At 39.1% G+C, this 72,089-nt stretch overlaps 1 protein-coding gene across 4 annotated transcripts; it reads right to left on the reverse strand.

Annotated features, from left to right (window-relative positions):
- Positions 1 to 5,748: 5,748 nt before the first annotated feature.
- LOC141331479 (transducin-like enhancer protein 3-B) lies at positions 5,749 to 40,652 on the reverse strand. Of its 4 annotated transcripts, none has more exons than XM_073836545.1 (21): positions 40,323 to 40,652; positions 39,649 to 39,851; positions 38,843 to 38,943; positions 38,539 to 38,602; positions 35,271 to 35,315; positions 29,118 to 29,180; positions 28,959 to 29,033; positions 23,161 to 23,365; positions 22,990 to 23,006; positions 15,700 to 15,819; positions 15,002 to 15,052; positions 14,762 to 14,914; positions 14,218 to 14,350; positions 13,916 to 14,094; positions 13,364 to 13,440; positions 12,821 to 13,070; positions 11,787 to 12,034; positions 11,524 to 11,671; positions 10,162 to 10,312; positions 9,746 to 9,822; positions 5,749 to 6,726 (listed from the first exon to the last, which is right to left on the reverse strand). In XM_073836545.1, exons 2-21 carry the CDS (start codon positions 39,670 to 39,672, stop codon positions 6,619 to 6,621), a joined length of 2,289 nt encoding a protein of 762 aa, XP_073692646.1. In that variant the 5' UTR covers positions 39,673 to 39,851; positions 40,323 to 40,652; the 3' UTR covers positions 5,749 to 6,618. The 4 variants fall into 4 exon arrangements, with proteins under 4 accessions (XP_073692646.1, XP_073692645.1, XP_073692643.1 ...); XM_073836544.1 differs by having other exon boundaries at positions 23,161 to 23,362; positions 28,929 to 29,033; XM_073836542.1 differs by having other exon boundaries at positions 28,929 to 29,033.
- Positions 40,653 to 72,089: the final 31,437 nt, after the last annotated feature.

Genomic DNA, 72,089 nt, shown 5'->3' on the forward strand with positions numbered 1-72,089 from the left:
TTAATTGTGACTTTTTATCTGACAATTTTAGCTTTTTTTCTCGGAATTGCGAGTTTACATCTTGAAATTCTGACTTTTTTCTCACAGTTGTGAGTTTACCTCTATCAATTCTGAATTTTATTCTTAGAATTGCATGATACAAACTCACAATTGATATTTTTTTCTCAAAATTGCGTGATACAATCCTGCAATTGGCTTTTTATTTTTACCTTTGAATTGCGTGATACAAACTCGCAATTCTTTTTTTTTTTTGCAAATGTTAGTTTGTATCTCACAATTCTGACTTTTTTCTTACAATCGCGAATTTGTATCTCGCAATTCTGACTTCGAATTGTGTGATATAAACTCGCAATTCAAAAAGTCACAATTGATGTAAATAAAGTCGTAAATAAAGTTACCATTTTTTTTAGTGCCAGAAATGGGCTTCCATACATTAGATTTTCAAAAAACGTAAATAAAAATTTTACTGACCCCAGAATTGTACTACAAGTGGTTTATGTTTTACATTTAACAAACTTAACACTGAACACAAAAGCAATGTGGTGAGACTGTCATGTTTGAAGCTTAGCAACACAACTTCACCTCAACTTCCACCTGCAAATGCTGCAAGAAACTCATGAACACCACATACACACACCCAACTGCCCACTCGGTGTCTAATCAGACGGATGAAACTAATCTTCTCACACCGACTTCTCCTCCAGTTCAGTAGGAGTCTCCTCAAGAGCCACAGGAAAGATTCCTGAGCACGCTCATCACGCAGGAGGAGAGAGACGGCAGCGGAGGATGAGTGAGGTTACTGTTTCATCTGGCTCAGTAAGCCTAGACTAATTTGAGGCCTGAGTGGAGAGGGCACTTGTGTGCAGGCCTGATGAAAGCTCTTCAGAGGAGAGAAAAGAGTGGAGGATTGTATCAAATCGCTGGTCGCTCTCATAGAGAAGCCCTTCTCTATCTCCCTCTCTCGATAGGGCCTCTTCGCTCTCTCTCTCTTCAGCGGTGCCACTCAGCAGGATAGCCCTTTAATCTCCACCTATTCAGCTGCTCCCTTATTAAGAGTGAAACTAGGAAGAAACAAAAAGAAAAGGACAAAATAAAAACACACCTTGTCTATGTACAGCTTTTTCACAGAGCAACAGAAATGAAAGAGATGAGAGCGAGCGAGAGCAGAACGAGAGCCTGCAGGAAAATCAGTATGTTGGGATTTGGAGTGTATCTCTCTCTCTCTCCTTCATCCTCTCAGCACTCTTTCTGAGGAGAACATCAAACTCAAGGCTGCCAGCTAAGAAAGGTAAGCTTCAGAGAGACCGAAGGAGAAAACAGAAAGCAACCAAAGGAGAGAGAGAAAAAAAGAACTGGCTTCACAAATGCTAAAAGGCACTCCGTCAGTGTTTAAACAGCATTCGCGGGAAATGAATTAGCTCTGGGTTTGAGATTCTAAAAGGGCTTTTGGACAGGGAGGATAATGCAGATGCCTGACTTGCCAAACAAGGAAAAAGAGTGGGTCAGTTCGTCATCATCTGCCGGAGACAAATGAAATCTGCAGAGATTAGTGAAAATCAATAACGCTCATTTGATCTATCTACTTCCTTAATGTACAAAGCCAGCCACTCATTTAACAGGCTGGTACATCAGTCCAGAGCTGAATCATGAGATCTACTGCTGACACTCCTTTGCCAACAGCATGAAGTTCATCATCCAGGTGTATTTAGACAGGAGTGCCCACATTAGCAGTACAGACTGGACTCATGCTAATGTGAAATAGTTCAAAGCTGTCTGTGAGAGACCAATAGGTGTAAGGATAGGTGACCTTAGAATGCACTACACATTTTCACAGATTTAAAGCAAACTTTAAAGGATTAGTTCACTACCGGAACAAATATTTCCTGATAATTTACTCACCCCCATGTCGTCCAAGATTTTTCTTTCTTCAGTTGTAAAGAAATCAATGTTTTGGAGAAAAACATTCCAGGATGTTTCTCCATATAGTGGACTTCAATGGGGATCAATGGGTTGAAGGTGCAAATTGCCATTTCAATGCCGCTTCAAAGGGCTCCACATGATCCCAGTTGAGAAATACAGGTCTTATCTGGTGAAATAATAAGTCATTTACTACAAAATAAATTCTATACTTTTTAACCACAAATGCTCATATTGCATTAGATCGATTACGTAAATAGTGAAGTCATGGACATGCATCACAGAGCTAATTCAAGACAAGCATTTGTGGTTAAAAAGTATAAAATTTTGGGGGGGTTCAAGTACATAGCACTGAAACCGCATTGTAATTGTTAGAATGGTCACGGATCAGCAATCTCCACACAAAACTGATTGTGCAAACCAAACCGTAAGTCGTAGAGACTTAAAACTTGGAGGGATGGTAGTACTCACACCGCCGATAACGTTGCCAAGGCTCACCGCAGTCGGCCTGACGGAGGCGCAACTGCAATCAAAAGTATGAGATTGGTCATAACTCCTAAACTGTCAGTTGCAGGCCCAAGTGTCACAGATTCACAGATTCAATCATGAGCAAAACTTTCAGGTATTTTGGATTTCTTGGTAAACCTACTTTGCGAACTAGTCCTAGATTTTTTTTTTTCACCCAATTGGAACCAAATCAGTGCAGAAAGATTCTCTGGAGAGCGAATATCAATAATCATCAATAAAAAGTCTAACTTCTGACGTTCTATCATACGATAGAATTCCTCATTCCGGACAACTTTGCCTCTAGAACCACTGCTGTCAATAAAATCGTTTGTTAAATGATTGAGAAAATGTAAAAAAAACTACTTTTGCGAACTAGTCCTAGGTCTTTCGCTCAATCCGGAAAAAACACTGCAGTACAATTCTCTGGACTCCACTTGATGGTGCTATAAGAGGGAAGCAAAATAAATATGGCTATACCAATGAAACAATTTGACCCATCAACGAAAATCGCTGAGCGTGGTCTTGGTCCAAAGTGCCACAAGTGTCTATAACAGGAGTGCCCAACCCTCTTCCCGGAAAACTACCTACCTGCAGATATTAGTTCCAGCCCTGCTCCAACTTAACTGTCTGTACTTATCAAGTGCTACCTAAGAGATTAGCTGGTTCAGGTGTGTTTGATTAGGGTTGGAGCTGAACTTTGTATAATATAACTTTGTAGGATAGTAGATGTCCAGGAACAGGGTTGGGCACCCCTGGTCTATAAGCACATTTGCATATCTCAAAAAATATTGGCCGCTATTGGCCGACGAAGTTTGAGCACCTATTAAACATGGTTAATGGAGGCCGATTGGAATGAAACTTGGTGGGAATATTTGACTCACAGCCTCAAAGGTCTGTGAGAAATTTGGAAGAAATCAGCAAAGCAATATCACGTTTTTCAAGGGCATAAACACACATACACACAATATTCATATCATACGATAGAACTCCTCATTCCGGACAACTTTGCCTCTATAACCACTGCTGTCAGTCAAATTATTTGTTAAATGATTGAGAAGATGTGAAAAACCTACTTTTGTGAACTAGTCCTAGGTTTTTTGCTTAACCTGGAAAAAACACTGCAGTACAATTCTCTGGACTCTCTAGGTCAATAATTATAAAAAGAAATGTTGAAATTTACCCTTTGGGAAGCTCTAACGGGGTCATTTAGAAAAGGGGCCCAAAATTTACCCAAAATCCTATAAAGCCTAAAGGAAAACTCAAAACGTCACGAAACCTGCTGAGCATGTGCGACAGGTGATTCGAAACAAGCATGCAAAGTTTTAAGGAGATCGGACCACAGCTGCCACTATAACAGTCATAAACAAAACATAATATTTCTATGGTAAATTACCTGTATTCGCAAAAAAAAAAAAGACTTGCTACATAATGTCTATGTGCTTAAATGCCTTAAAACACTTGAACCCTGGTAATCACTGGTGTGTATATATATATATATATATATATATTTTTTTTTTTTTTTTTTTTCCCCCTCGCTAGATAGGACCCTTATATTCCACGGCTGGGATCCCGTAGACCTTTTGATGCTGCAATTTGGACCTTCAACTGCTTGATCCCCATAGAAGTCCACTACATGGAAAAAAATCCTACAATGTTTTCTTTAAAAACCTTCATTTCTTTTTGACTGAAGAGAGAAAGAAATGAACATCTTGGATGAAATGGGGGTGAGCAAATGATCAGGAAATGGATCTGGAAGTGAACTAATCCTTTGATACTTCCAAGTTAATGTAATATATATTCTGCCTAATGTTTTCCAGCTGGCAATAGGCATGCACACAGTTTGACACATTTTTAAACCACCTTTAAATGTCACCTAAAATCAGTCTAGACAATGCATTAAAAAGTCCACAGATTTTATCTGGGCTTCTCAGTCTCCAATACCAGTCCTTTTCTCAAAATCAAAATAAGCATCAAGTTAAACATGTTTTCCTCATTCCTTTGACAGTACAAAGTAGGTTCAAGGCCAAAAGCAAAAGCATCAGTTCACTCTTTAAAGGTCTCACTTTAAAAAAAAATATAAAAAAAATAAAAAAAGCACCCATCAGCGCCAAGTAGAATCTCTTTTAAAAAAAATGTTTAAATAACACATTTACTGAAGTGCTATTGTGGGCAGACATTACTAGCAAAGTTCATGGGCAGAGGAAGTGTGAGAAAGTTTAATTTCTCCAAGTTACAGTCATTTTAGAAAATTCTAGAGAAGCAGAATGCAGGAGAAGGTGAAAGACAGACATTTCCTGAAATCACTCCAGAACCACCAGAATAAATCAATTGACACAAACACTTCCTGGCCGATAATCCACCTGAGGTGAGCAAATCAAAAGGGCGTGTTGTGTGTGTCACCAGCTGTGGTTGGGGGACCGCAGGGCATATTTGAGTCAGCTGGGTCTGTGGTTACAACAGATAGCTGAGGCAGCAGAAACTATGTCTCTTTTACACACACACACACACACAACTTCATGTCTCAAGTCTTCAGTCAGCCTTTCAGCAGCTTGACACCACGTTGGAACATCCAGATAACATACCCAGCATTCCTGGCCTCTGTCATTAGTCTCCATACTTAAGACATATGGGGTGAACATGACAACAAGCTTGTGACTCAAATCCCACAACGATGCTCTCAATTAAACCAACATCATGACACACTTTACAAAAAAAAAGTTTATTGAATTATTAACAACTGTACATGATCAGTGCTGACACAGTTTGCTACATACTTTGGTGTGAAGTTGAGAGGTTGTGAAAGGCAGGCGGGTCAGGTTCTGTATTGTACTAAAGACGGAGTTTGCCGTGACCGGTTCTGCTGTGGCCCCATGAAGCAGACGCCAGTTCCCACAGTTAAAACAGTCCACATTTACACAAAAAGGGTTAGCCAGGATCAGGTTTTAAAAGAGCCATTCTCTCTTCTCTCTCTCTTTCTCATGCGCGCACACTTTCACACAGAGCTTCCACCAAAGTCAGTGCAGGCAATGAATATATTCATTAGAAAACTGGCTCAACTTGTACAGAAGCGAATCCCCAATTGACTCCAATCACTCACATAGAAAGTGGTTTACATCAATCTGTGAGTGAAAACAGGGCTGCAGGCTCATTAAGGTGGGGCTCTACAGCAGAAGTAAGCTGTCAATCACTTGGGGTGAGTCACATCCCGTTTCAACAACAGCGAACTACAGTGGGGCTGCTTATGGGATCAGTTGGCAAGTTACTCATTGCAATGTGTGATCCACGCAGAGTCAGCATGTTACAATCACACTTCGCTATCCGAGTTCCTCTTTCCAACAAGACGCCACACAATGCAAAGGGCACAGAAAAGTAGTACAGTTAGTCATTCTCCAAGTTTAATATCGCTGTCAATTTACAAACATCTCCTCTGGGCTGTTTCCGTCGCATTCCGACTTCCGCAGGATTCCAGTCTGATCCCATTTTCCACGAACAGCACGTAGGCTCAAAAAGCGAAAAAGAATTACTAAGATTATTCTGGAACAGGAAGGGGTTTTCCACGTGAGCCTTTTAGCAAATGGCTAGCCCAGAGAGTGTGCTTACAAAATCGAAATTAAAAAGTGTGTCCTAATCTACATTCATCAAGCATTAAGGACATGAGGACAAAGAAACCCATCACAAGTATATCAGGACATGGAAATATATAATTATATATATTTATAAAACGTCTTTATTACTCCATATATACACTTTTTAACAAATTGTCCAGGGAGCAGGAGGCTAAAATTGAAGCACTGCTTCATATAACATCACAGATCGTTCACTTTTCGTCAAAAGGAAGGAAAGAAGGCGGGGGGGGGGAAATACTATGGAAGGAATAGGCACACACAATCCCATGAGCAGACCGAAAGCAAAGGCAAGACAATATTTACTACATTAGTGCCGTCAGGAAGTCCTTGGGACAGTTTAACACGTTTCCGTTCGGATCCGAAGAGGACCGCTCCACTGCTGTAAGAATCCAGGTGGGTTAAAAATAAAAACATCTGGGAACCCATCCCAACGGACCAACCAGTTCCTAACCTGGGTTCCTACTATTAAAGGAGGAAAAGGTGGCGGAGTGATCCCTTGAATCCATTAAATATCAGGCCCAAAGAGAAGCTGCAAACATAGGTCTTTAGATCTCACGAAGCAGTGGATTTAGTAGATCACTTCATACACAGTGGCCTTCTTGTCTCCGGATCCCGTCACAATGTACTTATCATCAGCCGAGATGTCACAGCTCAGGACGGAGGACGACTCCTTTGACTGTGGAGGGAGGAAAGCAGGAAAACGATTAGCTGACATAATCAAACAGAGACTCGGTGACATCATAAACCACAGAGCAGCATGTCAACATCACTCCCTTCTAAATATTAACCGAAGCATTAAAGCCACTCTGAGAAGCAAATAGGTGTGTAGACAACTGGCAACGTATGTGTGTGATTTTTGCCAGAGGCAGGAAGTCTTAAGTCGCTCAATTTAACGGCCATCATCTAATTAAATGCTCCCAAGAATTCCTCTTGTGTTAATAGATTATCATAACAGATTATCATGACAGCAGTCAGACTGAAAGAAAGAGGAAATGTGTGGAACTTCAGGAGGACGATCAAAATCACTATTTTTTTGTGAAAAGTGACAGATGGTGAATGCAAGAGTGTGAAGGGGATTACAAAGACATTTTAAATTATTTAATTCAGGGAATATTGCCTGGATGTCGCAATAGTAGGATTGAGAATCATTTTAAATACACTGCCGTTCAAAAGCTTGGGATTTTTAATGTTTTTTTTAAAGAAGTTTATTATGCTCATCAAGGCTGTGTTTATTTGAACAAAATTATATTTTAATACATTAAAATATAATTTATTCCTGTGATCAAAGCTGAATTTTCAGTACAATTACATTGTATTCAGTGTCACATGATCCTTAATAATTCTAATATGCTGATTTATTATCAGTGCTGGAAACCGTTGCGCTGCTTATTTTTTTTTAGGATTATTTGATTAAAAAAATAAATAAATAAATAATAATAATAATAATAATAATAATAATAAATTAAAAATAATAGCATTTATTAAAAATAGAAATCTTTTGTAATGTATACCACCATTCAAAAGTTTGGTTTCTGTACATTTTTGTTTTGAAAGAAATTAATACTTTTATACAGCAAGCAGCACAACTGTTGCCAACATTGATAATTCTAATAATAAATCAGCATATCAGAATGACTTCAAAAGGATTGACACTTAAGACAAATTTTGCATCACAGGAATAAATTGTATGTGACCCTGGACCACAAGAACAGTCTTAAGTAGCGCGGTATATTTGTACCAATAGCCAAAAATACATTATATGGGTCAAATTTTTATGCCAAAAATCATTAGGATATTAAGTAAAGATCATGTATGTTCCATGAATATATTTGGTAAATTTCCTAGCGTAAATATACCAAAACTTAATTTTTGATTAGTAATATGCATTGCTAAGAGCTTGATTTGGACAACTTAAAAGGGGCTTCTCTCATCATTTTGATTTTTTTGCACCCTCAGATTCCAGATTTTCAAACAGTTTTATCCCGGCAAAATACTGTCCTATCCTAACAAACCATATATCAATGTCTTATTTAATCACCTTTTAGATTCATCTCAATTAAAAAAAATACCATTATGACTAGTTTAGTGGTCCAGGATCACTTATTACTAGGGCCGGGACTTTAACGCGTTAATTTAGATTAATTAATTACACAAAAATAACGCGTTAAAATTTAACGCATTTTAATCGCACTAAGTTTTGCACCGCGGAACGTTTCTCACTGGATGAGATTAGGCGGACCGATTATACTGGAGCACAAACTAGCGTTCAGACAAGCCAAAGACGTCCGTCCTAAATAGTATTGTATGTCCCAAATCGTAGTATGTTTAAAAAGTATTCCAAAGATTCCTGGATGGTCTACTACTTAACGATCAATGCACACTTATAACTGCTAATATTGCCCGCAACACACTGCGCCGTGAACGAGGATTCGATTAGAACTACAAACACGCATAAAAAGTGTTAAAAAAACTACAAACATGGAGGATATACGCGACCAACGGACAGGTAGAGAAAGGGGTTTGAGTGATAAATAATCAGTGTGTAACCTGATAAAAACTATTTTTTTTAAATGTTATCCGCATTATATTCCATGTGCAGCAACTTTTATAATGATAGGTTTGGTCATTAACGTTTAAATGCATAATTAAGCAAACACAAGAGCAGAGTTCTCTACATTTAATGGCAATATTGTACTGGTCTGGTGGACTTGGTTGAACAAAAATAAGCAATATTTTGTTGCTTAAGCTTATGTATTCAGTCATTATTCAATGGTATACTAAAAATCCATGTAAAATTCTTAATTCTCAGGTCAAATATTTACATGCGATTAAAATGCGATTAATTTCGATTAATTAATTACAAAGCCTCTAATTAATTAGATTAAAATTTTTAATCGAGTCCCGGCCCTACTTATTACACAATATCACTTTTTTCCCTGTATTTTTGATCAAATAAATACAGCCTTGATGAGCATAAGAGACTTAAAAAAAATAATAATAAAAATAACATTACAAGTCTTATTGATTACAAACCTTTGAACAGTTGTGTACAGTTGAAATAATGTTCCAGTAAAGCTTTTATTTAACTTTTCTCAAAAAAAAAAAACAAGCACAAATATTGCGGAGCAAACTCTCAATAGTAAACACAGCAAGAAATATGACAAACCCAGAGTAGAGTAGCGGTCAACAGAGTACAATTTTTTCTTTACATTTTTTCTTTAGGTTTTTGGTAATTTCATTACATATATTTATTTTAAACATTTTATTATATATTTGCATATTTTTTTAAACAATTTTTAATAGTTTAAAATTTTGGTTTAATAAAGAAATAAAAAAAAAGTTTGAAATCTGTAGCTGTTCCACTGACACTACTGATTGTCTGTATTTTATGATGTAAATTATTTTGACAAGGCCATTCAGAATGGCTCAAAAATGGCAGCCTTGTTTCCTCAAACTTGCTAGACCATTAAACTCGCAAAATGTTTGTCAACAAAGATGCCATTTTAAGCATTGTAATGGACAATTTTTTGTACAGCAAAAATAAAAGCTATCCCCTAAAGGCCCCATTTACAACAAGGATAAAGGTCCCAAAGAAAGCCTGAAGTGAGAGAATCTATGAATCTTACAATACAAATCACAAAAACTGTATTACAAACTGTAGCAAGGGGGAGGGAATGAGGTATTGATTGACATACCTGGAAAATGCTGGCACCATAGGGAGTCCTCCAGGCATTCAAGAGATTGTCCTTCCCAGTGCTCACAAACCATTTACCTTTAGGAAATGGAACAAACACACATGCACTAATGGGTACAGAGTCAAGGTTGATCTAAATGACTTGATTCACTACAGCTCGACTTATTTGGAAGTAGAGTGGGCCATTAAGAGAAAAAGAGAGAGAGCGAGCGCACTGGAGGTGGTACAAAGTGCAACCTTGCCCCGCTAAAATGGAAAAACACCACTGAATACAAAAGTAAGGCTGAAGAACTCTGTGCAATTGTTTTCCCATGTCATGTCTCAGACATATTTTACAGCAAGTCTATTTTTTTTAAAATTCCATTTATTCTCAGGTGCAAGATGTGCTACATATAAGGTGAAATAACAGTGTCTTACCACAGTAGGCAAATTTGAGGGAGAGGACACAGCTCTCATGCAGGTGCAGCTGGTACTTGTCAGGCTTGGTGTGATGAAGCACCTCCACGTTACTGCTTTCCATACCCACAGCAAGCCACTCGCCCGTCGGACAGTAGCCCAAAGAGAAGATCTGTATCAGAGCACAAAACACAAAGCCCATCACACACTGATCTAAAAGCATATAGACTATTTATGGATAAACAATGGTTTGGATATTTAATGTGTGACCCTGAACCACTAAACCAGTCATAAGTAACACAGGAATATTTGTAGCAATAGCTAAAAATACATATTATGGGTCAAAAATTTTCTTTAATGCCAAAAATCATTAGGATATTAAAGGTTGTATCAGCGATTTCTAGCCTGAAACATAAAGCGTCAAATTCAGCTGACCTTTCATCACGATCCGCTCGCTGCTTGCCCCATAAATTGTCTGTGAAAAAAAACGTGTCTCTCTGGTCAGCCTAGGGTCCGAGATATGCCAAAAAAAACAATCGGCACTACCAACCTTTCCACACATAAACAGTGTTCCAACCAATCAGCGTCAGGGGTTTGGTGTTGTGGACTTTCGCTCCGCCTCCCTCACATCCCAGCACCAGTAGGAAAGTCCACAACACCACACCCCTGACGCTGATTGGTTGGAACACTGTTTATGTGTGGAAAGGTTGGTAGTGCCGATTGTTTTTTTGGCATATCTCGGACCCTAGGCTGACCAGAGAGACGTGTTTTTTTCAGACAATTTATGGGGCAGGCAGCGAGCGGATCGTGAAGAAAGGTCAGCTGAAATTGACACTATGTTTTAGGCTAGAAATCGCTGATACAACCTTTAAGTAAATATCATGTTCCATAAAGATACTTTGTAAATTTCCTACCGTAAATATATCAAAACTTAATTTTTGATTAGTAATATGCATTGCTAAAAACTTCATTTGGACAACTTTAAAGGTGATTTACTCAATATTTTAAATTTGTTGCACCAAATTGTTTAAATGTTGTGGTACAATGCATTGCATACACATAGATATACACAAATACACTAGTGTTCAATTTTGAATTTTTTAATTCTCAAAATTAACACTTATTCGGAAAGGTTTAGCATATCTACATTATTATGTGAGAACCAAATCAGCATATTAGAATAATTGTTGAAGGATCATGTGACACTGAAGACTTGAGTAATGGCTACTTAAAACTCACCTGTCACCACAGGAATAAATTACATTTTAAAATAAATTCAATATATTTTTGATAAATGCTGCCTTGGTGAGCGTAGTAGATTTCTTTTAAAACTATTACCATTCAAAGGTTTAGGGTTGGTAAGATTTTGTGTGTATTGTTTACCTGTGAAGTAAAGTCATGTTGCTGAAGCTGCCGTCCCTCTCTCAGGTCCCAGGACCGTACTGTGTTGTCCAGTCCACCTGTCCAGAGTTTGGTGCCATCATGGGAAATATCTATACAACTTGCACCATCTGTGTGGCCCTGGAACTGCCTATATACATGGACAAGAAAAATACACATTATCATTTAATGCAATAGAACAGTGTATACATCTCCATCCACAAAGAGACCTTATTTCATGCAGCATTCCCTGGCACGCTTCCTACCTGACAAGGGTTTGGTTATGAAGATCCCAGACAGCAATGTTTCCATCACTGCAGCAGGAGAAGCAGACCTTGGCGTCAGGGCTGATCGCCAGCGCATAGCAGGCCGGAGCAGAAGAGGTGAGCTCGGCTTTGATACGGGGAGTCTGAGAGGCCAAATCCCATATGGTCAGAGTGCTGGCTTCCCCTCCAACGATCAAAGTACGGCCATCCGGAAGCAGCTTACAGGAACGGATATAGTTATCCCTGTTCTGAAGAGAGAGAGAGAGAGAGAGAAGCGGGGAACACATGTTGAGAGATGGACATTTTTTAAATTCTGCATTAAAAGAGGATTTTGAAAGAGGAAAAGGAAAGAAAAAAAAAAAAAAAAAAAAGTGTACAAAACAATTTTTTGTATTTTATAAGAATATGTACAAATATCCCTCTCTAGCCCTTAATAATCAGGCTGAAGAGGTGAACCAATCAAAATGGCAGGGCTGAAAAGCAGCCATTCAGCTCCCTGTTATTTGCTCTGGCTCTCTAAATCCTGTCTAACCTGTGTTTATGAAGGTTAATCGAGGAGGAGAGGCGGCCGATAAGAGGGCACAGAATGGTAAGTGGGTAGGGAAAAGCTTTTAAGGGTTTTTAGTTGCAGCACCAGGATGAAGCACATTTTCAAATTAGCAGGAGAATTCTAGATCTGTTCCTGAGGGAGATCAATAAGTCCAGGCTTTCAGACAAATTAAATCACTTTATAATGGCCGAACAGCTCATCAAATACACCGCTTTCTGCACTATGGAGCAGGCACAGGTACATGCACACACACAAAAAAAGCAAGTTACACAGATTGAGGGGGATAATGGAGATCCATCCTGGTATTTTCCCCTGGAATAACTACACATAGCCCAAAGATGGGTTCTTTATTTAGCAAGGGGATTAAAGGGAGGATAAAGATTAAAAATAGAAATGTTTAAAAAATGGTTTAAAAAGAGTGGATGGTATTTCATAAAAGGTAATTCTGGTAATTTGTGTGGATTGATTAGACATAAATTTTTACCAGACAGTCGAGTTGCGAGACGGGGCTCTTGCTGCCGGGCTGACTGATGTCCCAGATCTTCACGCAGCCTTTGCCGCCGGTATAGACGTGCCGCGTGGGGTTGCTGATGGTTACGGCACACACCACCTCACCATGGCTGAGTGTGTTTATCTGACGGGCGTGACGGGGAATGCCTGGACCAATCAGAGCATCTGGAGGAAAAGGTACTGGTTGCATCTGTCCATCCGCACTGACGTGAAAGGAGTAGGCCCTGTTTATCAGAACATAAATGAATGAGATAAGAGTAAGAATGATCAATAACCATAACAAATAATCCTTAATAATCCTCAAGAAACATTGCCTATTATCAATGTCACAGTGTTTTTTTTATGTGATTATTTAACCAATAGAAAGTTCAAAAGAACAGCATTTAGTTTAAATCTTTTCCAACACTATAATGTCACTTTGATCAATTTAATGCAACCTTGTTGAATTAAATTATGAATTTAAAAATAAACTCTAACAGTAATGTGTTATACATAGTTCAGGTTCAATAACACTTACGGTTTTCCTCCAGGTATGGAGGTCAGACTTGCTGGCAGACCGGGGGCACGCATGTGGGGATGAGGATCAAAGCCCGCCTGCAACACATACATTTTAGCATGAAAGAGTAAAATGTGAAAAATACATATGTTGCAACACAAACAGACACTGACTTGATATTCAGATTTTTTCCCTTATATCAGCTCTATTTCATATTTTAATATATTGTTAATATTCTAGTTAAGCTTTTGTTCACGCTTTATCTCTCCCCTCAAGGCTTTATTACAGACCCCCCAGACAACTGTGTTACTTCCCATGCCATCAGCACAAACACAGAGATGCAGAACAATCGCAGTACAAATGCAAAAGGTAATATTTAACCGGAAAGCTATCCTAACAGCGTATGCATGCTAAGTTTGCCTCCAAGTTATGTAAAAGAGCTGCTGAAGGCCATTCCATATTAACGGAACAGGAGGTGTGTGAGACGGAGTAAGAAAACTGGAATAGGACAACAAGCTTCTGCAAATCTTTAAGAATGTACATGTAATTAAAGAAAAAGACAATAAGTCTAACCATAGGCGAGCGTCCATAGGCGGCAGCGGCTGCGGCACTCATCTGAGGGGAGATGTGTAGGCCAGGGTAAACACCTGGACTGGTCAAGGAGCCATTCATCTCTGGGTGGTGACCCATCATGGCGAACGGAGCCCCATATGGCGCCGCAATCGACAATGGTGTGCGTAGGGCAGGTGCCGCTGAGAATTAGGAAGAGAAGAAAAGCCAAAGTTCATAAACGCATACTCACACTTGCAGGTTTGGCTGTGAATGTGAATGCTTGATGAATGGACAGCTATGTAACATGCATATTTGCTACTTACTCAGTGCTTCCATGCCAGGTGGTTTTCCGGGTATGGGCCTGAGCCCAGGGGTGTTGCTGGTACCTGGGGTGGGAGCGTCGTTGCGTGGGGTGGGGGTGTTGGACTTTAAACCTGGGGTGGAGGACTTGTCGTTCTGCAAGATGAAGGAACAGAGATGGAATTAACAGAGCTAAAGCTACATACCACAAATGCTCAAATCCAGAGAGCTCTCTCGCACTAATCCAGTCAAACACTGACAGCTCATTATAGCTGAGGAGGATAAAGCTGAACTTCAGACCGAACCTTTCTGAGACCTCATCCTCTCGCTCATCTTTAATCACTCTCTCTTCTCTCCTCTTCCCCTCTGAGGCTAGCTAAGCGCATTGAGATATTAGCCAAGGCTAGCGGCTAAGCCGCTGTTTGTCTGACAGTAGCTGATGTATTCATGTTACGCTTCAAACTGACATTTACACTGCAGCTATAAAGCTGCAGAGAGGAAAAGGGTTTTGCAAATGTGCAGAGACTTGACACCATAAATGCCCATCCTCTATTCCCTAATGCTTACATGTGGGTGGTCCTTCACTTTAGAAGAAGGGGTGCTCCCAGAGGAGGCCACAGAAGCCGGGCTGTTGGGGGCATCTTTCTTCAGTGCTCTGGCCTTATCAAGTCCATTCTCTGGAGGAGAGTGAGACGGGCTGACCCTTGGAGTGGCTGGATCCTACAGCAGGAAAGAGAAATGTCAGTCACATACAAAAGAGTAGTAGTTTTCCAAGCAAAAACGGAAAACAGATATACTAGTTTTTACCTCGTTGGACACATCCACGACCAGATCGTCACTTTTGTCGCCATCACTGTCCTGTAGTGTATAAACAACAGTTATAAAATTGTGTGATCCAAGAAAATAATGAATTTCTAAAAATAACATGGACATGAGAAATACCATTTGGCTAAAACACAGCTGGCTGTGAAAGTTGGCAGTATGAGCACAATCATAAATTTATAGCATGGCATAGACAGCTTAATATACAATTCCATTCAAAAGTTTGGGGTCAGTAAGAGTTTGTGTTTTACAGTAAAAAAACAGCAAAAACACTAATATTGTAACAATATCAATCTCACAATAATGTTGTGATATAAAGTCCACGTTACAATATTTATTGCGATATTTAAAAAAAAAAAAAAAAAAAGAATTGTGAAAAAATTTAAATTTTGTAAGAGTTCCAACCCATGTTCTTAAATAAGAAAACTTAAGTCAGAAAAAAGTGAATTGACTTCTACCTGAACTTTAAAGGAAACTCAACCCTTTTATTTGTTGTATATTGTCTCATTCAAACATTCACACTGGTGTTTTAGGAAGCAATACAGTAGGGAAATCACAATACACAATCCCTAATTTCAACACTTGAAAGAAATATTTTGAATTTGGACTGCTAGCTGTCAGCAATTAATACTGCACTTTGACAAAATGAATGCCCATTTAAAAAAAAATATACAGAATCTTACATATCGGCTCATGTTGTCCTTCTCCTCCACTCTGCGTTTCTTTGGGTCCAGACTGTATTCAGATGAGCCTCTGTGTTTCTCACTGGCCCTCAGGCTGTCTGATGGTGATACTGAATTATTCTGTTTAGAATGAAAAAAAAAAAGTTGATCAGCACAAATCACAAATAAAACTCATCACACTTAATGTTCCCTTGAAATAATGCTGCATTTATAGAACATGTACATTTTGCACTCTGTGTCTAATCAATAATTCAGTACAATGTAACAGACACTTTAGGTTGAGCTCATTAGCTGCAGACAGTCAGCTATGCTCAGGATGGCCAGGGCTTTCAGCAGCACAAATACAAATATCAGAGGCGACACAGGGCCACCGGCGGCTTTGAGCGAGCCATGTGTGTAAATTCCTCGCTCGTACAAGGTAAACACAGAGAAGCGAGGGGGTTAAGCCCCAGGCCCTGTTAGATCACCCGTACTCCCTGGCATGGAGAAAAGGAGAGAGCGTGGGGCCTGCCAAGCAAGCAAGCCCAGGCCCCATGAAGCAAAGCAGGCGGGACAGCTGAGCAAACTATCCCTGAAGAGTGAGGCCTCTAAACCAGCCTGACCACAACACACTTCAAACATTCTGGGCTAACCTTGCAGCCCTGGGCAACCTGCACCAAGCATTACGCCGCCAATGCACCAAACTGGACAGCAGGGTCAAGCGAAAACCGATCCCTGCGGCATGGAGAGGGGGAAAGAGAGAACACCACAGTGAAACGCAAACACCAGACCAGAATAAACGGCCCCTCGCCCGAGAGTTAACCAGCCAGACGACAGCTTGTTTTCCTACCCTCCTGCACATGCCTGCCCCAACTAAAACATAGCAAACAGCCACCCTTTCACCACAACTAGTGAGCCTTAAAAGCGAGTCTATGTAGGCCACTTTTACTCCCCGGCTTTCTGCCAAGACAACTTGCTGCATTTACTGTAGAGCTACATGATTAATCGGAATAAAAGTGAAATCGCAATACGGCTTAGGGCGATTATGAAATTGCACATGCTGTGATTGAATTAAAAATAAATATGCGCAATGTGTTTCGAAGTGTAGATTCCTGTGTACAAGCAAGCAGCAGCCTTTCAAAGTGGCATGTTCATAGTAAATGGTGAACTTCACAAACTCTGCATGAGCTTTGAGTTTGGATCACTTATATTGTGTATTTGAAAACACAACACACACCAATCATTAGGGCACTATAATTTCAGCAATGTGGAAAATGCAGACGGAATCGTGGAATTCAGTCATAAAAACGGAATTGACTGTATAGCGCGGAATTTGCCAAATTTGGGGAAAAAAAAAAAAAAATCAAAACTGGGTCAGTACACTTAAATCAAAAGGCGATATGTAATAGCGTCTGTGAATATTAACCTGCAAAAAGACTATTTAAATATGAATCCTGCATGTTTTGTGTTTCTGTATGAATAAATGGCACAGATGCAGTTGTTTACTACACGCATACTGAAGCACCCGTAACGCTTGCAGTGTTTTCATCCTCTGCTTACTCAATATATCAGTACAAGAACATATAAACAATCTCTAGAACTGCTCTGAGTCAGTTCATGAGCATTTTAGCATTTCTTTTTAGAAAAACTATCATCGCATCATATATAAACAGAGGTCCTTCACAGCAACCTGTCTAAATTAAAGTTCAGAAAAAATTACATTCAAATGGAATTCAGAAAATTAATAAAAAAAAAAACAGTATTATTTGGTAAAAATGCATTTCATAGCTCCTTTAATATGTAATTTGAACTTTTAATAAATTGCTGTTAATTTGTGTAAGTTTCATGACTTCATTAATTAGAAATGCTTTCTGATTAATATATATTTTTTAATTTAACCATTAAATAAAAAAAAAACATATGTGTGTGTGTATATATATATATATATATATATATATATATATATGTATGTGTGTGTGTGTGTGTGTGTGTGTGTGTGTGTGTGTGTGTGTGTGTGTGTGTATATATATACACATATATACACACACACACACACACACATATATATATACACATATACATATATATATATATATATATACTGAATTTGGGAAAAAATAAAAGTCATTTCATAGGGCCCTAAATCATCTTCCTTACAATTATAATGAAAAGGATTTATGAATCAGCTGTTGTCAAAAAAAAAAAAAGATTTAAGGGTTCCTTACATTTTTTTTGGTCAATATTTGAAACAATTGAAAACAGCAATAAATATTAGTATTTCCTTTTTTTTTTTCAGTTGTTCTGTAAAATAAAATAACTGTTATTAATTTACAGTCAATTACAACAACAATAATTTAAGATTGCAAATGGCAATAATAAAATTGACAAACTGTGAAGCCCTCCAAAAAAGCACAACAAACCTGAAGCTTCTTTTTAAATAATAATAAATAATACATTTTTTTTTTCTCCAAATCCTATGTCCTTACTCTTCTGTATTTGGTGGTTTAAAAAAAATGAGAAGGAATATTTCAACTAAACTTAAACTGCATGTAGGTACCATAGGAGAAAGTCAGAACAGAAAAGACAGGAAAGGAGAAAGGAAGAGCAGCTGGAGCCACATAGCCCAGAATGCACTGAGAGTGGCAGCGGCTGAGTGGCGCTCCCTCTGTGAGCACGGCTGGGCAGACGGGCACCATCTCTGGGCCAGAGAGTGTGGCACTGCCAGTGCATGATCTCAGTGCCAAGCCCACACTCTCGGTCTGACTGACAAACCTCTATTCATGCAGAGAGAGAAGGGGAGACAGATGAAAAGGAGGATGTGGCCGGGCCAAAGGAAGTGATCTCCAGGCAGAAGGAACTCCATGCTCTCCTGGAGGCAGCACAAAGGAATCCCGGCAGCTTAAACCCCACTCACAAACACTCTACAACAATCTCAGTGTTGCTTTTGTCAGCACTAAGCAGCCCATTTCTCTCCCCACCCCCTTCTTCTGCTAATCCAAAAGTAATAAACAGACCTAGACTGCTCTCTCAGCCTGACAGGGGAGCGTGTATGTGTGCGTCTCAGCTGCGGGTTTAATAGGCTGACCTTTTAAGACAGGCTTAACGTGACTCAATATGCAAAGTCAGAGCGCTGCTATCAGATGACCCGTGACAACAGGAAGTCCTGGCGGGCAGAGAGCAGGATGGCCGCTGCAGCACTAAGCGCTAATCAGCAGCAGAGTCTGATTTCTGCAGGCATGACTGCACCCATTCACACTGCTGCCCATTCAACACACACATACACAAAACTCCTAGGGCTGCAACTAATGATTATTTTAATAATCGATTAATCTGTCGATTATTTTTTCGATTAATCGATGAATCTTTATTCAAAAACAGAACTAAAATCTTTAGAAAGTGCACAAACATGTTGCTCCTTGAGCTGTTATAATAATAATAATAATAATAAAATAAAATAAAAATGGACTAACACAAAAAACATACACATGTATGCTTTAGGGTAGAGCAGGGCACAAACTAACGGGGTTAATTGTAACACACGTGGTTTAAATATTTCCACACATGCTAGCATAACCAAATTTACTGTATTTACTAGTTGCCATAGCAACACTATGCAGAGAAAAAAAGAGCGCCAAAATTCAAAAGCCTTTTAAAGATATCGCTGAATATTTATTTTACCATAGTAAAAGTACATTTCTGGCTGAAGTAAACTTTTCATTTCAGTTTTTGGTATTCATTTAAAATTAGACAAATCTGCTATTATTTTAATCTCCAATTTGTTATTTATCAGTTTAGATAGTTTATTAATGCTTCGCAAACCAGCAGAAAACCTGTATTATATTCCAGTGGCGCAGATGGGAAACGTTGTAACACTGTGTGACAATATGCCCCGCTGTTATTAAACTATGCTATTCTATGACATTAGCGATGCAATTTACACCATTTACTTCTAAGGATTTTGATAAGAAACCACAAAAAAAGGTGAATAAAGGCTGACAATCAATGTTTAATGTTCAGAAGTTATTATTTCAAGAAATGTAAAGCATTTTGGCTGGTTTATGTGTGTGGTGTTCTATGAGAGCTGTGTGTGGAGGGAGGGGAGTGTTCTTCTAAATGTCTAAATGTGTTTTATCTATTAGTCCACATTGTTTTGAACTACTGTACAGCTGTGTGTTGCGATCAAGGCCGTTCCAAGCATTATTGCGCTGTGTTCATTGTCAAACTCCAAAATTAGATTTATTAAAAAAAAAAAAAAAAACGTCATTACTTTATTTGAAAAAGTTAACACGTGTTTTATTGACAAAATATTTTAGTTTGCTGTTTTTTTTTCTCATTCGATTTGATAACATTTTAAGCTGTCATATGGTCGTGTTACAACGTGGCCCTCACGTTACCTACGGGGCATGTTGTCTTGTTTCACTTCCTTTCTTTTGAGGTAAATAACGAAAAACGTATACACTATAAATATGAAGAGCAGCAATATATTTGTACTAGACAAGTGTGAAAATAATGTGGATAAAAACTGTGCCAAATATATAGACTTTTTTTAATAAACTAAATAAATTATAAAAATACTATCAGTCAAGACAGCGGCTTGCTGTGGTGTACATGATGCATTTCCCATCAAGAAGCCTCTCAAATTAAATTCCTCAGTGCGCATTAAAAAAAGTCATGTGAACATTCGTTTCTTATTTATTTGGTTCCTATTTTTTTACAATTAAACTTTGTGGAAGTTATTTAACAGTTATTTATTTTTGTTAAGAAATTAATCATTCTATGTTTAATATAGACTAAGTGAGCTTGTCCTACTGTTTTGTTGTTGTCCATTCAATCAATTGACACCGAATTGACGCTAATTCGAAAGTAAAAGTAAAATGCTTACGGACATTTACAAGCTTTTAAAAGCGAAGAAAAGTGTGGAAACGAGAGAAAACTATCCCTCAACCTTTTCCCTCGGTGATACCGGTACTGCCCGTGTTGTCATACGTCATTTAACCGGTGGGGAAATTTCCTCAGTCGCATCCCTACTGCTCGCCATTTTTGGATGGAAACACTGCTTATGAGGCGCCGAAATCTGCTAGCATCAGTTATATATATTTATATATTTATATATATAATAATAATAATAATAATAATAATCAAATGTCTCTGCGGCGCGCATCACAACGAATCGATTATGAAATTCGTTGCCAACTCTTTTAGTAATCGATTTTTATCGATTTAATCGATTCGTTGTTGCAGCCCTAAAAACTCCATTGCCAAGTCAAACCTTTCTGCATATCCAGTTTAAGAGGCGAAATGGGGCAATCCAGCATTTGGGAGATAGGGAGACTGTAAGTGGTTCTATGAAAACCGCAAATAAACACGACAAGAGATATGCACAGAGGGACAGAACGAGAGCTGTAGAGACAAAGAGACAAATGAACGAGTGAAAGAGCAGTTAACAAAACTGATTAAACGAGGCACAAGGAGAAACAAAAGGAGTAGGCAATGAGATATGCTTCAATGAGTCAGGTTTATCTGAGCCAGGAGGCACAGACATGAGGAGTGGGTGAGGACAAATCCTTTAAGACAGAGAGAGAGTCAAAGTCTTTTTTAATTGTGATGAAATTATAGCGCCGCTAATCCCTGGCCTGCGCTTTTGCGCATTTTTTACCTGGATTAAAAGTTGGATTATACAGCAGGCTCCTTTGTCTTTTTTATTATATTTTTTTTTAAAGGCTTAGTGTGGCCTAATGCTGCCTGCTCTGCTCTCCTCATGCTGTTAACGTGCCGCTGACTTTCCTCCTCATCAAACATCAGGACTTAAAGGAATAGTTCAACAAAAGATTTAAATTCGGCCACAATTTACTTCATGTCGCGGAACACAACAGGAGTCATTTTAAAGTACTAGTTGTGTTTTCCATACAATCCAAAGCGAGTTTTCCAGCTCAAAATGTGCACTGAGTAGTTTGGCGGTAGTTTAATAAGTTTTATAACTTAAAAAAAGTCGTTAAAAACAGTCCATGTGACATCAGTGGTTCAACCATAATTTTACGAAGCTATGAGAATACTTTGTGTGCAAAGAAAACAAAAATAATGACTTTATTCAGTGATTTCTTCTCTCCCGGGAAAGTCTGGCGCCATTATTGAGAGCACCACGGCATATTCACGCAGCTTTATAAAATTAGTTGAACCACTGATGTCACATGGACTATTAAACAATGTCCTTACTAGCAATAGCCAAAATTACATTGTATGGGTCAAAATTAGACATTTTTGAATGCCAAAAATCATTAAGATAGAGTAAAGATAATGTTCCATGAAGATATTTTGTAAATTTCTTACCATAAATATATCAAAACTAAATTTTTGATTAGTAATATGCATTGCTAAGAACTCCATTTGGACAACTTTAGAGGTGATTTTTCTCAATATTTCAAAGATTTTTTGCATCCTCTGATTCCAGATTTTCAAATAGTTGCATCTCAGCCAAATACTGTCCTATTATAACAATGTAAGTATAGACAACGTATATTTATTCAGCTTTTAAGATGATTCATAAATCTTAATTTAAAAAAAAAAAATTCCCTTATGACTGATTTTGTGGTTCAGGGTCACACATCTTAATTTGCATTCCTAGGATGAACAAAGGTCTTACAGATTTGGAATGACATGAGGGTGAGTAATTAATGGCAGAATTTTCATTTTTGGGTGAAATATCTGTTTAAATGCATTTCACCATGCTGAAATGTTGTGATCCAGGGTATTTCACTAAACACAGAAGAAAATCCTCATTCTCTCATGCTGCCAGCTTTGTAAATACACTAGCAGTGGTGTTGTTTGACAAAAAAAAAAAAAAAATAAAAAAAATAAAAATAAAAAATAATTGGAAAGGTCTGAAGCAAGAAGACATTAGCATAAACATCATAGCTCAAGTGACTTACTGACGGAGAAATGCAATGCCCAAGGCAGTTATTTTTTGTTGGACAGGTAGGGAATTGCTGTGTAAACCCCTTTCTAAAACTCACTAAGATAAGTGTAATTTGCATCAAACTTAAGAGACAATTTTGCTGATCTTGTTCAACAGACGGCTGTGCACCATTCTGGCATCTGTACTTAAAGTACACCAAAAAAGAACAATGCGAACACTTGCTTAAAAACTATTGAAAGCACCTAAAATAGACACAGAAATAAAACCCCATATGACTCGTGTAATGCCTTCTGCAGTATACAGTAGTTTTGTGTAAGAAACAGATAAAAACTGTAGTTTTTGTTACGCATTTTTAAAAAAACAAGTAGAGACAGATATGGAAAAATGACAGAACTCACCGTGCTAGATTCCCGCTCTTTATCCAAGGGAGAATGATGGAGTCGTTAACAGAAACAGATAAAGAAAAGAAAAAAAAAAGTCAGCATTTACATTTATTTTCTTACCAAAGCATGAGCGTACCACTTCAGGACATTTGTTTTTGTTTTCACTTGAGTGCATATGTGCATTACCTCTGTGCTCCAGATCATGATGGTTCTTCTCATCTTTGACGGGCATGTGCGCCTGGCTGCCTAGAGCTCCCAGCGCCAGCAGTCCTGACCCTGAGCCTGTGACTGGAGGGATGCCTGGGGGCTGCAGCCCCGAGGGGTGAGGGGGCAGTTGGACCGGGGGTCCGTGGGCAGCGTGAGAAAGGTGTTGAGCCTGGAGCTGCTGCTGCTGTCAACACACACACACATACATCAAGTGGGTCGGAGGGAAAAGGCATATGGACAGCATACACTGAATAAAGGTGACTGGTTAAGCCCCTCTCTCTCACAGGATGCACGGAGAGGAACATTGGCACCCTAACACCATTAGTGGCTGGATCAAAGCAGGACACTCTTCACAAGGACATGTCCTCCTTGAGCTCAGCAGGAACGGCTCACTCCGACACATACTACAGATTTCTAAACATGCACTGCTCTTAAACTACACTACTTAACATGCATCTTTTTTGCAGCAAACCAGAAACACACAAAAGCTTGTCTAATTAAATAAGCTTCGAATAGGATTTATGAACACTCCTATATAATCAAGAAGCAATATTAAAATGAGGGTGCATTACTTTCTGGTATTTGTTTTCTGAGTCAATATGTACACACATTCATTCACATACAATATACACACACACAGTCAAGTAACTTAAGCAAAATGTAGGTAAACATCAAATAAACGGCATCCGCCCATAATATTTCAGAGAAAGTTTACACATAGGTCCGTGGTTACATCTCCTAGGCTACACCACTCCTCCATGCCTTCTTAACAACAGCCAATCAGACAAGCCATTCTCTGTTTGTGTTAATTTAATAGTAGTTACACGTGGTGTCAAAGCAGTGGCTGTTTACAGCTGAAAGACGAAGATGTGATGATGCAACAAGATATAAGATTATTAAACGTGCGTTGCATTGTGTGATTTTAGTTGTATCTGAATCAAATGTGTCTAACATAAAATTTAAGATTTTTTTGTCTTCATCTAATACTACAATTAAAGCTACATTTCTCACCGTACTGCCCTCATTTTTGGATTTAGCTAGACCTTTTGGGTAAAATATCTCCATCCCTTTTGATGTGAAAAGATTAGTATGAGTCCAACCACAGACTACTCAGAATGGCCACTGTGGTGGGAGCATTAGGTGCAATTTTCGCCTTAATTCCCACAATTGTACACAGTAATTATATAATTTATCAACAGACTAATTTTGCTGGATTAACTGTTCTGTGACACATACATCCAATGCCTTCCCAAATCTACAGTAGACAGACATGCCCACATTACTAATAACTGTGAAACCCCATATCAGTCCACATCAGTACTTAACTAATAACTCAAACTAAGCCATAAAGTGCTTAACCAAAAACATACATTTAATTTAAGATACTCAACCATTCAAAAGTTTGGGGTCAATATGATTTTTTTCTTTCTTTCAAATGATCACAAGTGACAGTAAAGACATTCATAAAAGTTACAATTTTATTTTAAATAAAGTCAAATTTTAATTTCAACTTTTTTAAATGTGATAAATCACCATTTTAGAATGATTCATGAAGGATCATGTGCCATTACAGGAATAAACTACATTTGAAAAAGTATTCAAATAAAAGTTAATGCAAATATATTTACACATTGTTTTATTTCATTTAAGCAAATAAATTAGGCTTAAAAAAAAAAAAAAAACACAGTAGTGCAAGTATGAGTTGTGAACAGATAACTGCCAATAATATAAGAAATTTAGATCTAAATCCGTTATGTTTCCATGCAAAATGTAGCACATTTAGTTAATGCATTCAGTTTTTTTTTTTTTTGAGAAATCAAAATATGTCTGAGCAGTCCTGCAGTGGTCATCTTAATGTAAAGAGTGCTCATAAATGTCTAATATACATTTATAAACCTGCATGAACACATACTATTCTCGAAGTAAACAGCCAATGCTTTGACACCAATGACTAAAGGAAGCACAATGCAGAACAAACACACTAGATAACACTGAGAAGCATTAGGGTCTAAAAAACACTGGGGTCTCCACTTCAAAAACCCAAATATAACACACACAGAATCTATCTTTAGCAGTAGCACTGACCATCAGAGCAGGGTAGACAGCATGAGGCTGCTGCTGATGAGAGAAAAGAGACGAGCATGTCATTACACGCTCACACTGCTCACTCATGAATAACACATCACCACTTCACAAATCCACCCAGGCACATGAATGCTGACCAACACTATTTCAGCAACGAAGGGCGCTTTTGGATTTAAATGTGCGTTTCTAACCTTACCACAGTGTTGAACACCCTTAACCATCCTAGTAAGACACACTGATCCCTATTAGTCTTTCGCTAATAGCATAATAGCGGCAAATAAAACTGGCTAAACACTCGCCTTTATTGTAATAAGTCATGTTTTGAGTCAGACTGAGGCCATTTATGCTGCTAGTGTGAAATCTGAAATGCAAATGAATAGAAACAGTATGCAAAACGAATCTGGTGTTCTGTATCTAAACAAAGAGCAAACCAGAAGCAAACCTCATCCGCTAAAGTTTTACATAAAACAAGCATTGCAATTTACAGTGACTTCTACATTAGCTTTTCATGAAATTAAGGACCGGTTTGGGTTTTATTATCACACCTGTATTAGACCGAACCTTTTCATATAAAGCATTTTTAAAAGTCATCAATTCACCAAACGCAGCATTTAATACCAGGTGTAAACAGGGATAGGACTTCTCATAATCAGGTCTTTAAATGTGAGGTTAATTGAAATATTTAAAAAATATATACATTACTACTATTAATATAACACATATTACTAAGATACACAAGTGTAATTGCTACTCATACTGTTGCTTTTTTGGCACATTTACAGCATCATTAACATAAAGACCTTGTCGGCTGTAACTTATTAGCAAAGCCACAGACATGTACAGCACTGCCACTTTAACAGGTCAGTGGTACCGCAGACTAAAGCTTTCATGGGCGTCTCTTCTCTTGCTAACCCACTTATTTGCCTCTACCCCTCCCTGTGGATATCACTCCCTCTCACAATGTCTCCCTCTCCTTTCACAATCTTGCTTCTCCTCTCTTTCTCTTTCTCTCTCTCTGTGCCAAACGCTGCTGGCTCCTGATTAACAGTGAATCTTTAATGACCCCCCTCCCCCTCTCCGTCAGGGCACACAGATTGATCTCCTGCCATCTCACCAGCCAACAAATAAAAGCTTGTTTTTTTTTCCAAGCCTGTGAGGATGTGCGCGAGAGTGTGTGTTAATTCCTGCAACAGTGCGGCAAGTGTCTGCCTGAATACATCTATTTATCCACCATCATGATGACCATGTGACTTGCTAAGTGTGTGTATGTGTGAGCAGAAGCAACAAGCCCTGCCCCCATGCCTCCCCCGCCTCTCGCCAAGCTGCTCTGCTGAATGGCTAGCTGTTAAATGATGGAGCCCCGTCGACAGTTGCATTCAGGCAGATTCGAGGAAGCAATTACCTTGAAAACAGGGGTCAGAGTCTTGGCTCATTTGCCTTAATTGAATTCCAATATCTGGCTCTGGCTGTCCTGACCCAGCTCAGGACCTCCTACCCACTAGCCCAGCCCAGGCTAATCAAACTTGGATAGCCACACTCACCACAGGAGACACGCTAAGTACTTTTACATCCAATAAAAGTTTGATTTTAGTTACTTTGTAGACTCTACTAAAACGGTTGTTTTTGTTAAATGAAAACGCTTAAGGACCATTTACATCAAAAAGTAATTAATCGCCTTGTTTTGAAACGCAAAGCAAGCACACTAGTTTGATATTTAGTATGCTTGTAGCTTGTCTGTTAAGCATAGCATTGTGTGCTTGCTCTGAAAGACAGAGGTGACACAATGCAGATTTAATCCCTCAAATAATACACACTGTGCATATATGGACATAAAGATCATGTCTACAAAAACATGATTAAATGCATGTGTAAGAGTACTTCTGTTCTTAATCTACTGCATAATTTAGATTAAACGCTGCATTAAATTATCTCTGGATTAGAATCAAACACACTGCCTGACAGAATGGCTTGTCACACTTGAAATGGTTAACCCTGGGTCATTCCAAACCCTGGGTAAACAAAATCCTGGATTATCTTGATTCACGTTTCGTACTGCTCATACTTTACCCAAGGTTAAAGGGATAGTTCACCCAAAAATGTAAATTCTGTTACTCACCCTCATATTGTTCCAAACCCGTAATAATTTAGTTAGTCTTCGGGGCACAAATTAAGATTTTTTTGATGAAATCCAAGAGCTCCCTGTTACTCTATAGACAGCAAGGGTCCTACCACGTTCAAGGTCCGGAAAGGTACCAAGATGATCAACAAAATAGCTTCAAAAATAGCTAGTAGCTTCACAAATTACAGTTGTCACTGTTCTTGGTACCTTTCTGGACCTCGAACGTGGTAGGACCCTTGCTGTCTATGCAGGGTCAAAAAGCTCTCGGATTTGATCAAAAATATCTTAATTTGTGTTCTGAAGATGAACAAAGGTCTTACGGATTTGAAAAGACATGAGGACGAGTAATTAATGACAATTTTCATTTTTGGGCAAAATATCCCTTTAACACTTAGTCCTCATCTTGTGTTACCAGCTGTACTATACGTTAACAGACTATGAATATAAGAATTAACTTTTTTTAACACTCTAATTCACACCTTTATCACCATTTGACATTTTCCCACTTAAACACTGTTTATACACGGTGCAGTGTTTCTGTAACTGTGCAAAGTATGATATGACGCACGTGATTGGTTGTCTGTCTGTTGCTAACTCTCTAGTTACAACATTCTAAAACCGCATTGTTTTACACTGCACAAGATGGTCAATGCAGGGTTAACACCACAAAAGCGGTGCTAACCCAGCTACTAAATTACAAGTGTGAAACCTACTTTTACCTGAAGTTAAAAGCTTTAGAATGAGGATGACCAAGGGTTAGGCACAGTGTGAACAGCCTAACACAGAAACTGATTAAATTTTCCAGAAACTTAATGCAGTGATTCAAGTAATGTTTGTGTTGCCCACATCAATAGGATGCTCCTTTACACAAGCTCTTTAAAGAATTTAACATGGCTAATCACAGAAAACCCTGACAGAATTAGACTTCTCCCTTTGTGTGATCAAAACAAGAGCTTAACTACACAAGCCTAAACATGTTTCTTTCCACATGCCTCTCAAACCCTGTGACAAACAGACACAGAGAGAGAGAAGTCCTACACGCACAAATGAACTCAAATGATCACAGTGACTAGACATAAAACAATGGCATAAAAAAGCAAACATCATGGTGTAAACACATGGCATTACAAATTAAAACAAAGTAAAATCAGACCATGAAGGGCAGGGGCAAATCTGCAGCAAGAAACTGATGGGACTAAGACACACCAACAATCCTGATCTCCGCCCAAAACACAAGTATCAACATCTTTAGCAATCACGGATTTGCCCTTGAACTGTTTAAGAGCTGTTGAGGTGATACGTGTTGGATTAAAAGGTTTTACAGTGGAGGATTACATTTGATGCATCACCTTTGACCCAAACCCCACCTGTGGGAGTAGGCTAGTTTATCTTCTTCAGACGCAAATTTGATTTTTATTGCTATATACTATAAATCCAATTGTCGTTTAGGAGCCAGGCATGAATGCATTAGTACACTGAGCTGCATGTGTGCAGGTTTGTCCCTGGCCCTGGTCAAATGAAGGAGAAAGAGGGGTATACACACGGTGAGAGGCAGATTGGGAAGTCCACGTACCCCGATGATGGCATTCAACTCTGTCATTGTCACTTGCTTAGCACGTTCAACAGCCTGTGCAACCTGCTGTTGGTGCTGGAAGAAAGAGAAAAGACAGCTCAATAAACAAAGATGCCACTAAAACAGCTCATTTTATAAATAGAAATGGAGAATATTTACCTCTTGTGACAAAAAAGGCATGATTTGAGCAAGAATTGCATTTAGCCGTTTGGCAATCTCAGTCTGAAACAGAAAAACAGAGACATACAAACAGTACGGTTATTAAATGTTGTCAGCTCTTCTCTAATCACTCAAATGTACTTAATTCACGACGGCACGCGCTCCAACGCTCTCACGTTACTTTCACTTTGCTGAATGCTCTAATCAAGCCTCGGCGCATCTAAACGAGGCATGATGGGATACCTCCAGAATTCCTGATTAATGAAGTAAAAACTTCAGAAACGTCTGTCTTCGCTGCTGATGTTGCCATGTGTCTGATTCGGCGCATAATGAACACGAGGCTCTTTGAGCGCTGATATGGTGTGTGTGTGGCTCACAAAGCCAAACGGCGCTCCAGCACACTGCTACTGAAACAGATCTGGCCAAATCCACAGCTCTGCCAGGCCAAGATGGACAGAAGGCCTGCGGTGCCCATCTGGCCAAGAGATGGAGAGAGGGAAGGAGGGATAAAGGGGGGGGGGGGGTTGTCTGGCCTCAACCACCCCCCCACCCCCTCATTACCCAGACAGATTATTTCATTAAGATGCTGAAATATGCTAATGCTGATTTGGTGCTGGGAGATTAACGATGGCAATACTGAGCAATTACCATTTTTCCCCATGCTCCCATTCCAGCAGCGCAGGAGGCGAGGAACCGGAGCCCTACAGCAATATTCAAAATGACTTTTATTGATATGGAGAGACGGACAGGGTAATCAGCCAACATGCTCTGGTTCTCCTGCATTACTCACGGCTACCTGAAGCCCCCAAGAGCTATATTTCATCATGAGCTATGCTAACGCTTCAGGATGAAAAGGAGAGAAGGGAAAGGAGAGCGCGAGGGAGGGGGGGTGGGGGGAGAGGAAGTATAGGGCGGTGAACAAATTGATTATAGGTTGGAGCAGATGGCCCAGCAGGTGAGGGAGGAGAGAAATTTCTCTTTCTTTCACTGCAAGCCACATTCCGTTCGTTTCTTGGCAGCGTGACCTCTGTGCCTGTGGGAGGGTGCTGACCCTGGAACTCTGATGGATTCGGTCTCTCTTTAGAGCGGGTGAGAGTGGATGTGTTCTGACCTGTGATGAACTGTCTCCAGGGACGTGAACAAAGGATCTAAGCCCTCTCCACACCCCTTCAGAGTCATTGAGCTATTAATGCTTTTTCACCCCGGCTTTGCTACACAAACACACACTCCTTCGCAAAACAAACAATAATCTGTTGGTGTCTAACCGAAGGGAGGGAATATTCGAACATAAAAATGCTGCCTGCTCTCATAGACCGAGGTTCTTTTTCTTCGCTCACTCCATCAGTTCACCCCCCTCCCCTTGGCTTCCATTCCTGTATGCCACTCTGAGGTTGCCACAGCAACCGGTCCGCCCCTATCTCTCCCTCAGATCATTATGTAAATTGGAGCTCTGCTTGACCATAACAGGCAGTAAAATCATATTACGCGCACAGGGGCAGGTCATTAAATTGAATTTTCGGCCTGTCGATCAGATCAACTCAGCAAATTAATGTGGGATGAAAGGGGGCAGACGGGGGAGGGAGGCAGTAACGGCTTCTCTTTCATGGGTGGGGTGAAGTGTGTGTGTGTGTGTGTGTGTGTGTGTGTGTGTGTGTTAACAGAGAAGATTGGAAAACACTACCCATCTGCCTGAGCCAAAAAACCCTGGTGACTGTCCAAAGGAGAAGATCTTCCACAGTAATTAACAGAAATGACTCTTCCACTGATATACGGCATGTGACTTGTTAATACACAACACTCCATGCACCACAGTATATAAATACAGGGAGCCGTAAGCACCTGCTTTAGCAAAACTGCTTCTTGTTGTGATCCCAGCTTGAATCAAAATGTGACTTGTGGTAAAAATATCTACATTTACATTTATAAAAAATAAATAAATATTTTAGGCAAGACACAAGGGTGAATCTCATAAAAACAAAAATGTGTGCATAATGCACAATGATTCTACAAATATGCTTTGATTTTCTGTGTTGTGACACTGACAATCACATTTTATCTTCTAATCTAATTATGCTACTAAAAAAACAACAACAGCATAATGAGAATTTATTCAATTTAGAGATAATTACCAAATAACAAAAAAGCAACAAAGTAATAATAAATTGAGAGGTAAAAAAAAATGGTGGGAATTTTTCGGTACCTCACAATTTGACTCTTGGGCTCACGATTTCCGATTTGATCAAAATTGTGCACACTGGTCATTTAACGCACCAGTATTTTGATTTAAAAACACACTAGTCAATAGTATGGGTAGCCCCCGATTCAGGAAATCAGCGTTTCCTAACTACTAACTTCCTAATAAATCAAAAATATTTTCCATTACTTCCCATTAGGGATGTGCCCGAATGCAAATACCATGTACGGAAAGGAAATGACATGTACTACAGAACCCCTAAAGAGAATAAATACCAGATGGGAGGCAAAAATATATTTCAATGTTTTCGTTCACAATTACATTGTTAGGTAATTATACTGTATATAAATTGCAGGCATCAGAGAGCAGTTATTAATATGCGGGGCTTTGAAACTTGCAATCACATTTTACTTTCACTTTCGAGATTCGCAATCACACATTCTCTTTATACTATGTATAAATGTACTATGTACACTATGTAAAACTATGTACTACGCTCCTTACTCCATTTATGTGGTAAGTGAAATTTTATATACTTTAATGTAACTGGCTAACACTAACAAGTGGCTAATCATAACGTTTTCTGTGCATTTTTCCAAACATTTGCCCTTGCTGAAAATGGCTCAGAATGTATTATTTTTTCCTCCATTGCTGTTGCTGTTTTGTTCCGACAACATCATGTTGTTATTATTATATTAACTAGAAAATCGATTGTTGAAATTTGTGAATCGATGTGAATTGCTAGAAGACTAAATTGCAATTCATTTGTGAATCTATTTAAAAAAAAAAAAAAAAAAAAAAAAAAAAAAGTGTCAAGAAATTACCACAATGCAAATAATCTTTTTTTTTTTTTTCGTTTCTTTCCCTTTTTGTGACCTGGACATGTTTTTGTGAGATTCACCCTTGATAGACTCCATAAAACAAGCCAAAACTTACCCACAAACTACATTAACCTCAGCTTAAACCACCGCACCATGGGATAAGAACAGAAAGTGCGGTATTGCTGAGTTCCAGAGGCGTGCCGTAAGCTACTAGAAGAGCTCCCACACAGGCTGATAAAAAAAAATAGGGCACAGGGAGTGAAAACAAGGCCCTTCAGCAGAGAGAGGCTTTCTGCTCAGCTTCACAATCCCAGGTGCTCAGTGCTGTCAAGCAGCGTGTGAAGAGCTCTCACACACAGCCCTGTCAATGGCACGCCAGAAGCCATTTACCTGTTGCTGTGGGTACGAGCTGAGTGCAGGGAGACACTGATGAGGATTAAATATGCTGCAAAACAACTGCACACTGAAGGAGAGCCACTCACTGACAAATGAACACACACAGACCGCTACACTCCCTCTCTCTGTGACTCAATGAACAATTACACACAAGAGGGAGAGAAAGTAAGGAGTGAGTCTGTATAGTTGAACTTACATTTACATGCTCACTCAAACATAAAAAAGCCACATATAAACATTCCGATGACAGGTGAAGCCATCTTCGCAGATAAGAAACGTTAACAAATAAACCAAAGCACTCAGTGGCATTCACTCACTCGAGTTCATTCCTCCCTGCCTGACACAGGCTCCTCTGACCCTTAGCTTCCCTCGGGCTGAAAGGCTGCATTGAGCAGCAGCCGTCTGTACAGGGTGTCTCTGTCTTGCCCTCGCTGCATATGCAGCACAAATCTTGTTGGAACTGTTTAGTTATGTTTGTGTCTCTCTGTGCATTCATCTGCTCAAGACGGACACAAAGGACACAGACACGACCACCTGGTTCAGTGCACAGAGCTGAGAGACAGATGTGACCCAAACTTTATATATATACACACACACACACACACACACACACACACACACACACACACAATATTTATATTTAACACTGAAGATACAATGTGGCAAAAATGTCCTGTAGGCTTGCATTTGACACAGAATTTTAATATCAGGCATTATGTAAAAACAGATTATTGGTGCATTCCTAAAATAAAAGAAAAGAATACAACCCACACACATTAAACCTGTTAAGCTCAAACAAATTGTGGGTTTTAAACTAGATATAAACAGAACAAAACATTATAATATAACCCTGTCTGCATTCTGTTAGGAATTCACTGGCCTGCCCTGATAATGCAGGGACATTTTGTCACCACTAGACATCTCACTCACATGTACACAAACACTTCTGAAGAGAGACTGCAGTGTGCTCTGAGTCAGTTTGCTTTGGCTCAGAATCAAATCGACCATCATCACCTTGGCAAACAATTCCTGGAATCCTGAATAAATTATTCATCCGAACAAGTTCCCTCCCCGCTGCCAGTCTCAACCCCCCTCCTCGCTCTCTCTCACCCTCTAAGGCCACAGACTGAGCTTCACTTAATGAATCTGGCTTAGTGTGTGCACACACAAAGAACTGACCAAATACGGCCACACCAATGATAACACACACACACACACACACACACACACACACACACTAGTTCTGCATTCATTCAGCAGCAAGCACTTCAGGACAAAATGAGGAAGAAAATGAAGACAGAGGGAACTGTGTTAAACACAGAGGGACAGCAGATCAGGGGCCTCTGAGGCTCAGTAATTAAAGGGCTACATTGACAAGCACAGCCATCCACTTCCTGCCCCCACACGGCAAGCCCTCCCCCTCACGGTTGTAAAACTCACCATCCTGCCCCCAGGCTCTAATGTACCGCAAGATTAGCGCTGACCCTTGCACCATTACAAACTCTCGAGCGTGTTTACCTAAAACAGTTATTTAATAGTACTCCGAATCTAGTGGATCCTGAAAGCACATGACAAATCTGGCACCTAGATGCATTTTCCTCCCTCTCCTTTCTTTTCCAAAAGCACTACATGAAGGGCAGACTATGTGTTATCAGACTGCTGTCATCACTAACTCCAGAGAGAGCAGGGAGTCCATGCTCCGATGAATAATTCATGCGTTTGAGTCCACTCAGTCAGAGCTCTATTGATAAACAAAAGAGAGGCTCTGAAAAAAAAAAAGCCAGTCGATTAACCTGTTTGCGCAAAGCCCCTGCACCTTCCCTTCCCTCCCTTTTCATTTTCTCTCCGTCTCTCTCACAGCTGGAGATAAGTGCCTGACAGAACCTTTCAGAAAATGCAGTGTCTGTGAGAGAGAGACATGTGGCCCAGACACACACACACACACACACACACACACACACACACACACACACACACTCGGAGTAGCTGATGGATTGTGCATGCTGTTCCAATTCACCACCCTCACACTGATACCATTAACCTTGTGAGGCCTCAGGGTGAGAACCATAAAGGGCCTCTTCAAACTGAGCCCTCCTCATATGACTATACATCATATCACTACTAATGACAGAGAGAGATAGAGAAATGGAGGAAATGGGGGTGTTGGATGGTCCCTCTTTTAAAATGCATCAATTTCGTAACCTCACTTGGTTACAAAACCCCAATCGATCAGTCTCAGACAACAAAAAAAAAAAAACACATACAGGCTGACAACAATTAGGACAGACAGCCAATTACTAAAAGAGGTTAAATAACATTTCCTGCTGGACGCAGCTGACCTATAGACCTTTATCTGGCTTGGCCTCGTGTTTATGCTTTTATTTTTAGTTCTGTTCCGTGCAGACGCCACTTTTTGCCACTTTTATTTATAGGGGTGGCATAGGAAACAAACAGAAAAAAAGGGAACCAAATCTAGAAATGAATTCAGACTTGCACAAGCCAGATTCAAACATGCACTAACCACCATGCCTCCAACTACTGTAATCAATTTAATCATATGTATCACTACTCAAACTGTACGTTTGCGTGTTTGTGCACGCAATGCTTGCAAAACCCCTTCCATGTCGTTATTATCTTTCTGACCAGAATAATTTGTCATGTCAGAAGACATGCACAATAAAAATGAATGAAACTACACAACGCACAATGAAAAGGAATATGGTGTTTGAGTAGATCACATACCTGTTTATGCATTTCAATGTTCAGCCCATAGGACATCTCATAATACTGCAAAAAGAAAAAATGAGAAATGCATTTAGCACAAAATCGTATAATGGCACTGACTACAGTAGTGCAAGACTATCACCCCTATATATTATGCACCCAATTAACACACACACACACAAAAAGTGTACACAAAACTAGGACTCAGATAATTGGCTGATTATAGGAGTGGAGAGCAATGTTTATGGATCTCTCTGGCAACATTTGTTTAGTGGGATTTACTCACTACTCGCATTTATGAATTATTGGTATTGAGTTATCTCATACCAGTTATTAAACAGTGGTTAACAAAAAAATATTGACAAATCTCTCCCTTTCTACACATTTATTTTCATTGAAAATTTCAGTTTCATCATAGGCATCTCTAGTCTGCCCATTCAAGAGAAAAGCAGTTTTCTATACTAAAAATAGACCGTTCATCTGAACAACTACTGCAAACATTTTTTTTCTCAGAGCATGGCTGTGTATTTCATTACGTTTATCTGGTAGTGGCCTTTTTACCACTCTGAATTCCTCCGAAAAATAATATTTAACAAAGGTGCTGGCATGTTGAGTCAATATCTACTGCATGTTCAAATAAGATAAGAGAGAGTAGAGCTTGGTTAACACTGCTCAACCTGTGCACTATTACATCACATCCTGATGGAATTCAGTTTCCACTCACTGGACTTCTAATAAGAGGTGTTCAGCAACACTAATATTAGTGTAATTCTTGAATTGCACACAAGGGTCAATATTGAGTGAAACCGCAATCATCCTGAAGGTTGATACCGTTTCATCTGGGTCAGGTCTGTATGTAATTTAAGACAAAAACAACTTGACACACCTCCATTAAATAAATGCATGTTTGATTTTTAATTAGTTAGCAAACAACATTACTGTTGTTTACATTCACTGCACATTATCATAATAAGAATTCTTATTTAATCTAAGGCTGGTCTCAGAAATGCTGTTTGCTCCAAATCCAAAGCTTATTTAACAGAGCACGCCTGCCTTTCTCTCACTTGAATAAAGAGACACTCTGCACCTCGGGTCATAGTGGATGGAACAAGCTGCCTCCAGGGATTTTAACAACAAATAAAAACACGATTTTGACGATTAATCGGCACCGATAGTTGATTGGCGGAACTTTTCCGGGTTGCGTTCTTTAATGAAGCGGCTCACGCTCCGCTCCGCTGTCATAGAGTATTAGAACTTAAGTCCGACATCAATGCTTAATGTCAGGATTGTTACCATATTAGCCAGCAAAGTTGCAGATTTAAAGACATGATGTGAGAAGAAAGCAAACTGTGTTCATTTAGCCGACAGAAATTCTGCTGCGCCACAGCGCGCCATTCATAGTTTTACATTACATCATATCTGCGCCAAACCTTTGTTAATGTTCATAAAGGCTTGACCCTGGGCTGGAAGATTGAGTATTGTGCATTTAAGCGAAACGTTTGTATTTCTGTAGCTCTAATAAAGTCTGTATGCTTCATATAGAGCTATAATTTATGTTTTAGCCTTTTCTTCAGGCCGCTGAAGCATGGCAGTTACGCGCTTTATTTCACAATGCCAGTTTTCCTTGTTCTTATTTGATTTTAATAACTGATCAACAAAAATATGTATTAAAAATTGAGATAAAAATGATACAAAATGAAATTCGTTTAAGAAGGGATTTTCCACAAATAAAAACGTACGAAATGGTCAAAAAAAAATTGTCTGACCCTCTCAAATTCTCCCGGCGTATTGCCGTCCAATTCATACCACGTCCTTTATGACATTTACAAATTACACAAACTTCTTTCGTAATAAACAGATTGAACTGAAACAAACACAAACAAATAATATTTAAACAATGTAAAACAGAAAAAAAAAAACTTAAATATCTACAAAAACATAGATCGCTCTCTCTTTTCGTTTGATCTGTTCTTTAAACTAATATTTGCCGCTTTTTTGATTATATTTGGTGAAATTAACTGTTTTAGACTTCCCCTTGAACTACACACGACGCGTCCTGTGTGTGTGATTGTGTGATACCTGAGAGTTGTCAGCGCAACGCAGCGCTGCACTTTTGCCCGGTTTCATTAAGAGTGGGTGAAAAATGGATTCTCCGATGCATCGCAATGATCCTCTCTTCAACGAGCTTGTGTTTTTCCCCGCATATGGCTCGTGCGCGCTAGAGACGCGGCGGGCTTCATTGCACAGAATTTGCACTGTGAGACACGTGCGCATTGCACGGTGTGTGCTTCCACCCGCAGTGTTTTACTTTAGATATGCTTTCTTTTCTGCCTTTTGGAATGCAGTACTATTAGATGCACTAAACTCCGCACTGACAGACTTTCACTTGCGCTTTGTTTTTGTTCGTCCTAAAAAGCTTGAAAGCGGATGCGGTTAAATGCATAAAATGCAATACTTTTATACGAGACTGATGTACAGTACACACAGTCAGTTATGTTTTCAGAGCAGGACAAAACATCTGATATATCGAAATAGATCTGTGCATTCGTTTGAATGAAGCCTGTTAAAGCAGCCACTGTCTATGTCACTATCTATTGTTTTAAAAAGTAGCCTGCTTGTATAATAAAAAAAATAAGTAAATTTAGCATGAAATAAATTTGATATAAAATGTAATTAAAGTTCATTTTAATTTTAAGTTGGAGGTACTGACATACAGAGATTCCAAATATAAACAAAAAGCATAGAAACTGCAATTTTACATATTGTTAAAATGTAAAGATTGATTCCCACCCCTTTACAATGAGCCCATTTGTAACATCAACTAAGATTGATGAAAGCTGTAGAATAGAAGAGTTGTTCCTTGTTAGAGTGTGGTAATTTAAACATTTACTGCTATATTGTTCAATTTTGAAGTTTATTTTGTTAACATTAATGAACTATGAAATAACTTTAATGATTAATATATTATTAATATTTGTATTAACTTACAAAGTAACTTTTTTAAAAATAGTAGAGCACTATTTTAGTTGCCTTTCAGTATCTATTTTCAAAAACTATCGGTTAATTAATCGGTATCGGCCAGTGTGGTCCAACCTAGCTATCGGTATCGGTAAAAACCAATATCGGTCGACCTCTAATGCAAACGCTATCACACAATAAATAGGGGTAGTGGACACTAAACACCAGCTCAGATAACTGGCTGCTGACCCTATAGATGTTTTCAAAGAAACAAAAGATCAACAGATAGAAGACGTCTGATTGGAAACAAACCGCTGCTTGCTCTTACCATGACATAATGTCGCTGCATCTCTGTCTTCTCATTGGCCAGTTTGTCATACTCCACTTTAAGACTGTAAGAAGAAAGACCCATAATGAGTTCTTAGCTCTAGGTGGTCACATAAACAAATCTTATTGACATATAAATGAGCATAAAACAGAATATGAAAATTTTACATATTATAATATTGTTACATTTTAGGGTTGCACTGATGCTACTCTTGATTTACACAGCACCAGAGCCACCTCAGAGTCTAGTAACAGGTGTGAAATGAATCACACACATAAGTCAAACTATTAACAGCAATATTTACCTGTGGTACTGAGCTTGAAGGAACTGGAATTCATCTTTGATCCTGTCACAAGATTCTGCTACAGTGAATTTAAAGCCTGGCTGACCAGGCTGGTGAGGTGCCTGAAAAAAACATCAATCATTTATGTGAACTGCTGCAAAGCATAAACTTTACATTACCAATACAGCCCAACCTAGTCACTGATGCAATATGCTATTACACCAACGGTGTTTTTGGCATGTCACTGTACCTTTGACTTCCTACCAACCACCATTACCAAAACAACCTACGACCTTCTCCATTACTCCTTTTACGGCAGTCCATAGGTCTCAGGTTTTACTTTCACTGTGTTTTTGAGCAAGTCGTGGATATAACCACGGGTGTCAATAACACATTTCATGCTTCCCGATTTTCGGGGAAATGATATTTCATTGGAGCTGAAATGCGGTTTGTGAGAAGTGCCCAGGCGCTCCCTCGAGCTCGGCCTGTCGGTGGTTTTGAGACTCTAGTGGGAACAGCCTCCAACACTCAGCAGCGGTCGGCGTGACACAGACGGGTCACTGCGTCTAAACAGCCCCGGAGAAAAACTACCAGCTGATTCCCCTTTTTTCCCCACTTGAAAGTAAAATGAAAACGCACTACTGTTCAGAGACAAGTTAACGGACGTCCAGAGGAGTGCATCCTTGTTTAGTTTGTGCAGAAATAAAAGGACGCACCGCGTGAGGGAAACGTCACGCGTCACAATAGTGCACGACGGTCGAAAAGGTAACGCGCTTTTGCGCGGAGCTGCCTGAACACAATGTATCAATATAATTTATGTTACTCACCGGATGCCGGCCCTGCGGATACATCTTGAATGTATCCTTTCTGAGGTGAAGATCCAGGGGATGTGGCGCTCTTCAGTAATCCGAGTAGATGAGCGAGAGCCCGTCCGTCACCCCTCCCTGCACTCGTGGACACACAAAGCCCAGTCCGTCCACCCGATCCACGCGCGTCTCCCACTCCTTATACCCGATTTAACCCCTTTATCCTTCACACAGCCGAGGAGCAAGACAAAAACACAGCGCGTTGGCTCATTATCTCCAATAAGAGTCAAGCATTCAGCTGCACGTCTGTTGTAAACACAGAATAGTTGTGTAGAGCGAGTCAAACACACATTTGCTGCTTGTCATCTGCGCTGCGAGCTGCGACTAACAAGCTGCTTATGAGTCTTCTCGCAATAACAAGATTACCTGACTGCTGTTTGCTAGAATGTACCCCAACAAGATTACAGAACAATGTAAAACACGCTAGATAAGACAAAGCAACAGAAGCCCAATCAACTCGATAAACGGCTCAGAAATTATACACTTCGAGTGTCGAGCCTCGAAGTAAACACGGCAAAAGCAGCTTTGCAAATTACAAAACGGGAACGGAGAAAAAGCACGAAGAGTGCCCAATTGCTACATAAACACAGTCTAGATTACAAGTGGATTCTTTTGAAAGTTATCTTCCGCGTTACCTTTCGTCTCCATAAAATCCTTTTCCCCGAATGTAAATATGGCAATAATTCCTTGCACCGTGGAAACGTCGAAGTCCTCCAACTCGTGACCTTATTACGATCAGTATTAGGCGCTGGTTGGGAATCAATCCCAACCCTAGAAAAGCAGCGCCTACAATCGCTTCGAGAATGTTTCCTTCAGTTAAGACTAGGCTCTCGCTTGAGCACAATTCGCCGTATTCCGGTTGTTGGTAAATTCTCCCAATCCCTATTTGCTTGTTTGTTTAAAAACGTCTGATTGTGAAAAGTTTGCCTCGTACGTGCCAGCCGCTCGCAATCGCTTTGCCTAGTTTCTCCAACACTCGCAGTACCACACACAGACTGCCCACTGACACGCGGGCTCAACTACCGCGAGAACAACCTAACGCGACCAATCAAATGTCGAATACGACTTCACCGCGTCTGACCAATCAAACTCGGGATCCCCACGTGGGGCACGTCTGATGTGCGCGTGCTGATTGGCCAATAAAAATCTGACCTCATGTTCGCCATTTTGGCTCTAAATAGGTTGCTTTCCCCGTAGACAAACAACTTACATGAGCGACGATTGTTCGAAGTCTAGCCACCAACTGAAATCTCAAAAGATAATTTGTAGCCTAAGAAGTACATATTACAAGAGAAATTGTCTGTTGCGCTTCTCTTCACTGATTTATGAGCAAACGAAAAGCAGTTGCATTAAATTTGGTTATACTTGCTTTGACGTTTCATAAAAAATGTCTCAATGCCATGTTTTCAATACATTGCGAATCCATCACTGATGTAAAACAATATGAGCGACTGGTTTGAGACAAAACATCCTTCAAATGTCCCGTTTCATCCTTTCCAAGGACGTCGGACAGCAGAGTGAAACGAGAGAGCACCCTCATTGCCAATGTATAGTTATGCTACCGATTTTGAATGTAACTCAAATTAACAGCATAATCTGTGAAATCAGCCCTCATTACTTGATTCACGCTGTCTGCTCAGCAACACCCTCCATGCCCACGTCTGCGCCCGAAAAAAAAAAAGCCCCAACCTATCATGTGTTGCTCAGACCCACGTGGGGCGCAGCTCCTTGTTCTGCGCGCACTGGCCAATCAGAGCACTGGCGTGCATCCGATTGGCTTAGAGCGACACGGCTTGTCAGTTCGAGACCTAAGTTGTCAATCAAGCCCACGAGGGGTAGAGCGCTGACAAATGCCTGTGCCTCTCAGCCTCCCGCCTGCGAATAGTGCTTGGAATGGCTGCTTAATTAGCTTCGAATGGCTTTTCCTTCCAGCTCAAACAATCTGTCACTACCATGTGGTAAAAAGAGCCCTGCGTAAAACAAAAGAGGGAAAAGCTAGTAGGGGCTAAATATCAGTTTGATTTTTTTTCTATGTATGCAAGTCGCATTACCACAAAACAAAACATTTATTCCACTCAAAGCTGGTTCAACTGTTTCTGGCTTTATTTGTTTTCAACAAACAGGGGTGGAATCTGATATGCTTAATAATCCTCCACGCTTATTTATTTATTTTTTGATAATATTGCACATTTGCTGTGAAAAAAAAAACATGCAAGGTGGAATATACATTTAAACAGACTAATTGGACGTGTTTAAAATGTTTGCACTCAGGGACTTCAGGGTCATTTCAATACAAAGATCTGGGGAAAAGCCAACCATTGTTCGATTAAACTGTAAACTGTTGTCCATCCCATTAGGGAGGGCACAAATATCTGGAGTGGAACCAAGGATGGAGCATGGAGTCATAATGAGAGACATTATTGACATACTACTGCTCTAACATTTAAGAGAACTCAATTTTGTCATTTTGCTAGTGCAAGTGCACGCATGCAATATTGATTCTTTCTCCTGGAATTAGAAAAATGTTCAAAATGCTAAACTGGGTTAATGGCAGACATGCTTCTATGAGCGGTAAGCTCTCTGCAAGCTACTTGTGTACCATTGGTGTGTGCAGAGATAATAGAGATTTCCTGCTTGCTCAGTGACCCCTCACAAAAACGTTCTGTATAATAGAACAAAAGTGTGAGTCAATGAGTTTTCAACCCGCAGACAAGGGCTACCATAGACGTGTCAAGTCTATTTTGACGACCGTAGTAACAGCTGAAGATGACAGACTGCACTCCGCCCCTCTTTTCAAATGACTGGGCTATAAAAGCGAGTATTTGCCGTATACCTGCAAGAGTTTAATTTCAGCACAGATTTATGCGTTGCTATATAACCATTGCTAGAGGACGGAAGCGATTAGCTATAATTACGGAGAGGAAACGCACAACAGTTTCATATCCGAGTGCCTGTTCGTTCGCACCTTTGTTCTGACAAACACGCTTTGTATTTTCATGCTAATGCCGCTCCAAATGATAGCTGGCAGGATTATCCTCAGTATGTGAGAAATGCTTCTTTCTCGGTCTCTGGCTGCCTGTTTTTTCATGCATGCAAGCTTCCACTAGCTACCTCTCTCTTCTTTGCTTGATTTCCCTGGTAGTGGAGCAGAAAACTAGGTCCCACTCTGCGTGGCGTGCATGTATTGTGGGGCGCCTCTGTCTCTGGATTATTGACGTGCTTTCATACGTGGGATCGGGGCCTGAAAAGAGACATTCCTGCTTACAATAGCTTCAGTGTGCAGCGCTAGGCTGAATGGGCCGTGGTGTATCAGAGCGACTTGTCAGGCTGTAATCAATGCAAACAGGATGAAAAGCCTTATCAAAAGAGACAAACGCAGACATGAGCACTGTCGCCAAATGAAAACAAGAGTAAGAAAGATGGAGGCTTTGGCAGTTGGCCCTGGCCTGCTGTATGCGGAGTATGTGTGTGTGAGAACGCGGGAGAGAAATCGAGCCAATGAGCACTTAGAAATTCTCATTCTGTTCCAGTAAAAGTAATATCTTCAGTACGGGAGCCGTGGCGTAACCGTGCTGACTCACACACAGAGCGCTCGCAGAAATAGCATATATTAGATGCTAATGTGCAGGTAATGGATGATATATATCCATATAAAAGGACTCGGTGCTTGTGGATCTGTGAGCGCTAATCCAACACTTTGATTTGGGAGCTGCCAGAGATGATGGGTAAAGAAAAGCCTCTCTTTAGGGATTCTCCTCCCAATCCAATCTGCATCTGTACTGATGGATTCACTATAATCTCACCATAAAGAAGAAAGGGATTCCACACAGGAACCTGTGGCACATAAGCCTGTTGAGAACTCAGCTGGCTGTCACAGTGTGTGCGAGTGTGTATAAGCCTGTTTTGAGCATAGCCGAGTGTGTGTGTGCGTGTGTGTCTGTTTGGAGAGGGTGTTATATGTTCATAAGCCTGTTTGGGACACAGCTGCCTATCACAGCTATTTGAAAAGCTCCGGGGGTAAGCCATAGGGGCATGAGAGCTCACTTGAAAAAACTTGGCAGCCGTACACTTTACTGAGTTTTTCTCCATGTTGTCTAAGGAATCAATAGCTGTGTCCACTCTTAGGTTCAGAGACAGGTTAAGTACACATTTAAAGAGAATCTGGATTATTTTCCAAGGGTAAAAACATTTAGGGGGCCACTTTGTGTATGTTAGACTCTCAGTAAAAAATGGAGTAATGGAAAACATTTTAGGATCCTTGAGAGTCTGACATTTCATTGGTTATTGGAGAAGGAATGCTGTTTTTCCTCTCTAAATGTTCACACAAATTGTACATTGGTTACAGCCACTGTGAAATAAGAAGTAATGAAGAAGCAGCACTACTGATAGTGATTTAGTATTATCGAGATACTATTGTTAGTTTTTGTTTTTATAGTTTCTATGTCAAAAGTTTACATACACCTTGCAGAATCTGCAAAATGTGAATTATTTTACAAAATAAGAGGAATCGTACAAAACGTATGTTATTTTCTATTTAGTACTGATCTGAATAAGATATTTAACATTAAAGATGTTTATATAGTCCACAAGAGAAAATAATAGTTAAATTTATAAAAATGTCCTCAATCAAAAGTTTACATACTCTTGATTCCTAATACTGTGCTGTTACCTGAATTATCCATAGAAGTTTTTTTGTTTGTTTAGTGATAGTTGTTCATGAGTCCTTTATTTGTCCTGAACAGTTAAACTGCCCACTGTTCTTCAGAAAAATCCTTCAGGTCCCACAAATTCTTTGGTTTTTCAGCATTTTTGTGTATTCAAACTCTTTCCAACAATGACTGTATGATTTTGAGACCCATCTTTATACACTGAGGACAACTGAGGGACTCATCTTACAGAAGGTTCAAATACTCACTGATACTTCAAAAGGAAACACAGTGCATTAAGAGAAAACTGTTTGAATTTGAAGATCAGAGAAAATGTAACTTTTGTCTTTTGGAAAACATCTAAGTACCTTCCTGTACCTGTACCTTCTGAAGGGCAATACCAAATAAAAAAAATATATATATATATTTAGGCAAAATAAGACAAATGTACACATCTTCATCCTTCATTTGAAGCACCAGTGAATGTTTAAACCTTCTGTACTAGTTGCTCAGTTGTCGTCAGTGTGAAAAGATGGTCTTTTTTTGTGAAATATTCAGGTCAGTACTAAATAAAAAATAACATGCATTTTGTATGATCCCTCTTATTTTGGTCAAATAATTAACATTTTGCAGAATCTGCAAGTGGTATGTAAATTTTGACTTCAACTGTAAATTTTAGTTAAAGTTTTAGTAATTTTGTTGTGTTAGTAAGGTAGTAAGGACATTCTTTGCACACAAAAAGTATTCTCGTAGCTTCATAAAATTAAGGTTGAACCACTAATGTCACATGGATTATTTTAATGACCAAGATAAAAAATATCTTAATTTGTGTTCAGAAAAGGAACAAAGGTCTTATAGGTATGCAACGACATTAGCATGAGTAATTAATGAAAAAAAAAAATTTGGGGGGTGAATTATCCCTTTAACTATAATAACACTGATATATAGTAACTTATTTTAGAGACAATATTGTCAGTTACTTTGTCTGTTTTTGCTCCCCCAATGCAAAAAGTTCCAAACGAAGCCTCGGTTTGCATCTCTAAGCAACATACAGTAGTAGCGTTATTGAATGAAACAGTGTTTTCGGACAAATCAGTTGAGTTACTGATTCAATGACTCACCCATAAAAACAGTGACTCATTTAATTCCTGAATGAAGTGCGTCAGAACAAATCAGTTGAATGAATGAACCAGTGACTCACTCATAAAGAGTGGCATATCAAGGAAACTTGCTGAAAGAGTGGCTGTAAAATCCCCGCTAGTAATGCACAGACTAATAGTCTGTCTGGACAAACACAAGCCTTTTATTTAAATTATGATTATTATTATATTATTATCTTTGATTATTTGTTAATAAGTATCTATTGTGTTGTTATTATTATTCACTTAAAAAATAGTAAATGCAGTAGGCATTCATAGGTGCTTTTACACTTTGGAAGAAACAGCAACAGAGAGACACTAAAAGAAGCGAGAGAGTCTGGAGTTCTTCAGAGGGGTGCAGTTATTTTTGGTGATTGAGACACAAGTGGATAGGGCTTTAAAAGCAGGTCAACAAAGTGGCCAGGTGCTGCAGGCGGAGTGTGAAAGCTTGGGGGGACGAAAAGTCAAGCACCTCCTCAACACCGCCAGTATCTGTAGTGCCAACCAAGCTATCATCTGACAGAGAGAACAGTGGATAAGAGGAAATATAGCTGACTCTACACCTACACACACAAACACCCACAGACACACTCGTTCATGCTCACTAGCATTAGAGTGGCTCTACTGAGCACTCTCTCATATGGTACCTCTCATCAAAAAGTAGCTTTTTACAACTGTTTAATGAGAAACTCATATTTTTTTTTCTAATAAAAGAAACACGATTTTACCCAGAACTGATGAGAATGTAAATGTGAGGGTTTCGTATGATGGAAACACCTATCTGTATCTTTTGTTCTCAACCTCTTTCAGACATTGTGCGAACAATTCAACAAATCACAAGCACTCAAATGTCCCTGGGGGACATATTGTTCTCTGAGGAAGATTTCATGTAACTATTCCCCTATCCTGTGACACACACCTGTCTAAAATGCAGCTTTGTAGGAGGCGCAGCGTAAAACAAAGGTTATCACCTCAGATCAGGTCTTATGGGAACCACACAACAAAGAGCAGTAGTGCAACCCAGCCCAGCCCTGAGGGTCTCATTAACATGACACAGCTGTGATCAGGTTAGCACACCCAATCTGTCCATGCTATTAGACCCCAGCACAACAACATTAGTGCAAATAAATGTTAAGTGATCCTGCATTCAAGATGCAAGTGTTTTTAATTTCAAACATTGTAATTAAAAGTATTTTTTATAGTTAGAGTTGTTATAGTCAATCAGTGTCAGTTGCAAGGTATGGGGTGCCTGTTGTGATAGAAATGAGATAAACACAAATCATCCTGAAAATAATAATCCGTTAGTTTTCTTCTTTGTTATTATTTTTCCCCAGTAGGAGTCTATGGCAGCCCTGTAAACCATTAGTAGGAAAATGATCAAATTTGGCACACTTGTAGTGATGGCCCTAAATAGTGAACTGGCTAACTTTGGGACCCCTAGGTCCAACTCTATAGCGCCACCATCAGCTCAAAAATTCACTTTTCATACAATCAGTACTTTTGAACCCTTTGTTGTAGAAAAATAAAACTTATTACACTAATTACTCTCTCTACACTTTGCTACTTGCAGCTATATTTATTATTAGTAATGACTAATTAATTATTGATTATTTTACAAATGATTAAACATACAAAACCAGTCAAAAGTTTTTGAACAGTAAGATTTTTAATGTTTTTTTTAAAGAATACTCTTTTGCTCACCAAACCTGCATTTAGTTGATCCAAAGTACAGCAAAAACAGTCAAATTTTGAAATATTTTTACTATTTAAAACAACTGTTTTCTATTTGAATATATCTTAGAATGTAATTTATTTCTGTGATTTCAAAGATGAATTTTAGCACCATTACTCCAGTCACACGATCCTTTAGAAATCATTATATTATTCTGATTTGCTGCTCAAGAAACATTTATTATGTTGAAAACAGCCAAATAGATTTTTTTCAGGTTTCTTTAATGAATAAAAAGTTCAGAAGAACAGCATTTATCTAAAATAGAAATCTTTTGTAACATTATACATTTCTTTATCATCACTTTTGATCAATTTAAAGCATTCTTGCTAAATTAAAGTATTAATTTCTAGAATTTCTTTCCCAAAAAAATATAGTGACTCCAAGATTTTGAATGGTATAGTGTATAATATTACAAAAGCTTTTATAATATTTCAGATACATGCTGATCTTTGGATCTTTCTATTAATCAAAGAATCCAAAAAAAAAAAAAAAAAAACCTTTACTCAACTGTTTTAAGTATTAATAATAATAATAATAATAATAATAATAATAAAAAATGTTTCTTGAACAGCAAATCAGCATACTGATGATTTCTGAAGGATAGTGAGACACTGAAGACTACAGTAATAATGCTGAAAATGTAGCTTTGATCACAGGAATAAATTACATTTTAAAATATATTCAAATAGAAAACTGTTATTTTAAACAGTACAAATGTTACAGTTTTTGCTGTACTTTGGATCAAATAAATGCAGGCTTGGTGAGCAGAAGAGACTTTTTTTAATCAAAATTTGTCGTTTTTTTAATGAAACAACTTACTTTTTTTAGTTCTTCTATAAGGTCTCTATAAGAGATTTAGTTTAAGGCCAGAAACTAAACTATGGGTTATTCTGAAATAAATTTAGCAGTAATTGTTTTGTTGAAAGAGCCTTTATCTTCTTTTCCCAGCTGTCATTCTTGCGAACAGGCTTCAGATTTTTGTCCTTGTCTATTGTCCTTTACTCAGAATGTGCTATCTTTCAGCAGCTGTCTTCTCCATTATATCATTCTTATTGCTCATTATCTTGTTGATCAAAGATAAATCCCTAATAAACATGGCAAACACAGCACTGTATGTTTATCTCTTCGGACTTGAACTGAAATATGGACCAGACAAAACCTGTTGTGTATGCATAGACAAACACACATACACCGGACACTATCAAATACATCAAACAAACAGGTTCTTCTTGTGCAGACTTATGTACTGTATAACATCTCTTTCTCCCATTTACAAACACAAGCGGAAGATATTCTTGTCACATCCTTCATCTGAAACTCCTATGGACCTCTATCAGGCTTTTAACATCTCCAATCCCCCGCTCTCTCTTTCTGTTGACTTCACAGAGTGCTGCTACCTTGTTATCAGCATCTCCCTGTAGTCCACTTAGCGAAAGGCTAGGGAGCTGCCCAAGGTCCATCTAAGTCGCGAGAGACTGCTGACTATTCTGCCACTGCAATTCTCTCTCTCTTTCGTTATCTATCTCTAAGATAGTAACACATTTCAGAAACTCTTGGACAAACTCCGTCGGTGTGTAGCCAATCATATTGTGCAACTCAGATAAGGTTAAGTACTCTTTGATGATATTATAGAGTGAGTTTGACACTAGTGCAGAAGGAGAGAGCTCACTGTCACGGCCCACAACCCACCGTCAGGCCCACATTTCTGCAGGCATTTTTCATAATGATATTCATAACCTCAGAAGGGCTCAGAGGATGGGTGAATAAGTGAAAAATGGATCGATATTTCTTGCTGTTTACTGTTCATTCAAAGTGTTATTTGGCCTTGGATTATGCTATGCTAATACTCTAAATGTTTTCAGAGTAAAAAAAAATCAATGAGGTATTCAAATCATGATTTACTAAATATCTATTCTAACAATGATAACCTTAGTTTATGAGTTTATATTTTTATATAACCTTTGAGGGAAGGTAAACCTATTTGGCTTTCTGTCCATGATGAAGGACTCAAACACAAAACTAGCCTCAAGCCTCTGGATCCACCTCCGCTAGACTAATTAATTAATGTTTATATAATTTTTAATACATAATAAAACAGGAGCTGGGCTGGCGGAGGGATGCCGGGAGGACTTGGGGTAAGTGTTTACTTCCTTCTGAACTTTGTTTAGTGTTCCATTTATTGTACCCAGAATACCTAATTAACAAAAAAAGAGCTATTTTCATTTAGCAATTACTTCACTTGTATAAAGGTAATTCGATAACATCCTCAAAATTATACTTTTATTCACACATTTTTCTCTTTGAATTCAGTACAATTAAATTTTTTACTACCAACTATACATTATTCAAAAAAATTATTTTATTTCCATTAATCAGTGTTTTAGGGGTGTGCGATAATATCGTAATTGTTGTTTTAACGATGGACATTATCGTGTATACTACAAATGTGATATAGATTTTATACAACAGTTCAATAAACAAGTTAAAGGAGAAGTTCACTTTCAGAACAAAAGTGTGCAGATAATGTACTCACCCCCTTGTCATCCAAGATGTTCATGTCTTTCTTTCTTCAGTCGTAAATTATGTTTTTTGTGGAAAACATTTCAGGATTTCTCTCCATATAATGGACTTCTATGGTGCCCCCGAGTTTGAACTTCCAAAATGCAGTTTAACTTCAAATGGCTCTAAACGATCACGGCCGAGGAAAGAAGGGTCTTATCTAGCAAAATGATCGGTTATTTTCTAAAAACTTCTACAATTTATATACTTTTTAATCTCTACACAGAGTACACACAGAGCTAGACAAGACAAGCATTTGAGGTTAAAAAGTATATAAATTGTAATTTTTTTAGAAAATAACCGATCGTTTTGCTAGATAAGACCCTTCTTTCCTCGGCCGTGATCGTTTAGAGCCATTTAAAGCTGCATTTTGGAAGTTCAAACTCGGGGGCACCATAGAAGTTCATTATATGGAGAGAAATCCTGAAATTTCCTTACGACATGAACTTCTTGGATGACAAGGGGGTGAGTACATTATCTGTAAATTTTGGTTCTGAAAGTGAACTACTCCTTTAATGTTAAAAGACTTACGGTTTAGACAGCATATTTCCTGTTTTTGCTCAATTTCGCCAACAAAAATCATTCCAAACACAGCCACAGTAGTGTTTTGCATTTCTGAGCAACATGACGGTGTTTCGTTCCTAAATGAATCAACCATTTAAATGATTCAGTTCAATCGCAATGACTCACTTATTAACAGCGACTTACTGACATCTACTGGCGGTTTTAATTCCACATTGATTCAAAGCAAATATAGCTGCATTAACATGTGTAAATACATCTAAATGCCACTTCATATGCAACTTAATATTGTTGATACTGATTTAATTAGTTTGGTAACAGCCTAAATGTATTATTGTTATAATTGACTGATTAAATGTAAGAATTTGACTCAAAAGATGATGTACACTTTTAGAAAAAATGGCTTTATAAAGTTAAAAATGCCCATAAAAGGTCAAATCAATTTAAACTTATTGGAAAACAATATGAAGAATATCAAAACCTTTAGGAGTCAGAACGGTAGTCCTTAAGCACAATAACACACACAGCAAAATATTGTCTAATTATCATTATCAATAAAATCCCAAAAAATAATAAGATATTATTTTTTGTCAATATCGCAATACAGTATTTACATAATATAGTATGCATTTGCATTTATTTTAAATAAACAAGATTCAAATTAAATATATAATTTTCTTTTCACAACAGGTTTTTTTGATTGTAAGTCATGTCCTCTGTGATATGACGCATTGGGTCCTGCTGGTGTGTTGGGATCTGTTATTATAACAAGAGATTTTCCTCAGGGATTGATGGAGTTCTAGCGTATCCTATTCTAATTATGCTACAGAGAATAAACACAACCTCTTTGCGGTGAGAAACATGATTATGTAGAGATTAAAACAAGGTTATGAGATTGAAACAAAATGGATTATTGAAAAACTATTCAGTCGCGTTGTTCCTTTATTTCTTGCAAACTCTTCGGTTTGCTTATAACGTGGTTGGGGTCTTTTTTTTTCTAACCTCCACTGCCTGCTTCGTAAATGACCATGAACTCTGCTTGAGTGCTTTAAGAAAGCCCGAGCCGTCGTCTTGACATAATGAACGCTGCTGGAATAAAGCAGCCGTGCCGTATCTAATGCTCAGGTCTTAAGAGGTTTGTCCCTTCTGTGAGGTGATGGTGTTTCTGGGAATACAAAACGCTGTCTCTGTACTTCTCTATCACTGCTACTGCTTTATTTGACTCACGTAAAGCTCTGCATTTTCCTTCTTCTTTCCTTCTCTCACAGCAGAAAGCTTTTAAGTCTGTGTACAGTTTGCTGGCGGCACTGAAAAGTGATGAGTGTGCCATAACCTGTTGCTTTTAGTGATTACCTTCCATTTGCATTATTTATACAGTAAAATCCTTTCGGTTGCTTTTTAAAGCATTATGTTAACAAGAGGAAAGAGTCACAGGAGCCACAGTTCACTACCACAATAAAGAATTGATCTGAGCAGGATGGGCTGCTTTTAACCTTCCTCCATTAATGCACTCACAGAGAAGAGTGGCACTCCCAGCATGCACTAGTGTTAATGGCGCTGTGACAGAGGCCTGGGCGGACAGTCTGGAATGTGCGTCACTGACAGCCTACAACCTACAGGGTGTGAAATTTCTCTCTCTTGCACTCTCACACAAAACCGACTACACACACACACACACACACTCACACACCCACAAACACAAATAACTCGACAGCATGAGGTGGAGCGACTGGTTGCCATCGCAAGCAGAGAGAATAGGAAATGGTTTCAAAGGTGAATTCAGGCAACCAGATCCTGCAAACAGTCGTAACAAGTGAAGGTAAACATCACAGGCAATTTATGTAAACCACAGTTGATAAATTGGAATTCTACACTTCCTTTCATAATAAAGAAGGGCGATGAATATAGCATTAGGGCGTAGCCTGTGTCATCACACAACGGTTATTTGTTAAAGTAAGCCACAAATATCTGAGGACATACGAACAAAGAACGAGATCAAGAGGCATAAAATGGATTCTCGTTTACACTGCTGATGTAAGTATCGACGCAGACTGACGTGTGAGAGAAATGTTTGTATAGTAATGAGTAATGTCGGTTACAATGTTGACGTAATCTGTAGATCAGAAAGGTCTTTGACCATGAACTGCAAAATTCCCACCGGGTTATGCGTCAACTGAAAATGTATCAAAATCCAGTTTATTTTAACATTAATAACTTGAATTTTTATAGATAGATAGGCCTCACAAATTCTTTCAGCATTTTTGTGTATTTGAACCCTTTCCAACCATGACTGATTTTGAGATCCATCTTTTCACACATATGCAACTATCACAGAAGGTTCAAAAGTCCACAGATGCTTCAGAAGGAAACTCACTGCATTAAGAGCCAGGGGTGTAAACTTTTGGATATTTTTTATTTTGCCTAAATATAATTTTTTTAATTTAGTACTGCACTTCAGAAGCTACAACTAAGTGACTCTTAATCCATAGTGTTACCTTGTGTATTAGTTGCAATAATCCCTCAGTTTTCCTCAGTGTGAAAAGATGGATCTCAAAATAATACAGTCATTGTTGGAAAGGTTTTAAATACATAAAAATGCTGAAAAACCAAAGAATTTGTCAAGTGGAGTCAAGTGTGTGTAAACCTTTGAATGGGGTCATTTTTATAAATTCAACTATTATTTTATGTAAACATCTTTTATGAGAAATACATTACTGAGGTCAGTACTAAATAAAAAAAATAACACACATTTTGTATGATTCCTCTTACTTTGGTAAAAAAATTTAGCAGATTCTGCAAGGTGTATGTAAACTTTTGACTCAACAGTAGATAGATGCTTCTTCCTGACATTCAAATTCAAATTGTGAGACAATGTTGGCCAGGGGAATTTTTGAATGAAGGTTGGTTGAATTTTTATAGGCATTACAGACAGAGAAAACGATAGAACAACAGAATGATACAGACTGACAAACAGTAGAGAGAGAGACAGACAGACAGACAGTTAAAATGATATCTGAACAGAAAAGTTGAACAAGCACTTGTATGCTTAGCACATCTTCCTGCGAGGCACAGGGTGTTGAGCTTATGCAGAGAGGCGCAGAGCAATCAGACAGCCTGTGTCTGCGAATGTGAAAACTAGAGTATCCGTAGGGATGGAGGATAACAATTAAAGAGCGTCTGTCAGAGTCAAGCACCCCCTCTCAGCCTTTTTTCCCATTAATTGGGATGTAGGGAGGCTGAGGGTGGGCAGGTTCAAGAGGCTCCATGTGAATGACAGAGCCACTCAGGGGCCCTCTTCAGAAACCATCCAGAGCAGATGAGTTTCTGACAAAACGTGACCAACAGCATACGGTAACAGCTGAGGGGTCCCACCCTTCCCTCCCCCCATGCTCATACAAATACACTTTCTCATTCACGGGTACAGCAGTCTCCCATCAGTGTTCACTTGGAAAGAGATGAGAATGTAATATCCTTTTGATAATAATAGAATTTCCCAAAGGTTTCATATAAGTATTGTTTTATCTTAAATAAATTCCACTGGATGATTAAATGGATAGATGGAATGTGAATAGATGAAAAATTGATGTGAAAGTTCCTACATTTCAATAAAATAGAAATTTTGTCATCATTTACTCAACCTCATGTTTCTTGTGTCACACCAGCATGATTTTCTATCGTCTGTGGAACAACAAAATAAGATTTTTTTTAATGCCTTCATATATTTTTGTCTATACACTGAAAGTTAAAGGATTAGTTCACCCAAAAATGAAAATGTTGTCTTTAATTACTCACCCTCATGTCGTTCCAAACCCATAAGACCTTTGTCCATCTTCGGGACTCAAATGAAGATATTTTTGAGAGCTTTCTGACCCTCCGTAGACAGCAACTTTCCCAGGTAAAATCGTCCATGTGACATCAGGGGTTCAACTGCTATTTTGCGAAGCTACGAGAAAACTGTTTGTGTGCAAAGAAAACTAAAATATCTTTATTCAACAACTCTTTTCCTCCTCATGCCATCTGCTGTGGCGCGTACATTTACGGTTGAACCCCTGGTGTCACATGGACTATTTTGTCCTTGCTACGTTTCTGGAACATTTCAGTTGAGTTGCTGTCTATGAAGGGTCAGAGAGCTCTCGGATTCCATCAAAAATATCTTAATTTGTGTTCCGAAGATGAACGAAGGTCTTGCAGGTTTGGAACAACATGAGGGGGAGTAATTAATGGCAGAATTTTCATTTTGGGGTGAACTAACCCTTTAATTGTCACGGATTGGTCAGGTTCTTCACCAGCAATCACACCACGTTCACTGTCACCTGAGTTCTAAATAGTCACACCTGCACGCAATCACCCAGGCACCTACAAATACACTCCTCACGCTCCACTCAATGTCCGGGCTCGTCTTGACCTAGCGGACTCAACGCGGACGCGCTACTCTGCGAACGCTATTCTTCTACACGCCTATATCCTCTAATCCTTCGGTAAAAGATTCTTACCTGTGTCTACTCACCTGTCTGTGTCCTCTTCCAAGTCTTCTGTCCAGATCCTATCGTTGAAGACGATCGTGCCGTAAGCCAGTCCCGATCTTCGGAGTGTGTGCCATAAGCCCTTTGGTCAGTCGCCACATCAGCGTGGACGTTGCTGTCTGTCTTCCGTCCACCCTGCAAAAGAGAAGAACCAGTAACCATCACCAGTCTATGCATTCCTGAATTCAGTCTGTGCACGCCAGTACTCACCTGATCCACCAACCTGCTTCACGTCTTGCACTGCTGTTGATAAATAAACATACTCACCTTCACTTACCTTGCTGTCCGTTTGCTTCCCTGACATTAATAGGGTCCTGTTTTGTTTTGAGGCCCCATTGATCTTCACTCCATGGATAAAAACAGTTAAACAGTCTTTTGTTCTACAGAAGATATAAAGTCATACAAGTTTTGAATGACATGAGGGTGACATGAATTTATTCTCCTACAAACCATATGTATGTCACTAGGCAAAAACAATTAAAGTGTAGTATTTAATATGCAAAATGTGAAAAATACTCTTTCATGTGAAGAAAGCAAAACAAACAGTTTATTTTGTAACCCTGCTATGGACAATGAGCAGAAGCGAGGGTGAGAAAGGAAGTTAAGAGCACTTGTAAAGAGGCCAAGAGTGTCAGCAGTGGGGATGTGACTTATCAGTTCAGTGCTAAAAGGGTTCAGTGTCCACTATCACCTCTTGAGACCTTTGGCCAAATGCTTGAGGCTACAAAAGCTGAAGACTGCAGTCTGTTAAAGTCAGTTTAACAAAAAATCTTATATTTGAAATCCTCAATGAATCAATATGATTTAGACTTGTAAATCCTGCCGGTTTCCTTTGACACGTATACATAGAGTCTGGTCATTATGTACTTCACACACTTTCTGGATGGAGATGGGAGCAGGCGGGCATGCCGTAACAATACACACCACTGTGTTTTCCTGTTGAACACAAAGGCTATCTGTCACTGCAGGCCCCTTCTGACTCACTCCTCCTAGATGCTAATTTCATGACCTTCCCGGAAAAAAATGAAAGAGGAAAAAAAAAATCTTCCCCTCTGGTCCTCACTGCAACTTAAATCCCCCCTCCAGGCGAAACTGACTTCACACAAGTACTGCCATGCTCACTGAATGACACAGTCTCTCTAAAAATATCCCCTTCACTGGCAATGGATTGCTGTTGAGCTCTATTTCCTGTCAGAACACACTCGACTAGACGATGAGATGGAGGGAAGGAGAGAGATGAAGGGAAAGAGCGAGAGTGAAGGCACAGAAGCGCTTCAAACATGGACTTATCAAAAAGCACCGAGCAGGGGTTGCGATTCACATCAAATGCGCCTCAGGCTCCCTCTTATCATGCATACATTAACACCCACAGTCCCTCTTACACATCCTAATAAAAAGAAACACACCTCACAAACACATCCTGTTGGTTTAACAATCATGAAAACACACACACAAAGAGGTGTGTGCTAGCTTAGAGCAGTCAGTTACTCTGATTAGCACTGATTAACCTCCTTACGGATCATGAAGTCTGCCGGGGCCTGATACAAGATTCATCGATCGTAACACTCAGCTGTTTCTTCCGGACCGAAAACGTCTCCGAACCCAAAACCTCATAATCATCTTTTTATGATCTTACACACAAGAGAGAGAAAGCGATTAGCCAAATCAACAGAGATTAATGCGCTAACTATGTGTGTGTGTGTGTGTGTGTGTGTGTGTGTGTGTGTAATCCATTAGTCTTCTTTTCCAAAGAAGATTAAAAATGGACTTTCTTTTAATTCTCTAATTATCAGACTGCTCCATGTTAATGTATCTCCAACAAGGCTGCAGCTCTCAAGCAATTATTATGAGTATGGCTGATGGCAAGCGAAAAACAAATAGCGTATTCAACTGGCGCTAATGGCTTAAATTACTGTACAATTCGGTGCCAGTGAACTTATTTCGTATTTATCCACTTCAAACTAAAACAATCACAGGCAAAAGATTTCTCAGCAGTCTTCAAGGTCAGTCTTGTTAAACTGCAACGCTTTAAAAAGACTGTATCTGTTACACCTGTGTGTCCAGCTCACATTTCTCTCACGAGGTTAGTCAGGAAACAGTTGGATGTGTTTTTTCATTTAAGACATTTTTGCCAAGTGACTCTGTGAGTCACACACCATAATGACATGAGGCTTGCACATCGCCGTGTGAGTTTCTTTCCTGATGGTGTGAATCCGGACCTCTGTGTGAATTAGGGCAAAACTCCCCAGGAAGACCTGTATGGACTAAGTGACTAACATGTGGTGTTACCCTACCCTTTTCACTCCTGTCTTTAACCATCTGTCCTTCCCACCCAATGAGTGATCCTTGTCTTTAATATGCAGTCAGACAGAGTTCAAGCCAGACAGGATTTTTGGTACCATGGTCGTGGATATATGTTGACTGCTGACAATGAAAACACTTACTGACAGATAGCATGGCAGATTCCATTTACTAGCCCCACCCTGCAACAAACGGGACAAAAATACACAATTTAAAGGGACAGTTCAACCAAAAAATGAAAATTCTGTCAATTACTCACCCTCATGTTGTTCCAAACCCAAAAGACCTTCGTTCATCTTCAGAAAACAAATTAAGTTATTTTTGAAGCAATCCAAGAGCTTTCTGATCTTCCACTGAGAGCAATGTAACGTAGTAAGGACATCCATGTGACATCAGTGGTTCAACCGTAATTTTACAAAAATTATTATTCAACAATTCTTCTATTTAAATAATGACAGAATTTTCATTTTTGGGTTAACCATCCCTTTAACATAGTAGGAAAGCAAGAACTACACTATAATGAAATATAAGTGATTTATATATTGCTTGCAGAAAATTATTTTGCAAGAATTTTTAAAGGCTGTTAATGAAGAAAGATGTTTTTAGAACTAGCTGTAGTAAATGCAATTACCACAATTAAGGGTTAACTGGGCCATAGTAACCAGATAAACACTGACCCCTTAGGAACAGATCACGAACAGATATCAAACCATAGCTGTGCGCAAAGCGACAAATCTCTTGTGCAATAAACCCACAGCAAATTAACAGACACTTCAGGGAAATAATTTTGGGAATTGACAAAAAAAAAGTTTGCTATGATGATTATTTATTCAGCAGATATAGATTTTCATCATATCTTTGTCGGCATTTTGAGCCACACATTAAAAATGTATTATTGCTTTCCATTTCGTCATACCTGTATGCAGAGGGTGATGCCTGAAAACCTCAGCAAAAACTGTTTTGCAGAGCTGTTCGAAGGTAAGATGGTCATCAAACTTTTTTGTTTACATTTTTATGTTACTTTATCTTTTACCCATTAAAATAATAAATCTAAAATATATAATCTATATAAATAAACAAATATGATCAATATTATATATATATATTTTAATAGTATATACAGCTAGTAAAATGTATACAATGTCTATCAATAGTGGTTGATATACTGATAGATCATGGAAAATGTTAAACGGATGCTGATCATGAGAATTTGACAACACTAATCCATTTATTAGCCCCACCCTGCCACAAATGGGGAAAAAATATACATTTTAAAAGGATAGTTCACCCAAAAATGAAAATTCCGTCATTAATTAATAGGGTTGGGTATCGAGAACCGGTTCCAAATTTTCAAAAACCTGGTATTCGATAAGACAGGTGAATTTCAATTCGGCTTAACAATTACTGCGTTCGCATTTTAATGTGATTTTGAAGTTTAAAATCAAACAATTTAAGCGCAGGAAGGGAGAGAACTGTTTGCGTGCAGCAGTGCACATTTGAAGCGCATGCACAGTGAACAGGGGTCCTGGTCCAGGTTCCCGGCCTTTGTCTGTTTTCGAACCGTCCCATGCATTTCCACTGCAATAAAGGTCATTCCGGATCAGATCTGACTTCTCTTTTACATTTACCGGCCAATATGAACAAAAATACGTCAGTATATCATCATAAACACAGACGTTTTTGTTGAAAGTGAAAGCGAAAGTAAACAGATGAGAAAGAAAACGCATGTTTAACAGTATTTTCAGATCCGTTCGCTGTTAAAGAGACAGCAGCCTAATAAACGTGCTGCCTGTCATTAATGTTAATCCAAGAACAAAAAATCATTCACTTATTTTGACTTCATATCTTTAATGAGGATTAATCTATATTGTATTTATGAAAAGAAAACTATGCAGTGTTTGATTTACATTTCTGTACCTGCAATTTGTTCAGTGCTATTTCTCATTTATTTGCTTGTTCCTATTTTATTACTGACTGTTTACTTGTCTTTAACAATTTAATGTTTGAAATTTATATAATTTATATAGGCCTAAGTGTTCTGTAGGCTGCTAATTTTTGCTCATGTTATTCAGCTGCAGCAGAAAGCTTTGTAAAAACACAGAAAAAAATGTTTAACTTCATTTTATTGATTTTTATATGTTATTGAAATTGAAACTCTGATTCAATTCAGGAATCATTAAGAATCGGAATCACTAAACAGAATCGGAATCAGAATCGGAATTGATCAATTTCAAACGATACCCAACCGTATTAATTACACAACCTAATGTCATTTCAAACCCATAAGACCTTTATTCATCTTTGGAACACAAATAAGGATGTTTTTGATGAAATCCGAGAGCCTTCTGACCCTGCATAGACAGCAATGCAATAGAAATGTTCCCAGGCCATCGGTAAAACAGTCCATGTGACATCAGTGGTTCAAACACAATATATATTTGCCTGGTAACCCTTTCATGGTCTTCTCCACTTTACGGAAAAAATGGTGATGCAGGAATTTTGGAGATTCTGTTGTGTGGAGACTCTCATCCAGGACCTAATGAATGTCCTGTCCTGTATTTTCACTGTATGGTTTGTTTTTTAATTAAAGGTGCTTCTACTATCTGGAGAACAGAGCACCTGATGATGCATATGATACCAATAAAGTAAAACCAAACCTTATATCATTCATAATAACAGTGAATTCTTTCTTGTTCTACTGGAACAAAACAAAGGAATCCGATAACACATCTGGCAAGGAAAATATTAGCCTGTCAGGATTGTGCTATTTCATTGTGCAGCTTAAAGGAACCATATGTAAGAAATTTATGTCAGTTAATCATAAAATGGCCCTGACATGTCACTAGACATTAAGAAATCATGTTCATTTCAAATACTTATATCACTGACAACAGTGGTCCGGCCAGGATATTGTCATTTAAAAGTGAAAGTTGCAGCCCTCAACTGATGTTATTGTTGTCATTTTGTGTTTTGGTCTGAGGCTCCACCCTCCAGCTATCGACTAATCACGAAGTCAGTAGAGTTTTGTGATCCGGGTTGCCAGCTCTGTTACAGCTGCAGCTACGAACGTGTCGGATAAAACATGTATAACGTTACGAGTAAAACAAAGTCTGAAATAAAACAAGGAATTGTATAGGAGATGCCTTTGAAAGATGGAGACGGCTGAAAACAGAGAAGAATTTGAAGACAGACGCCAACGTTGCTAATTTTCTCCTGGACTGGTAAGATTCATCTATGTTTGGCTAACTTTGCTTCCGTACACAGTGCTAAATGTGGTATTACAGTACATCTTTACGAAATATTTGGCTAATCGCCATCTGTAAATTTTTGCGATACATAATTACTTCGCAAAACATCTCTTGTGAAGCATAAACATAATTAACAGAAGAAAAACAAATTACTGTGTAGGACTCGTCACTTGCCATTGGAAGCTCCTTGTAGCAGCCTACTCCTGCAGCTTAGCTGGCAACCTCGAGTCAGGGGGGAGCGGGAGGGGATACACCGTTCTACAGCATTTTGAAAGTGATTGCAGTACCAGTTTTGGCCACAATCCTACATACGGTTCCTTTAAAGTTGATTGATAGTCTCTGGAAAAAGAGCAGGGAAAATTAATCAGTAGATCTTCTGTTGTACACAACAGATATCCTTTTTTCAAAGAGCTACTCACACCGTTGCCAAGACTGCAGTCCTCACACACTGGACTTCCTAATAGTCTCAGAGCAGGAGTTGCCCTGGTAACATACAGGTAGGTGTCTAGTGTCCTGATGGTTGTGATACCCATGAGACAGAGAGAGCAGTTTTGCACTCATGTGATGACTGACAGTCTAAACAAATGTCTAAAGACAGCTGAGACAACATCTGCTCACAGTAAACTGTAAAAAGATACAGGACAGCGTAATGACAAATGTAACTAGAGTGAATACAATATGGATGTTAACGGAAAAACCATCAACAACACAATGATCATATAATATACTTGTATAAAATACACAGGTACAATTACAATTCTAAGATTCTTAGGGCACTATGATTTCCGCAATGCGGAAAATGTGATCAGTTTTATAAATTTACAGCATAACTTAGAATGTCAATGTCAATTTGACAAATTTTGGATGGAACGTATGGATACATTAAAACTAGGTCAGCATACTTGAATCAAATGCAATATGGAATAGTGTTCATGAATTTTAAGCTGCAAAAATACAATTTAAATATGAATCCTGCATGTTCTGTGTGTCTCTGTATGAATGAATGGCGCAGACGCACGGTTTACTTGATGCTCACAGTGTTTTCAGCCTCTGCCACCTCAATATATGAGTACATGAACACAAAATCTCTAGAACTGCTCTGAGAGTCACTTCATGAGCATTTTACCGTTTCTTTTGAGAAAAATTATCATCACGTCATATACAAACAGAAACATAAAGGTCTCACAGCAACCCGTCAAAATAAAAGTTTGGTTTAACTTAAAGAAACAGTGGCAGAAATATTACTAAATGTAATAATAGTACTAATGATAGTACTCAATTATAATTAAAACATTATTTTTAAAGGAATATTTACCAGATTTTTTTTTACCAGAATTTATTTAGCAGAAAAATTTAAGTACACAACACAAACATATATACAATAATTAATTAATTAGAGATGCTTTGATTATTGATATTTAATGAAACCACTAAAATGGAACTCAGAAAAGTAATAGAAAACAGAATGTGGTAAAAATAAAACTGAATTTGAGGGGGAAAATATATATAATTTTGTTAAAATAAATTGCTGCTTAATACTTTAAGTTTTAAGTGACAGAAATATTACTTAATGTAATAATAGTACTAATGATAGTACTCAATTATAATTAAAACATTATTTTTATATATTTACCGAATGTTTTACAGTTTTTTTTTTTACCAGAATTTATTTAGTAGAAACATGTAAGTACACAACACAAATATAATTAAAAATATAATTTTAAAAATATAATTTTTTAAAACTTTTAATACATTGTTGCTCAATACAGTAAGTTTCATGATTTTAATTAATTAGACATGCTTTTGATGAATAAAGGTTATTTAACCATTAAAACTAAAAAAAACAATGGAATCTAGAAAAGTTTAAACAGAAAAAAAAAATCTGAATTTGGAGGAGAAAAAAATGGAATTTAGAAAAAAAATAAAACTGATTTCATAGGGTAATTTCTTTATTTTTAAGCAAACATCCACCATAATATAACTTAAAAGGTTGTAATTTATATGTTGCTTACAAAAACATATTTTGCCAGAATAGACTTTAGAATGCCCATCAAAGGAGAAAGATGCTTTTTGCCCCTGATGCTGTATTTGCAAAATCTACCAACAGGGGCTAACTGTCAACTAGCCTAACCTTGAACCTATCATATAAAATAGCACAATCTTGACATGCTAATATTTTCTATTTTCCTTTCCAGATGTGCTATTGGATTGCTTAGTTTTGTTCCAGTGTAATGAGAAAAAAAATCACTGTTATTGTAAACTATATAAGGTTTGGTTTTACTTTCATGATGTCATATCCATCCTTCTTAGTCCAATCCTTCTGAGGCCTGTAGGCTAAACTCCTCCTCAGCATAGAATGCTAAATTTAAAGTCTAGTATTGCTGCTGGCTATATTACCCTGTGGCCATAGTGCAAAATACTATTAAAAATATATTTTGTATAATAATTTATATAAAAAATGATTGTGGTCTCCCACTGGTTTAGATCATGGGAGGTTTGGCATTATGTGATTAATGAATTTTTGTGTGTGTTTTGTGTTTCATAATGATCTCGACCAAGCCTTCGAAGGATCCTTAAGGCATTTGACATCGCTTGATGATGTGGCAGCCGAGATATGCGGCCTTACTAGGACGCAGCCTTCCGTTTGAAAAATAACTAATGATTTAACCACACGACACACCTGGAAACAATCACAACAGGAAAACAATCAACATAGGAATAAGAAACACAAAACTTCAAACACCACCCAGAATCTGTTACACCCTTCTCAAATATTGAGTCTCAAATATACTGTACATCAAACACTGTAAACATAACTATGATTTCAAGGCGTATGGCGAAATAGTTCAGCCCAATATGAATCTTGACAGTCTGAGGACTTAATCTGACAGACACAAAAATATGTCTGGGTTTCAGTCTTCACATCACTCCCACAAGTCCTAAGAACATGGCTTTTGACATACGAATGAACACACACACACATCCTGTACGCTAACATCCACCATCATACAGACACATGAAATCTCTTTCTTCTGCTTCCCTCTCTTATTCTCTCTCCCTCAGGATGGCAAGTCGAACCAAGATCTGAAAACACATTTTCGGCTCTAGTGAACAATCGACTGTGAGGGTGCAGAGATGCTTGTCCTTGGTGCTCTCTCTCGCCACCTCTCCACCTTGTGTTCGGACAGTCCAATAAATCTATAGCGCTCTGGCAGCATGCCGCTTACACCTCAAGCCTGCTTTTTAGACAACCTTTTTTAGTACCGACTTTTCTCTCCCCCCCACCCCCTCCCATGCCAGCTTCCTGTGGATTACTACAGACAGATTGCATGCTCAGCAAAGGACACCGAGTCCACAGCGCGCTAGCACTAATGAGCTATCTGGCCCACTGATGGGGCAACCGCACATACCCACGTCAAAGTCGCTCAGTGACCCTCACTAATTGGGTGCTGGCAGAGAACAGCTCCATTTGCCCAAGAGGCATGTAGAGAAGCACACTACCTGAACGCGCAATGAGCAGAATAAGTATGCACCGCATTTATCACATAAACGTCACATAATAAAAAGCTTCCTGCAACATGCTGTGAACTTAGTTTTTTTCATTTTTAGTCATACTGCAAATCATTGAAGCATGTTTCTATTTCAGAGTAAAAAAGGAAAATAATTGTGAGATCAAGTTTCACACTGTGAGACCAAGTTGCAACTGCAAAATTTAAAGTCGTATTATAACAGTCATATATAGGCATATATGGCATTTTTAAAAAGCAATAACTATACTAAATGCATTATAAGAAGCTCTAATATTTAAAGTAGGTCTATCTGTTATTCATGTCAGTTTCTTTTTCTCTTATGAGGACGCTTTAGTACCCACATGTTCCACTCGCCCTCAAAACCACAGAGAAGTTGCTCATCTCAGACAGGAAGTGGCTGCTGAGGCCAAGATTTTTCAGTGGCAGTAGATGGCAGAACAAAGGAAGTGCGTCACAGATTAGACAGGCCGAACTGTGTCTTGGAACACCGCAGACTGACCGCATTCTAGAACGTCTATCTGTGAGAGCACATCTGTACTTCACACAGGAACATAAACAGGTCGTGCATCCTTGCACTCGGCGCTTATAAACCCTGCAAATATCACATGTTCAAAACGCTGTCAAGAAAGAGATCAATCAGCATCAGGGTGAAGACTTCAAATAAATAAATGCATCACAGTTTCCAGAAAAACATGAAGCAGCGTAACTGTTTTCCACACTGATGATAATAATAAGAAATGTCTCTTGAGCACCAAATCAGCATAGTAGAATGATCAAATCAATAAATGCGGTTTTGGTAAGCATAAGAGACTTCTTTCAAAAACATTCGCTTTTGAGCACTGATATTTTGAACACTGCCGAATTTAAAGGGTTGGTTCACCCACAAATGAAAATTAGCCCATTATTTACTCACCCTCCAGGCATCCTAGGTGTATATGAGTTCCTTCATTCAGACAAATTCAATCAGAGTTATATAAAAAATTGTTCTGGCTCTCCCAAGCTTTATTATGGCAATGGGTGTCTCACGCAGCTCCAGGGGTTGAATAAAGGTCTTCCGTAGTGAATCAATGTGTTTTTGTAAGAAAAATATCCATATTTAAAACGTAATAATCACTTTGATCTAGCTTGTGCAAACTATCGTACATAGAAGCTGTTCCGGGCGGATGGCGGCGAATGATGGACTTGTGCACGCACCTTTTTTTTATTTTTTATTTTTTTATTTTTTTACAAAGCCTCATTTTGTACTTCTAATTCGTGACCGTTGTTTTGTTTTGGTCTCTCCGCTGCCGGTCCGCATTTGTCACTTCTGAGCGGCGCATGCGCAATGCCAACATCGAAGCGTTTGTGTAAAAAATATCCATATTTAAAAGTTTATACACCGTAATATTTAGCTAATGCTAACTGTCGTACGCGCATTCACAAGAGAGCGGCATTCAAGCAGATGACGTAAGGCGTAGGCAATAGTGCAAGATCCGGTGAGAATATGCTAGTCTTGTGAGAACCAAGTTTTGTTTACAGCAAAGGAAATCCAATCTCTTCTTGGCTTAGGTTATATCAAAATCCTGTGACGTTTTTCTTTACAAATCATCATTTTGTACTTCTAATTGATGGCAGGTGTTTTGTTTTGCGTTCTTCACTGTGCTTTAGCATTCATCACTTCTCACTGGAGCTTACACCCTCTCGTGAACGCATGTATGACACTAGAAGCTAGAGATTATGATTTATAAAGTTTTAAATATGCATATTTTTCTTACACAGATGCTTCTCTTCACTTCAGAAGGCCTTTATTTACCCCTTTGCAGCTCTGCACTTTATTTTGCTTAAAATTCACTGCTTTTATAAAGCTTGAAAGAGGACATTTTTTAATATAACTCTGATTGTATTCGTCTAAAAGAATAAAGTCATATACACCGAGGATGGCTTGAAGGTGAGTAAATCATGGGGTAATTTTCATTTATGGGTGAACTAACCCTTTAAGGGTTAGTCTTTTCAACATAATTTGGGTGTTTGGGAGCAGTACCTGATAAATCCAGCAGTAAGGATCGAATCTGAAGCCTCATTAACAAGTGTCTGTGAGCCATGATGACAGCGAATGGAAACTCGCACCAATTCCGGATAAAAAAAAAAAAAAGAGGAAGAGAAAGAGAGAAACATAAACACATAGAGAGGGAAAAGCAGTGTAAGCTGTAATTTATGTCACACTCGTTAGCACGCTTAGCAAGCTGAGAACCAGACATAAGTTAGAACACTGACTCTTGGTAACAAGTTTTTACACACCCACGAGCACACATCTCACACAGTTTGTTTACATGCATTAAGTGCAGACTTATTTTCAAAGTTGCATTTTTCTGCTATTACAATTGTTTCTTATTCTGTTATTTTTAATAGTTTAATAACTCAGTGTATTCCAGGTTTTAACCGGTCTTAGTGTAATCTCATCACAATACCTTTGTGTGTACTGCAGAAGTCAGATAAACAGAGCTGAAATGTACTAGATAAAAGCTACTACAGTCTTCATTCTGCCTGTCCAAGTACACAACATAATGCGTAATCAAATATATGAAGCATTAAATAAACATTACCACATCTTTCTAAGAAATCACACAACAGCAAGGCCAAATGTAGTACTGTTAACATAAAGACTTGCGGGAGGAAGCCCAGCTACAAAAGCATCATCAAGGTCGGTTAGTCTGGCTTCATAAAAACCGGACTGGTACAATTTCAGTGCATGTAAACACATTTGTGCTCCCGCAGATTCCGATCTCCCTCTTTGTAGTGCTAATTTTATATCTGCTATCACACAGACATGTGTCAAGAGGAGTTGGCAAGAACCTGCAAATCTGCATAAGCAAATCTACAGGGCTGCAATGAAGACACTTCAGTAATGATCCACCATCTTTACGAGCTTCATTAGCCACACACGCAGAACAGAGGAGCACCTGTGGCAAGGCAGAGCTCCCAGGCCTGGCACTCATGGCCCACCCAAGTGTGTGTATGTGCATGTGTGTGCAGGTTCAAGGCCTACAGCAGTGTTGCGCATCGGGGCCTATGAAACGAGAGCCCTTGATGAGAGACGAGTGGAGCGCTTTACTGTGTGTGAGAGAGAGAGCAGTCTAAACCACAGCTCTACAGCAGCCTGTAATTCACCCGCCACTGAAACCGCCGACATTGCTGCTACCACCGTCTATGCTGCACACGCTCTTATGCACATGCACGCTCACAGACACAGGATTTCCTTGTTTGTTTACGTAACGTCAGGAATCGGGCGGATGCAAAAATGCAGCTTCTGACAGAAAGCAAAATTGTGATCCTGGGCGCTTGTCTTGTTCGAGGGCTGCGATCATGGCTCGGAGATGAGGTTTCATTTCTCCCACTGACCTCTCAGGATAAACTAGAAAAGCCACTTAACTCTGGGGCTCAGCTGCCAAACCTCAAGAGAGTTAGTCAGAGAGGGAAAAAGAGAAAGAGACAGACAGGGAGTGACAAAAAACTGACACAGAAAAAAAGAAAGAGGAAGTGGTTACTTATACAGTAAAAGCAAAAGTAAAAGTGGTACTACACAGTTGTTACATTTAATTTTTTTATCACACTTTTTGCATAGTTATAGGGTTAAAAGAGTTTCCAAATTGGACCCTAAAACGCCATTAAGTCAACATTTGGAACATTTTGAATTTACAGTGCTTTGCGAAAGTATTCATACCTCTTAATTTTTTCAAATTTTGTTATATTGCTGCCTTATGTCTAATGTCTTAAATCAATCTACAGTCCATACACCATAATGGCAAAACAAAAAAACAAGTTTTTAATATCTTTGCAAATTGATAAAAAAAAAAAAAATCATAAATGATTCCATTGCATAAGTATTCATACCTTTATCTGGGACAGTTGAAATTGAGCTCAGGAGCATTCATATTGCTTGTAATTGTTACTACACTTCCAGTAGAGTTAACCTGTGGCAAATTCAATTGAATGGGTATGATTTGGAAAGCACACACGTCTTAATAACAGGTCTAACAGCTGAAAATGCATATCAGAACAAAAACCAAGCTCTGAGGTCAAAAAAGTGACTGTAGAGCTCAGAAGCAGGATTGCATCAAGCCACAGATCTAAGAAAGAGTTAAAAAAATTCTGCTGCATTGAAAGTTCACTGAGGCATAGTCTCTGTTACCCTAAATGGTAGAAATATGAAACAACCTGGACTCTTCCTAGAGAAACTGAGCAATTGATGGAGAAGGGCTTTGGTTGGAGTGGTGACCAAGATCCTGATGGTCACTCTAGTTGAGGTCCATGATCATATATGTGGAGATGGGAGAAACCTACAGAAGGACAAACGTCACTGTAACACTGAACCAATCTGGGCTTTATGGTGGTATGGCAAGGTTCAATCCTCTCCTCAGTGAAAACACACTTGGAATTTGCAAAACAGCACCTGTAGGACCCTCAGACTGTGAGAAACAAGAATCTCAGGTCTGTTGAACCTCACTTCCAAGCATCATGTTTGAAGGAAACCAGGCACTGCTCATCACCTGGAGAGTACCATCCAAAAAGTAAAGTGTGGTAAGAGCAGCCTCATGCTGTGGGGCAGTTTTTCAGTGACAGGGACTGAAGAATTGGTCAGAGTAGAAGAAAAGTTCAATGCACCAAAATATTGAGATAGCCTTGATGAAACCCCAGTCCAGAGCATTCAGAACCTCAGTCTGGGCAAAGGTTCACCCTTCAACAGGACAATGACCCTAAGCACACAGCAAGAGTGGCTTATAGACAACAATATCTCTGAGTGGCCCAGCCACAGCCTGGGCTTGAACCCAATCAAACATTTCTGGAGAAACCTGAAAATGTCTGCCAGCCTCTATCCAAGCTGACAGAGCTTGAGAGGTGAAGAGGTGAGGAGATAAATGGCAGATAATTGCCAAATGCTGATGTGCAAAGGTTGTCGCATGATACCCAAAAAGAGGCTGTAAAGGTGCTTCAGCTAGGCACTGAGTTAAGGGTATGAATACTTATGCAATGTACTTTTTAATACATTTACAAAATTGTGACAATTCTGTTTTTGCTTTGTCATAATGGTGTATTGAATGTAGATTATTGTGGAAAAAAAGTAATTCAAAGCAGTTTAACATAAAGGCGGCAACATAAAATGTGAAGAAAAAAAATAAGAAGGGGTATGAATTAGGGCTAGGCCGATAAACGATATCATATCGAATCGCGATAAAATTTATGTTAATAACGATGATAAGCTCTAGACATTTTTTGCTCGATATGGATTAATCTAAGAGCCAATCACACAGCAGAAATATGCGACAGCGGCCAATCAGCGTGCAGCGTGCGTGTGCACGTCAAAGTACAAAGTTCATTTCCTACAGCACTTTGCAAAGCAACCCTACACCAGGACGACAAAAAAAGAGAGTGGAAGCAGCGACGAAAGAGAAACTAACCTCGAGTTATTATCCAAAGATGTTGAAGTTGTCGACAAAAAAAAGGTAGCACGAATTCCGTAAGTGGTTTGACTAGCTGAAAAGCGCGATTGTTAAAACTGAAACCGAAAGCAAAAAACGCACGCGCATTCAAAAGCAATTTTAATCCCCCTTGTTTAGAGAGTGACTCCGCAATGCGCGCAAATTAGGCTAAATGACATATCTAGGCTGTTATCAGAATGTAGACTATAATAGGTTGTGTATGTCTATAGCTCTGTATCATGCTTGAAATATTCCGTCTCTGTTTGCACTTTGAATAATGCGAGAGTAGCCTACTTTGATTATGGCTGAATTGTCTGCACTTAATACGATTAAGAAAGAGCTGTGTCGTAATTTTTTGATATTTATACTGTAGATTGTTTCAAAATGCAGTGGTTGCCTCTAATTTAAATAGCTCAACCTATAATAGAGAAAATAAACAATTGTGTTTATAATAATAAATAATAAAGAAATAAAGAAATGTGTTACAAATTATGATTTTACAATAATTTTATGTTTACATTTTGTACATTTACTCTCATTTACCATACTCTGTCACAACTTTTTTTTTTTTCATTTATTTTAGTAAGTTATTTTAATTTTTAAGGCCAAATCTGTAATCTGCTTTTGTTAATAAACTATACTTAAAAATGTAATTTAATGAATCCTTTAATTTTTGTGGCTTTAGTCATTGTTGGGATACTATTTTAAAGCTGGCAACATCAACAGCTTATATCGAAATATATATCGTCATCGTTCAATATGGGAAAAAATTATCGAGATTACATTTTTGCCATACCGCTGTCACGCCAGGCCAGCAGAGGGAGCCCTTACCCCCACTGACTGTTGCTGCTCCCTCTGCTGCCTCTATGGTTACTTCCTGTTTATCAGACATAAAAGCCAGCTCATCACACACACACATCGCGAAGTATTGTTTTGCTCCAGCGGACTCTACCAAGCGTTTTCCTTTGCTCTCAGGTTTCCTAGTCTCCTTGTTGTTCCCTAGCCATAGTTCTGTTTTTGTTTTCCCAGTCTTAGTCTTAGTTTTCTAGTTTCTTGTTTTCATTTCATTGTTTCATTTGGACTGCCCACTTGGATTTTGACCCACGCTTGTTTATTGGATTACGCTATTGGATTATCTTCGCTGTTCATGTTTGCTGGTGTTTTCGACCCTGTCTGCCTGTCTACGATCATCAAAATAAAGCCTTGCATTTGGATCCTCACTCTTGGTCGTCCCGTTTGTGACAGAATACTTCGCCACACCCGGATCCAGCGGCTTTATCCACCAGCAGTTCACCATGAACCCAGCCACCCAGATTATCCGTCTCCGTCAAGGTGAGCGTCCCATTGAGGAGTACATTTTGGATTTTATTACACTGGCAAAGGCTACTTCAATGGATGAGGCCTGTTTAATGATATTTTTTCGTGGTGGACTTTCCGAGCCATTTGGTTCCCTGATGCCACTACACCAGCCTGGCTGGACCCTCCAGCAATACATTTATTTAGCACTGCAGTTGTTTGGCTCTCCGTTCACTATGGGTGTTTTAGAGGAGCTACAGCACAAGATGTCTGCCAGCTTAAAGCCTCAGCACAAGATGTCTGCTAACTCTGAGCCACAGCACAAGATGTCTGCTAGCCCCGAGCCTCAGCACAAGATGTCTGCTAGCCCAGAACCACAGCACAAGATGTTTGCTAGTCCTGAGCCACAGCACAAGATGTCTGCTAGCCCCGAGCCTCAGCACAAGATGTCTGCCAGCCCAGAGCCCCTTCAAAAGATGGCTGCCATCCCAAGACCCGTTCACAAAATGGCCGCCCATCCAGATCCTGTTCACAAGATGGCTGCTCTTCCAGACCCCGCTCACAAGATGGCTGCCTTTCCTGAGCCTGTTCACAAGATGGCCGCCCTTCCTGATCCTGTTCACAAGATGGCCGCCCTTCCTGATCCTGTTCACAAGATGGCCGCCCTTCCTGATCTTGTTCACAAGATGGCCGCTCTTCCAGACCCTGCTCACAAGATGGCCGCCTTTCCTGAGCCTGTTCACAAGATGGCTGCCACCCCCAAGCCTGTTCACAAGATGGCCGCCATCCCCGAACCTGATCACATGATGGCTGCTGTTCCTGAGCCAATTCCCAAGATGGCCGCCCTTCCCGAGTCTGTTCACAAGAAGGCCACCGTCCCAAAGCCCGTTCACAAGATGGCTCCCGTTCCTGAGTTCCTGGTCAAGATGGCCGCCACGCCAGAGCCTGCTGCAAAGATGGCCGCCACGCCAGAGCCTGCTGCAAAGATGGCCGCCACGCCAGAGCCCGCTGCAAAGATGGCCGCCACACCAGAGCTACCACACAAGATGGCCGCCTCGCCAGAGCCTGCACCCAAGATGGCCGCCATGCCAGAGCCTGCACCCAAGATGGCCGCCACGCCAGAGCCTGCACGTCAAGCCATAATCCTGATGCCAACGCCTGCTAATGCTACGTCAGCCAAGCCAGCGCCTGCTCACGCCACATCAGCCAAGCCAGCGCCTGCTAACACCACATCAGCCGAGCCAGCATCTGCTAACGCCACGTCAACCAAACCATCGCCTGTTAACGCCATGTCTGCTGCTCCGGTACAGTCAAGTCACGACACAGCTCCTGTTCTTGTCAAGTCAAGTCACATCATGGCTGCTGTCTCTGCAAGGTCAAGTCAAGTTACAGCTAATGCTCCTGTCAAGTCAAGTCAAGTTACAGCAGTTGTTCCTCCTGAGCCAAGTCA

Source organism: Garra rufa, chromosome 3 (genome assembly GCF_049309525.1).
Source record: "Garra rufa chromosome 3, GarRuf1.0, whole genome shotgun sequence".
NCBI classification, from domain to species: Eukaryota; Metazoa; Chordata; class Actinopteri; order Cypriniformes; family Cyprinidae; genus Garra; species Garra rufa.

Coding starts and splice junctions, on each gene's coding strand:
- LOC141331479 (XM_073836542.1), bottom strand. CDS start 39,672: ATGTATCCGCAGGGCCGGCATCCG. Junction 23,366..28,928: donor TTCCCAATCTGCCTCTCACC/GTGTGTATACCC, acceptor GTGTGTTGACAG/CAGCAGCAGCTCCAGGCTCA. Junction 13,441..13,915: donor CCTATGGACGCTCGCCTATG/GTTAGACTTATT, acceptor TATGTGTTGCAG/GCGGGCTTTGATCCTCATCC.